We start from the raw sequence: 72089 nt of genomic DNA, 5'->3' as shown, positions 1-72089 counted from the left end.
ACTTGTGGATGCATTACTGGGAGGGCCAGGGCGAGTCCTGGCTGAGAGGAAGTCAGACCTGATCAGGGAGGTAAAAGCATGGATCAGATTCAAGTAATAGTGAAGAAAAGATGGAATGGGAAAGGAACAGCAAGCTGAAGGCCTTGGAGGGGCAAGACGAGAAGGCTGGACCTGAGGGTGGAGGCTTCCTAGAGCACCTTATTACACAGGGCTGCTGGGGGGCCTGAGGATGCCAGACAAGAGAGGACCTGGCTAGCTGGCAGAGGGATGATGCCACCTGTGTGTTTCATCTGAAGAGAGCTTATGACCTGGAGGCTGTGTGTGTCCTGAGGGTAGAGAGGAGGAAAGATGGAAGATGGGGGTCTAGAGGGTTAGAGTAGAAAAAGTGAGGATGTGAGATGCTGGAGGAAAAGTCTCCCGAAGTTCATTCTGACAGCCCTAGCCCTGCCCTCTGAACTCGTCTCCCTCCCCATTCCCTTCCCAATCTCCCTGGCACAGCCTTTTTTGGGACTACCAGCAACCTCTAAAGGGAAGGCCCCAACCCTTTCCTCAACTGGGGACCTTAGGGAGAGCTGGCAGGGCTGTGGGGCCCAGAGGGCTGGCTTCCTTCTTGTCAGAGGCAAAACAAAGGCACCTCCAGGGCTCAAGGAAAACTCAGTTTCTTTTCTGGCTGTGGCCAAGGGACACCTTTAATTGCAAAATTTAAGACCAGCCCTTGTTGGAAATTGCGACAAGGCCAGACCATATGGGAACGTTTCCCCATGGAAAGGAGCATCTGTTCTCTATAAGAAATGCAAATGACATGTAATTGCACCTTCAGAGGGCTCTGCTTTCTGTCCCCAGCACAGTGCCCACAGGCGGGGGAATCTGACCGTGGATTAAAGTCCTCAGCCCTCCACCCACAAGACAGAGAATCCACACTGAATCCACACTGCACGATTCTCAGACTGAGGGGCCCAGAGCAGCCAGCGCCCTCTGCTGACATTTTCAGCTTTGTACTCAGGGTCCAGAAGAGGTTGATCCAGGCACAGACCACATTCCTATTCTGTTCCAGGCTTTGTGCAGTGTGGTTGTTTCCTTTAATGTGGGAGAAAACCCCAATGAGATGTCTTGCTTTGCGGACAAGGTAACCAGGGCTCAGAGGATTTATGTAGTTGGTCTGACATGTCATCTGGCACAGGGTGGGACTGAATTTCCAGCCAGGACCGACCGCTGGAAAAGCCCCTCACGTGTCTTCTAACATTTACTGAGTGCCTAGGTCATTTCTTTAGCAAATGTTCTTTTATTCTGTCTCCTGTCTGCTGTCTGCAAACGCCTGTACTCTCTGTCTCTCTGTCTCTCTTTGTCCCTCCTCTCTCCGGGAATGGCTGAATAAGGGTCTTCATAAGAAAGGATCATTTCTTCAAAATTAATGCCGCCTTTGCTTAAAATGTGTTAGAAATGTGTTACAGCAAAAAACACTTACAATAGCACTGGTAAAATGAAAATGTACATTAAAAAAATTAGGCTGGGCGTGGTGGCTCATGCCTGTAATCCCAGCACTTTGGGAGGCGGGAGGATTACGTGAGCTCAGGATTTTGACACCAGCCTGGGTAACATAGTGAAACTGTGTCTCTGCAAAAAACACAGAAATTAGCCGGTGTGTTGTCCCAGCTGCTTGGGCGGCTTAGGTGGGAGGATTTCCGGAGCCTGGGAGATCAAGGCTGCAGTGAGGTGAGGTTTCATTACTGCACTACAGCCTGGGTGACAGAGAGAGACCCTGTCTCAAAAAAAACCCAAACAAACAAACAAACAAACAAAACAATCACCAAGCCATTTAGAGGAACCAGTCATTCTCTGCAGGAAGTAAAGGAACTAAAGGAACTAAGAGTTACCTCATCACCACTGCCACCACCGTCACCACCATCATCATCAGAATGGTGGTGATGCGGTGAGGTTTCATGGCACTGCTCTTCACGGCTTGTGAGGAGCTCTGTGGAGCAGCTAAGCCAGGTGAGAACACAAGTCATGGGCCCTGGTGTCAGCCCTTGTGGGAAGTGGCTTCCTTCTCTGTGATCTCCTTTCTATCTGTGAAATGGGGATCACAGTTCCTACATTATGGGTTTGTTCTGAGAGTTCACGTGCTAATGTTTTTAGAAGAGTGCCTGGCTTGTAATAAGTGTTTAATACACACTAGCTGTTATTACTTTTCAAGATCTTGCAGGAGACTCTGTGTGGTGATTTGAGAACTTCCTGGAGTCCTGGGGTGAGACGTGGTGACTGCTCTGGCTTCTTCCAGCACAGATACCAGGGTTTTTACCTTTTGTACACATCAGGAGGCTTTAAGACATTTGAAAAACTGCCTTAGATTATAGGGGTCATTTAATCTCCTTGAGCTCCATGAGGGCAGGGAATGTCACTTACAGCATCCTTAGTGTGCAAAGAGTTCCTGGCATAGAATAGATGCTTGATAAATCCACATCAGATTGAATGGTGCCTCCTTTTTCTTTTCTTTTCTTTTTTCTTTTTTTGATTTCCAGGGATATGATCTTGGTTCGCTGCAACCTCCACCTCCCGTGTTCAAGTGATTCTCCTGCCTCAGCCTCCTGAGTAGCTGGGATTACAGGCATGCACTACCATATCAGGCTAATTTTTATATTTTTAGTACAGACAGGGTTTTGCCATGTTGGCCAGGCTGGTCTCGAACTCCTGACCTCAAGTGATCCACCTGCCTCGGCTTCCCAAAGTACTGGGATTATAGGCATAAGCCACCACACCTGGCATCCTTTTTCTTTTCTATAAAATGTAAAAAGAATGCCTATGAGTAACCTTTTTAAGGGAGATGTTCTTCCAGGAAAGTGCCTTGTTCACACACTCTGGGCCACGTCCAGGGGCTCTGGAGGTGGTCTGACTCCTCCACTATTTAGTGCCAACTTCAGGGCACACTGCCTGACCGAGGCGGAGGAGAATAAGCCCCGGCTGTGTCTATGAAGCTAGAGGGAGTGGGAGACAGAACAGGAAGGTGAAGGAGGAGGGTGGCCAGCATCCTCATGGGGTGAGGGCAGGTGGGTGGAGAGGCTGGGAGAGCTGGTGTCTACCAGAGCCTGCCACATGGCACCTGGGCCTGGTGCTCAGGGAGAAGTCCTCTGGCACCTCTGTGGGTGGTTGGGGGCTTGCTAATGTCCAAGATGGGCTTTGGCATAGCTGCTGTAAGCCTGTGGGCATTCTCCTCCCAGTTAGAAAGGAGAGGGGCTGCTCCTGTCTGCTCATGCCAGGGGAAGCTGTTGGTTAGCTGCAAAATGCGAACATGCTCAAGACCGGCCTCTGCAGCGGCTGTGCTCCCACTTCCCCAGCTCTGACCCACTTGCCATATGTTCTGGGAGGAAAAATCATATCACTGAGGTTATTGTCCAGTGAACTGGTGACCCTGCTCTGGAGTCTTGCTGGAGCTGAAAGACTTTGTTTTTCAAATATCATTTCCCGGAGAAAGGTTATGGGGGAGGTGGGGCTTGTGGCAGGGTGGAGGGTTTTGTTGGATAAGTAGACCTCTCTCCTTGTTTGTCCTGAGCAAGAAAGAGTATTTCTGTCTTAGAGATGAGACCAGACATCTGAGGCTCAGAGAATGACTTCTCCAAGGCCACAGAGCTAGGAATTTGGACTGAGTCTGTCTGGGATATTTTTTCTTTTCTTTTCTTTCTTTCTTTTTTGTTTTTGCGATGGAATCTCTCTGTGTTGCCCAGGCTGGAGTGCAGTGGCGTGATCTCGGCTTACTGCAGACTCCACCTGCGGGGCTCAAATGATTCTCATGCCTCAGCTTCCTGAGTAGCTGGGACTACAGGCGTGCGCCACCATGCCCAGCTATTTTTTTTTTTGTATTTTACTAGAGACGGGGTTTCACCATGTTGCCAGGGTGGTCTTGAACTCCTAAGCTCAAGAGATTCGTCCGCCTTGGCTTCCCAAAGTGCTGGGATTACAGGCATGAGCCACTGCGCCCGGCCAGGATATTTTTTCTGAACACAACATTGCTCTGCAAACTGTCAACTCTGCACATCTGTATCCTGTTTCTCAGGCCCTACCTTCATGGATGAAAACCTCCCAGAGAGGGAGTGCGGAACAGCCCACCCCCTACAGCACTCAGGGTTACTCTGTAGATGCCTTGAGCAGCCTCATCACGTGAGTTCTCAGCCCCAAACTTCCCCAGCCCCTGGATCTCGTCTCTCCATCTGTCAGTGATTGCAAAATGAGGTCACATTTACCCTTGTGCCTAAATTGCAGATTCTGAGCCACTCATCCCCCGAGACACAAGAACGTTAGCCTTCAAGGGTCTTCACTCATTCATGAGAGATCTCAGAGGGAGCCTCAGACATAACCCCTCTGTCCGTTGCAACCCCAGACAATGTCCACCCCTTTTTCCTTTCTGGTTCTCGTTTCCACCTGTGCACTAGTCATGGTTTTCTTGTCATTATCACCACAAAAGGGGCTACCTAAAGAATGATGTGCTGCCAACATCTGGGCTAATGCAGCTTGTCCAGTGTTCGAAGGCCCTCACTCACTGGCAGAATCTCCAAAAGACTCTCATAAAGGCAGCTCAGACTTCCACCTCGAAGGTCTTAGAACTTGTCCAGGCCAGGTGTGGTGGCTCATGCCTGTAATCCCAGCATTTTGGGAGGCCGAGGCAGGCAGATCACCTAAGGTCAGGGGTTGGAGACCAGCCTGGTCAACATGGTGAAACCCCGTCTCTTCTAAAAGTACAAAAATTAGCCAGGCGTGGTGGCGCATGCCTGTAATCTCAGCTACTCGGGAGGCTGAGGCAGGAGAATCGCTTGAACTGGGAGGCGGAGGTTGCAGTGCGCCAAGATCATGTCATTGCATTCCAGCCTGGATGACAGAGCCAGACTCTGTCTCAAAAAAAAAAAAAAAAAAAAAAAAAAAAAAAAAAAAAAAATCATGCATCACTAATACATGCAAATCTGTTTAGTCATATAGTTTATACAGCTAGGACTGGATTTATATAGGATGTACATTAAAACCATGCACTAAATAGAAATTACAAGGATACTTTTTCATAAATTATAAACATTTATGTATTATGCTCATTAAAGCCATATATAAAAAGAGAAATGTAAAATGAAGACATAAAAATAACTATAAAAATAAGTTTAAGAAATAACTATATTGGACCAGGCACAGTGGCTCATGTCTGTAATCCCAGCACTTTGGAAGGCCAAGGTGGGCAGATCACTAGGTCAGGAGTTCGAGACCAGCCTGGCCAATACGGTGACACCCCGTCTCTACTAAAATTACAAAAATTAGCTGGGCATGGTGGTGCACACCTGTAGTTCCCAGCTACTTGGGAGGCTGGGACAGAAGAATCACTTGAACCTGGGAGGCAGAGGTTGCAGTCAGCTGAGATCGTGCCACTGCACTCCAGCCTGGGAGGCAGAGCAAGACTCCATCTCAAAAAAAAAACAAAACAAAAAAACAACAAAAAAGAAATAACTATATTGGCTGGGTATGGTGGCTCATGCCTGTAATCCCAGCACTTTGGGAGGCCTACGCGGGCAGATTACCTGAGGTCAGTTGTTCGAGACCAGCCTGGCTAATACGGTGAAACCCTGTTTCTACTAAAAAATTAAAAAAAAATTAGCCCAGCGTGGTGGCACGTGCCTGTAATCCCAGCCACTCAGGAGGTTGAGGCAGGAGAATCGCTTAAACCCAGGAGGCGGAGGTTGCAGTGAGCCGAGATCACACCATTGCACTCCAGCTTGGGCAACAAGACAGAAACTGTCTCAAGAAAAAAAGATATAACTATAAGAAATAAGTTCTTGGCTGGGTGCAGTGGCTGCACCTGTACTTGGCTGGGCCTGTAATCCTAGCACTTTAGGAGGCCAAGGCAGGTGGATTACAAGGGAAGGAGTTCGGGACCAGTGTGGCCAGTATGGTGAAATCCCGTCTGTTCTGGAAATACAAAAATTAGCTGGGTGTGACGGCAGGCACCTGTAGTCCCAGCTACTTGGGAGGTTGAGGCAGGAGAACTGCTTGAATCCAGGAGGTGGAGGTTGCAGTGAGCCGAGATGGCGCCTCCAACCTGGGCGACAGAATGAGGCTCTGTCTCAAAAAAAAAAAAAAAAAAAAAAAAAAAAAAAAAAAAAAGAAAAAAAAGAAATAAGTCCTTATCTTTTCTTCCTCCACTCCAGTGAATTTTCTCCCCTCCTCACCCCCAGGGTACCTGCATCTCATTTTATTTATTTTTTATTATTACTATCATTTTCGAGACAGAGTCTCACTCTGTTGCCCAGGCTGGAGTGCAGAGTGATCTCGGCTCACTGCAACCTCCACTTCCGAGTTCAAGCGAATCTCCTGCCTCTGCCTCCACAGTAGCTGGGATTACAGGCATGTGCCACCACACTCAGCTAAATTTTTTTTTGTGTTTTTAGTAGAGACGGGGTTTCACCATGTTGGCCAGGCTGGCCTTGAACTCCTTACCTCAGGTGTTCTGCCCACCTTGGCCTCCCAAAGTGCTAGGATTCCAGGCATGAGCCACCGCGTCTGGCCTGTATCTCATTTTAGAAACCGGACTCTTCTGTCAACATCTGCATACTTGCCAGCTGCCTATTTTACACATGCAGTTTCACTTAAGCTTCACTGCCACCCTGGGTGTTTCTACCTTTGCTTTCCATATTAGATCAGAAAACAGACTGAGCCAGGCTACATGACTCATTCAGGACACACAGCGAGGAAGTTAGGAGCTTGATGTTGACTCCTGTATTCGTTTGCTCAGGCTGCCAACACAGACTGTAGGCTTCAATAATGGAAGCTTATTTTCTCACAGTTCTGGAGGCTGGAATTCCAAGATCAAGGTGTTGGCATGTCTGGTTTCTTCTGGGGACTCTCTCCTTGGCTTGCAGATGGCTGCCTACTCATGGGGTCCTCACACAGTCTTTTCTCTGTGCAGACACATCCCTGGTGTGTCTTCCTTTTCTTAGGAATAGCAGTTCTGTTGGATTAGCGCAGTGCTCTGTGACCTCATTCGAACTTATTACCTCCTTAAACACCCTAACTCCAAGTACAGTCACGTTCAGAGACACTGGGGGATAGGGCTCCAACGTATACATTTTGGGAGGAATTCGACTCATAAGGGCTCCCAGGCCTATGTTCTCTAATCACTGGGCTGCTCTACTTGACTGGCCTGCATGTGTGACCTGAGGGCACCCACCACAAAGGTAAGTGCCCTTGTGGCCTTCCAGGGGACAGCCCCAGCAGAATCTTCACATTCCTGTAAGATCCCTTTATCCCCTGCTTCCAGGATGCTGGTCCACCCATCCTTCTGCCTGGAATATCCTCTTCTCTCCTCTCATCTGCTCCCTTGCCACCTTTCCCACCTCCCCACTGGTCTAAGTCCTCTCTGTCCTCTCTATTCTTTCAGCAGACTCCAATGTCATCTCCTCCATGAAGCCCTGGCTGCTACTCACAGAGAAGCAGGCTGAGTCCTGCACCAGGGTGCCTGACTGGGGAGGAGAGTGGCATAAAAGCATTTGCTCTTTGTTTGCAGGCCCCATGGGCCCAGGAGGCTGGATCTGTTCAGGTAAGCTCCTTCTAATTTGCACCAACACTCATAAGGGGTAGGATGACCCTGCAGCATTGCTAGAAGTTATTTTTCTCCTTTGTTCATTTCCATAAAATTTTATAGTACCTCTCATATACCATTCTGTGTTATTGGTATTTTTGTATGTGAATTGTCTTCTTATCTAGAAGGTGAGTTCTGAGAGTGCAGGGATCCTATCTTCATTCATTCATTCATTCTTTCTTTCCTGCACTCACTCCATAAAGACCCTTCAGACTCCATTGTGTTCGTTCAATTAAAGCTTGCTGAAAGAATACCTGAGTGAAACGCCCCCTGCGCAGGTTGCCCGTGCTCATCCTGTATCTTCCCCACTCAATCGTCCCTGCTCTTTCATCCAGTTTCCAGAATCAGACCCCCCACACACTGGCTTTTAGAGCTAGGGTCAGGTGTGGGTGGCCAAGCAGCATCTGATATGAGCAAAGGTGGCCCTGCTCTTCTCTGACCTCTTTACAGGCCCCAAGTGCATTCTTTGCCAAAGCCACCCCCAACCCCATTCTCTGCGAGCGTTCCCTCCCCAGCTGCACACTGCCCTCCCAACTCCTAGGATAGTTCACGAGGCCCTGGTAGTGCAGATGGAGCACAGCGGGCAAGGCTGGGCAGTTTCTGTCCTCAGAGGGAGCAGGAGGCGTCCCTTAAAGGAGGCAGGCAGAGAGGTGGGCCCTTGTCGTGGGGCAGGATCCTAGCAGGGAGCAGATACACCTCAGCTTCTACTGGGGAGTTGCCAGGAAACAACTGTCAGTCTGCACACTCCCAGTTGGCAGCTTCTGGAACACAGAGTAGAGAAGCCTGAAAAAACTGAACAAGGAGAGCAATTGATTTCGTTCACGTTATCGCAATAGGAAGAATGCCCCAGACTTGAAGATTAGAGTAATGGAAGGCAGGTTTTTTTTTCAAGCAAACTTTTCATTGAATGTTAACAATGTTTCACATGCATATGACCACTACCACAATGAAAATACAGAACATTTCTGTTGCTCCCCAGAGTTCTCTTGTGCCCCATTCCATTTGACACCCCAGCCAATGGCCCAAGGTAAGCATTCATCTTCTTCTGTCATGATTATTTTTTTCTACCGTTTTATATAAATCGAATTATAGGGTTTATATGTACTCTTGATATCTGGCTTTTTTTTTTTGGAGACAAAGTCTTGCTGTGTCTCCCGGGTTGGAGTGCAGTGGCATGATCTCGGCTCACTGCAAACTCCGCCTCCCAGTTCAAGCGATTCTCCTGCCTCAGCCTCCTGAGTAGCTGGGATTATAGGTGCCCGCCATGATGCCCAGCTAATTTTTGTATTATTAGTAGAGACGGGGTTTCACCATGTTGGCCAGGCTGGTCTCAAACTCCTGACCTCAGGTGATCCACCCACCTTGGTCTCCCAAAGTCCTGAAATTATAGGCATGAGCCACCGCACCCAACATGATTATGGTTTTAAAATACAGAGTGACTTATGATTTATGCCGATTCTCTGGTGGCTGGGGAACCAAATAGTCTCAGAAAATACTTGGGTCAGTGGGAGCACTGGGATGACTGGAGCTGAGGAAGGGTTTGAGGTGTGAAACATCATTTATGGGAGGCTGTTGTTATGGGACTAGTCTCCTGCACTAGGCCCCAGCAGGCCAGACACCAGAATGGAGTCAGTTGTGCTAAGTGCCGTGTCATCAAACTGAACTTTGAAATGGGCCAATTTCCCATAAAACATTCCATTTCATCTGCATCAACCCGAGTAATAAGGAAGTCCCCTCTGCTTTAACCCTATATGGAAAGTAACTTTGACATGATCAATCCGTGTTTTGTTCTGTTTCTGCTTTCTGCAGCCCTTCTCTGTCTGCAAAGCCAACCTCCTCTGCTCAGCTCACTTTAAGGATGAGGTGTTGCTCACTCCTAGGATTGCAAATAAAAGCCAGTTAGATCTTTAAGTTTGTGCTTCTGTCTTTTGATAAAGGTTCACAACTTCTCCAGCCCTCCACGAAGAAGCTGGAGGGAGTAGGGTGCACAGGCTCTTTGAAGATGCTGAGTGAGATCCCAGGGCACCCACAGGAGCAGCCACCTCAGCCCAGGGACACAGGTACTCTGAGCCCCTTTGCTCATGGGGGAAAGGGCGGTGGAGGCATGCTATCCCGCCCTCCGCCCCATCCCCAAAAAGTTGCTTTGTCTTCAGAGGAGGACCAGGAGTCCTGATTGGGCAGCCTCTGCCAGGAATGAAATGCATGTCCTTCGCACTTCCACTCCCGTTCTATTTTCAGGCTGATTTATAACTAAAATGTGAAATAAGTCATAGGAAAGCATTTAGCATTGTCTGACACTTCCTCAGTACACTCAGTCTCCTCTCTCCTCCATCAGAATCTCTGCCCTGCCAGGCAGCAGGCGCTGACTTCACGCTGTCCGGTTCGAAGAGCTTTTTTCCCCAGATACTTGCAGCAGCAGCTGGCCTGGGACCCGCCCCCGGGCAAAGTCCGCTCCGGAGCCTGTCACTCCTGGGCGCGGGCCACCCAGCCCCTGGCGCCCTGGCGCTCAGCGCTCCGTGGGCGCGCCCTCTGGCGGCAAGAGCCCTGAACATTCTCAAGCGGCGAAGGCTGGGGCGTGTTATTCTGGGCACCCATCGACCGAATCGCTGGGCAGGGCTGCAAGGTGACTTGCTAACGCAATCAGACCAGAAAGGAGCGCGCGTCTAACTGGGGAGAGAGGGGAGAAGCATGTTCACATTTTGTAAAATGCAAGTGGCACCTCTCCCCATTTTCCTCAAAAATTTATTCTGAAAAACTTTAAAGTACTTAAAAGTTCAAAGGCTTTTACTGTGCACACACATTTATCAGCTAGATTCCGTTATTCATATTTTACTGTATTGGTTTCATTGCATATCTGTCCATCTGTTCATCCTTCTTTCCATCCTTCAAACTTCCTTATTTTTTCTTTTTCTTGTTCTCTTTCTAATTTTTTTTTTTTTTTTTTTTTTTTTTTTTTTTTTTTTTTTTGGTGACAGAGTCTCGCTCTGTCGCCTAGGCTGGAGTGCAGTGGCGCAATCTCCGCTCACTGTAAGCTCCGTCTCCAGGGTTCATGCCATTCTCCTGCCTCAGCTTCCCGAGTAGCTGGGACTGCAGGCGCCCACCACCATGCCCGGCTAATTTTTTGTATTTTAGTAGAGACAGGGTTTCACCATGTTAGCCAGGATGGGCTTGATCTCCCGACCTCATGATCCACCCACCTCGGCCTCCCAGAGTGCTGGGATTACGGGCGTGAGCCACCGTGCCCGGCCTCTGTTCAATTTTTAATAGACACGAGGTGTTGCTATATTGACCAGGCTGGTCTCGAACTGGCTTCAAGCGATCCTTCTGCCTCTGGCCTCCCACAGTGCTGGGATTACAGATGTGAACCACTGTGCCTGGCCCTGTCTTATTTTTAGGCTGCATTTCAAAGTAAATTGCAGACATTAGAACACTTCCCGCTAAATATCAGCCTTTAACTTTTAAAGAAATGGAAGAGATCGCTAAAATTTATTTTGTTATAGAATTCTTTTTTCATATTGTGTTCTTAAAATCATTTGAAGCAGGTTTTTTTGCTTTTTCTTTTATTAAAAAAATTTTGTTTTTGAGAGGGACTCTTGCTCTGTCACCCCGGGCTGGAGTGCAGTGGTGGAATCTCAGCTCACTGCAACCTCTGCCTCCCGGGTTCAAGCTATTCTCCTGCCTCCGCCTCCCTTGTAGCTGGGACCACAGGTGCGAACTACCACGCCCGGCTAATTTTTATAATAATTTTTTTATTTTTAGTAAAGATGGGGTTTCACTACGTTGGCCAGGCTGGTCTCAAACTCGTGGCCTCAAGTAATTCACCCACCTTGGCCTCCAAAGTGCCGGGATTACAGGCGTGAGCTACCACGCCCAGCAGCTTTGTCCATTTTCTTTTCTTTCTTTCTTTTTCTTCTTCTTCTTCTTTTTTTTTTTTTTGAGACAGGGTCTCACTCTGTCGCCCAGGCTGGAGTGCAGTGGCACAATCTCAGCTCATTGCAACCCCCACTTCTCAGGTTCAAGCTATTCTCCTACCTCAGCCTCCCAAGTAGTTGGGATTACAGATATGTGCCACCTCGCCAGGCTAATTTTTGTATTTTTAGTAGAGACGGGGTTTCACCATGTTGGCCAGGCTGGTCTTGAACTCCCAGCCTAAAGTAATCTACTCACCTAGGCCTCCCAAAGTGGCCTTACACACACAACTGCGGGATTACAGTTGTGAGCCACTGCACTCAGCCTGCTTTGTCCATTTTCTAATGGAGGTATTTGTGTTTTTATTATTGAGTTGTTTCAGTGTGGGTATTAGTAAGGAGATATGGGGTTGGCTGAATTAGTTCACCATCTGAGCTGTCTGGAGATAGATGGATCAGAGAGCACTGTCTCTCCTCTTAAAAAATCAAAATTTTAAGGTATTATACAATCTCAGGTAGGTCAAAATTCAAGTAAGCCAATTTGGAGTAGGATGCTCCAAGGCTCACTAGCCCTGTGGAGAAAGGCTCTCTGGCTGTGTAGTCTTGAATAATACTTAACTTTTCTGAGTCTCAGTTTTTGGTCCATTTTATAGGCGCATGTGCTCTTTCTGTGAGTCTAAGATGGTAAGGGCAGCAGCTCGCCCTTGCTGAGCACCTTCCCTGTGCCAGGGGCTGGAGCAGGTGCTGCACCGGGGAGGCATGCTATCCCGCCCCCCTCCCTCAGAATCAACAGGAGCCATTGCTCTTCTTTTTCACATCTGGAGGCTCAGCTCCAGCTCTCAGGGACCGCAGGCTCAAGTCTCATGAAGGAAATTCACACTTGCATCATGAGAATAACCAAAACAACTTCAGATTCATGATGGATGAAGGGCAGGACGACACATCCAGCTCTGACTTGGTCATCAGATGCAACAGAGAGACTTTAGGATGTTTCTGCAGCATCTGCTGTGACAGCAAACCTGGGAGGCAGAGTTTCCTGCTCCAGAATTTTCTCTCTGAGGGATGGCATGGAGGCAAAGATGGCAGCTTTTGGAGAAGGCACCGGCTCACTAACAAGATGGCGGTTCTTGGGGAAGACACTGGCTCACAAGATGGTGGCTCTTGGGGAAGACACTGGCTCGCTTACAAGATGGCAGCTCTTGGGGAAGGCACTGGCTCACTTACAAGATGGCGGATCTTGAGGAAGACACTGGCTCACTTCTGCATCTAGCTTCTTGGAAGGAAGGGGCAGAAGAGGAGGTCTAGTGGATGTGCACAGAGTGTGAACATAGAGTGACCCTATGCACTAGCAAACACGACTCAGCCAGTGGCCTGGAACGGAATGGGACTCAGTAAGGTCACTGTTTCCACTCTTAAGTGAGGAGTGCATAGGGAAATGTACAGGTGTTTTCTCTGCTCCCTACAGACTGTTTCTACTGTTTCTTGTCAATCCAGCCTGGGTTTAACTCAGCAGTTAGTTCATTCATCTATTCGTCCATTCTCAAACATTTATGGAGCATTTCCTTTGTGCCAGTGTTGTTTCAGCCACTGGGGGTTCAAACCCTAGGTCAGTCCCAATATCCTCACCATCAAGGAACAGAGAAGACATCACAAGGGAGGGAAAATTTTTTACTTATACCCTCTTACGGTGTTGTGGCTGGACCTGAGGATTAAAGTGACATAAGACAGACTTACAGGAGAAAAGCAAACAAATTTACTTCATATAAATTTCATGTGACATGGGAGCCCTCATGAGGAAATGAATACCCAAATAATTGACAAAACCTAAATGCTCTTATATTAAGTTGAACAAAGGCAGGCAATTGTGGAAAAGTAACTAAAGTATGTGAAGGGGCTGACTGGGCGTGGGGCTCACCTGTAATCCCAGCACTTTGGGAGGCTGAGGCCAGCAGATCACTTGAAGACAGGAGTTCAAGACCAGCCTGGCCAACATGGTGAAACTCCGTCTCTACTATAAATACCAAAAATTAGTTGGGCATAGTGACGGGCTCCTGTAATCCCAGCTACTCAGTAGGCTGAGGCAGGAGAATTGCTTGAACCCGGGAGGTAGAGGTATTGCTTGAACCCAGAGAGAGACTCCAACTCAAAAAAAAAAAAAAAAAAAAAAGAAGAAGAAGTATGTGAGGAGGCTCAAGAAAGATAAAAATGTTAACAAGACTTACTTTTATATGATTATCTTGGTCTCAACTTCCCATCTTTGATAATAAGAACAAACGTTCCTTCTGGCACAGGGAGGACCTCTTCAGTAAGGAGGTGTTATCTCCTTCTTTCAGGAAGAAAAGGGGAGGGTCAGAATGCCCTTCTTGATTTTTTTTTTTTTTTTTTGAGACAGAGTCTTGCTCTGTCACCCAGGTTGGAGTGCAGTGGCCAGACCTCGGCTCACTGCAAGCTCTGCCTCCCGGGTTCACACCATTCTCCTGCCTCAGCCTCCCAAGTAGCTGGGACTACGGGCACCCGCCACCTCGCCCGGCTAGTGTTTTGTATTTTGTAGTAGAGACGGGGTTTCACCGTGTTAGCCAGGATGGTCTTGATCTCCTGACCTCGTGATCTGCCTGTCTTGGCCTCCCAAAGTGCTGGGATTACAGGCTTGAGCCTCCATGCCCGGCCATTGCATATATTTTTTAAAGTGCCTATAGCTCAAAATAATCCTTATGCCAGAGGAGCATATGTTGAGGTGGCATATTCTGCCGGCCTTCAACGTGCAAGCAGATATTTGTATATTTGAGTACTCTGTGAAGCTGGATTTTAAAAGCTGTCCCAGTATCTTCAATATCTGGCCAGATATTAAAAGTCACTATGAGATGGGCTCTTTTGTTTTCTGAAGAGCCACTTGTGTAGCTCCTATCAATATGCAAGGGGAGGAATGGTAGATAATCCTGTCCTCGGAGCAGAGGCCAACAGGATGCTTTATCTGGCTCGCCAAGGCTGCTTCTCCTCTCCAAGTGTAAGAGGATGTGGCTGCAGGAGATGGCAGGAGTTGGAGAATGCATCGACTTGCATTAGAAGTCTAGAGGCCTTGTGGAAGGAAAAGGACTGATATTCCAACCCCTGTCTGGAATTAAAAGATCAGGAAGCCTATAGGAGTATAGAACAAGTGGTCCTCAGCAAGGCCCTATGAGAGGAAAGGACGCCAAGGGCCTTGGAGTGCAAACTCACTGTGAGGGAAGGTGAGACGGTGACCCTTGGATTTGTGAGAAGACGTGGAGCTGGCCCTGAATGTGGCTGTGGTTGTGGATCCAGGCATGTCCTGTGCTTTAGGCAGTTTGTGCCTATAAACTAGGAAGAATAACTTGAAGTTCCAGTGTAGAACACTACTCTTGATTGTACAGATCTGGGCCAGCAAGGGTCTTAGCTGGAAGGAGGCAAGGGGCTATGGTGGGACAGTGTTCAGAGTGATGGTACAGAAGCTACTATGTGAATCGGCCAGTTGAACTTATCCGTTTGCGTCTCTTCTCTTCCTTTCCTCTCTTTTTCTTTTTCCTTCTTCTACTTTCCTCTCTCTGCATCTGGTATTGGAAGGTAGAATTTGATCCCTTTGGACTCAGTAAACCCTTAAGGTTTTGCACAATTTAAGCAGGAAATAGGGAAGGAGGTGGGCAAGACTCAAGATGATCTGTTGGACTTCCTGCTAATATAATTAGGTGGATTCTCAAGCAGTTCATTAACGAAATGCAAAAGAAATAGAATTCTTGTTCTCATCTTGTATGAATAGATCTTGTTGGAAAACCAGGTCAGCATCTGATCAGGCATCTAGATGCAATCACCAACTTATAAGAAATACAGGGGACAAAGGAAAGTTTGAATGACATCATAGGGATACAATCAGCAAAATCCAGATTGTGGCAAAATCTATATGAGAAATGATCTGATTTCTTCATCAAATAAACTGTTAAAAAAGGAGAGGGGACCAAAGAAGTGAACAGTCTCTAGAATGAAAACTGTAAAACACTGATGGAAGAAATTGCAGCGAACGCACAAAAAATGGAAAGATATTATATGTTCGTGAATTGGAAGGGTTAATATTGTTATAATGTTCCTACTATGTAAAGCAATCTACAGATTCAATGTAATCCCTGTCAAAATATCAATGACATTCTTAAAAGAAATAGAAAAACACATCCTAAAATTCATACGAACCACAAAAGGGCCTGAATAGCCAAAGCAATTCTGAGCTAAAAGAACAAAGCCGGGCCAGGCGCGGTGGCTAACACCTGTGATCCCAGCACTTTGGGAGACCAAGGCAGGTGGATCATTTGATACCAGGAGACCAGCCTGGCCAACATGGAGAAACCCCATCTCTACTAAAATACAAAAATTACCGGGAGTGGTGGTGTACGCCTGGGGTACGAGCTACTCTGGAGGCTGAGGCAGGAGAATCACTTGAACCAAGGAGGCAGAGGTTGTAGTGAACCAAGATCACGCCACTGCACTCCAGCCTGGGTGACAGAGCCAGACTCTGTCTCAACAACAACAACAAAAAAGAACAAAGCTAGATTTCAAAGTACATTACGAATGTGTAGTAACAGATGTAAAACATGCAGTAAAACAGCATGACACTGGCCTAAAAATAGAGAAAGTAAAGAATCCAGAAATAAATCCTGAAGCCAACTCATTTTCGACAAAGGTGCTAAGAACACCCATTGGGGAAAGGACAATCTGTTCAATAAATGGTGCTGGGAAAACTGGGCATCTGTATGCAGAATACTGGAACTAGATCCCGATCTCTCACTATCTACAAAAATCAAATCAGAGTGGATTAAAGACTTAAATGTAAGACCTGAAACTATGAAACTATTAGGCAAAAACATTGGGGAAATGCTCCAGGACATTGGTCTGGATAAAGATTTCTTGAGTCAGACCTCACAAACACAGGAAACCAAAGCAAAAATGGACAAATGGGATCACATCAAACATAAAAGCTTCTGCACAGCAAAGGAAACAATCAGCAAAGCGAAGAGACAACCTACAAAATGGGAGAATATATTTGCAAATTGTTCATCTGACAACGAATTAATAATCAGAATATAAGGAACTCAAATGACTCATATATTATTTTGTATATTATTTATATATTAATTCCTTAGTACAATTTCTCAAATCAGTGGCGTTTATAGTGTATGTAGATGTATCATAATGACAATAGGGGTAGAAAGGACTAGGTGAGGTTAATGAAATGACAATGTCGCAAATTTCTCACATTTTATGTGAGACCACTAAAATTGTACATTGGTGTGACTCAAAAGCCAATAGAGGAGTTAAAATAGAATACTAAAAAAGTTTGATTAACCCAAAGGACAGTAGAAAAGCAGGAACAGAGGATCAAAAAAGATACAGGACAAATAGAAAACAAATAATAAAATGATAGACCAACATATCAACATTTGTATTAAATGTAAAAGGACAAAACATACCAATTAAAAGACAGAGATTATCAGACTGAATAAAACAGCAATTCCCATCCTTACACTCTATAAAAGTGTGCCTGTAAGGACACACTTTTAATATAAAGACACAGACAGTTTAAAAGTAAAAGAATGGAAAGTACATGCCATGAAAATAGTAAGTATAAGAAAGCTGGTGTGGTTATAACAGTATTAGACAAAATAGACTTCAAGGCAAGGAGTATTATGAGATACAACACAGATTATTTTATAATAATAAAAGAACCAAATCAGTAGGAACATACATCCCTTCTATATGTATATGTGACAGAACTTCCAAATGTATGAAACACAAACTGAGAAAATTAAAGGGACAACTAGGCAAGTCAAAGATCCTAGTTGAATGTTTTTAACATCCCTTTTTCAGTAATTAATAGAACAACTAGACAAAGGTATCAGTAATAATACAGAATATGTAAATACTATTAATTGCCTGGACCTAATTGCCATTTATAGGAGATTACACCTAAGAACAGAATACACATTCTTTTCAAATGCACCTGGAATATTTACCAAGTTAGACTATATGCTGGGTGATAAAATAAGTCTTAATAAAATTCAAAAGATGAGGGAAAAAAAAAAAAAAGCTCAGCAGTGCAGGCTGCTGGGCTGATATTTAAACAGCTCCCTGGGTCATGATCCCAGAGCTACTGTGGGAGAGCTCTATGACTGGAAATGGACATTTACAAGTCAGCAGATGATTCCGGCAGCATTTTGCATAGGAGATGAATGGACATCTGGATTCACAGAAGCTAGATTTGAAATAAATCCTCTGTGTCGTCCAGCCTGTCTGTTTCAGTCCCTGAGAATATTTCTGGTCACCTATTTATCACTGATTTGAGAACAAAAGGGGATTAAACTGGCCTGACCCTTGAATTTTCAGCTCCAGACTTTCTGGTTCTTTAGCACCTGGGAAGAATATTAACTACTCATAATAGAATGAATCACGTTGAGATACAATATTAAATAATACCTTTTATTAAAGGAGCACACTGGGTTGTAAAATGTGACACTGAGTATTTCTCTACAAGCAGACTTGAAATCTTGGGACTCTTTCTAAACATGTAAAGCCTGTGATGGGTGCTCCAGATGATAACTAGTTCTATTTCTCCTAGAGTAGTACCTTGCCAACCCAATCCTAACCCATTTTTCTTATTTTTCTGTGCTTTAATATTATTCCCATAATGTGATCATATTATCATCAGAGTAACTATGAATAATGCTTTGGCTATTTTAATAATGAAGCTTCTCAATATGATTGATGCTGTGGAAACTGACCATTAAGGTTACTGGAAATGCATAGAAACAGCTCCTTAGACTAACTGTAAAGAGGAATTTTATTCCAACACGTGAGCATCACATTCTGTCTTTCTGCCCCAAGTCTCTCTTTCTCCATCTAATCTACTTCCACCTGCATTGGATATAGACTCCTCAGTTATTGTGATAATGTGGGAAAGTGTTAGCATGGGAAAGTGAAAGTTCAAAGATAATCTCCTACCTGGGATCAGGCTGTCTAGTACATGAAGAGTTTAAAAAGGTGGGAAACAAAAGGGGAGTCTGGATGTCTAATAATTTTTTTTTTTTTGTGAAAAGCTTTGAAATTTTCCCATGGTGAGTGCAGGATAACCTCAGAATGTCAGCTCAGCTGTTCAGTCCTGGACCTCTTCTCTTAAAGATGCATTACCTGTAAAGTGACCCCATGGATGCCTTGTGTTTGATTCTTTATCATCCCAGGGCACTGGTATCTGAGGGGTACCTGTCCTTTCCATACCCTGTCTAAGTCTTACTCACAGTCATTTGCAATAGCTATCATACATATCATATCACCAGATCTAGGAAGGTTTCCACATAGGAACGCCATTTATATTGTGGTGGCTAATGTATTATAAGGGCTATCTTAATTATTCATTTTTTCGCTCAGACACTTTAGTATTGCATAGACCCTACCATTATTGCCATATTAACACAGGTCTTCAATAATAGGTCCCTGTTGTTAGGCTCAGGGCCAGGCATTTTACTCAGGTTGATGAGGTGGCATTATTCTTATTTTACACACGAGCAAACAGAGATCCAGTGAATTTAAGTGATTTGCCAAAATGCACATAGTAAATTACCAGGTGATCCAGACCCCTGGCTCTTTCTACCACACCATGCTGCCTCAGCGTGGTAAAATGGGGGTTTGTAAGTTTGTTGATTACACAAGTCAGTTGATTTGACCTTTCATTAATTATGAGTCATTAACTCCCATCTGGCAATTCAAGCCACAAAATGTTCCAAGATAGGAGGGGAATTTGTAGTGTCTTTCATTTCTGGCATTTGTACATTCGATCATTGTTGATGTGCTCAGTTTCATTAATCCCTTTGTTACAAATACAGTACACCTTACTCAGCCCATGAACTCCTGCCACCTTGGATAACTCTTTTGATTCACTGGGCCCACTAGGATGTTCCAGAATGACACCCCTTATCCCAGGATCCTTAATTTAATCACATCTACAAATATCTTTTGCCATATAAGATAACACATGCACAGGTTTGGGATGTTAGGCTGTGGTTATGTTTTTGAGGGTCATTATCCTGCCTACCAAAACTATCCTGCCATCGTGGCCAAACCAGAACTTTATTTTTCATCCTCTCTGCTTAACACAAGGCTGAGCATGAAGTAGGTTCTTTTTCTTTTTCTTTTTTTTTCTTTTTTTTTGAGACAGAGTCTCACTCTGTCACTCAGGCTGGAGTGCAGTGGTGCAATCTCAGTTCACTATAACCTCTCTGCCTCCTGGGTTCCAGCGATTCTCCTGCCGCAGCCTCCCGAGCAGGTGGGATTTCGAGCACATGCCACCACGTTTGGCTAATTTTTGTATTTTTAGTAGAGACGGGGTTTCACCATGTTGGACAGGCTGGTCTCTGACTTTAGGTGATCCACCCGCTTTGGCCTCCCAAAGTGCTGGAATTACAGGCTTGAGCCACTGCGCCCGGCCAAAGTAGGTTCTCAGGAGGGCTTGCTGAACTGAAGGGAATTCCCAGAGCTTGAACATCCTTCTCAGAAGCTTTGCTATTAGCACCAGGTGGCGATCCTTGGTGCTCACCGTAGGTCACAGCCGAGCCCCTCTGGCAGACTCTGTAGTGGAGTGGAGTGGATGCCTCCAAGGAGTCCTTCCCCTGTTGGGGTGGTGGTGAGGACAGTGTTGCAGACCGACTGACCTCCTCCATACTTTCTGTTTCTTTTCCAAGGCTAATCACTTCCATTAAAATCCACCACGTGCTTTCAGTGTATCAGATATATATTTGGTTTTAAGCGGTGCATGTCTTCAAAAATGGAGAGGAGACACATGCTGAACAACTCTGAACCAGTAATACGGATTTACATTCACACGGTGTGCAGGAAATAGAGTTGTAGGGAATTCAGGCTGATGTAGTGTCGCCCTAGAGAATAGACACATTCCAGAAATATTCCCTCTCCGCTAGCCTCCTCCCGGCTCTCTGAATTGCCTTAGCATCTATTCACAACACAGAGGGTGGCGTGGCCGGCTGATTTCCCCAAGGGCTGGGTGGGCAAGAGCAGGTGTTGGCCTGCCCCCGGACAGAGGGTGGAGCCCTCCTGGGCCCCTCCTTTTCCCCCTCCCTGTCCCTGAACCAGTGTCCCGGGGAGGCCCATCCCTTTGTCTAGGCCTTTCTGGGTCTTATATTCTGGATTTCTGGGGACAAGGTCTCACTCCGTCACCCAGGCTGCAGTGCGGCAGCGCAATCTCAGCTCACTGCATCTTCTGCCTCTCAGGTTCAAGCTATTCTCCTGCCTCAGCCTCCGGAGTAGCTGGGGTTACAGGCACCGGCCACGACGCCTGTAAGTTCCAGGTAACTTGTATTTTTAGTAGAGATGGGGTTTCTCCATGTTGGCCAGGCTGGTCTTGAACTCCTGACCTCAAGTGATCTGCATTACAGGCATGAGCCGCAGCTCCCTGCCCAGCCCAACCTTCCTTGATAAGGGCTGACGAAATGCTGAAATGGAAGCTACATTTAGTAATTTGGGGGTGATTGATTAATATTCATGAAAATGTTTGCACACAATGCCAAATTAATGTTTTTAAAAAGAGACTTAGGTACGAAGTAAATATTTTGACAGAGACGTGAAAATAACTATGAAGGCCACTCCATCTGCTCCTTGTTTATTGCCTGAATATTTACATCACTGCATTGGAAACTCCACTGATTCAAGAATTAACGTACAGAAAAAGATTCTGTCTCCTTGTTCTGTGAGTTGGGGGTAAGGAGATAAAACACAAGTGAGTGCACACAACCCCTAGAGATTTTCCCCCTTCCTTTTCTCCCCCAGGACTAACATCACCCCCATTCCCCCAAGATAAGAAACTATAAGAACGTGTTGCTGTTGTTACTGTCAGGTGCTGATGTGGTTATGGTTGTATGGGGAAGGGAATGGCTGCTATTGAGAATCCTCGAGTAGGGATTAATATAGAGTAGGAAAGACACAACAGAGGGAAGATCCTGTTTGTACTGAAGGAATTCTATTTTTATTTATTTATATTTTCTCATTTAGCTTTTTTATTCTGCATTTATTTATTTATTTGAGATGGAGTCTCACACTGTTGCCTGGGCTGGAGTGCAGTGGCATGATCTTGGCTCACTGCAACCTCTGTCTCCTGGGTTCAAGCGATTCTTCTGCCTCAGCCTCCCGAGTAGCTGGGATTACAGGTGCCCACCACCATGCCCGGCTAATTTTTTGTATTTTTAGTAGAGATGGGGTTTCACTATGTTGGCCAGGCTGGTCTCGGACTCCTGACCTTGTGATTCACCTGCCTCAGCCTCCCAAAGTGATGGGATTACAGGCATGAGCCACCGTGCCCAGTCATATTCTGCATTTATTTATTTATTTATTTATTTATTTATTTATTTATTTATACTTTTATTTTAAGTTCAGAGGTACAAGTGCAGGTTTGTTACATAGGTAAACTTATGTCATGGGGGTTTGTTGTACAGATTATTTCAGCACCCAGATATTAAACCTAGTACCCATTAGTTATTTTTCTTGATCCTCTCCCTCTTCCGACCCTCCACGCTCTAAAAGGCCCCAGTGTGTGTTGTTCCCCTCTATGTGTCCTTGTGTTCTCTTCATTTAACTCCCATTTATAAGTGAGAACATGCAGTGTTTGGTTTTCTGTTCCTGCGTTAGTTTACTAAGGATAATGGCCTCCAGCTCCATCCATGTCCTTGCAAAGGACATGATCTTGTTCTTTTTTTATGGCTACATTGTATTCCATGGTGTATATGTACCACATTTTGTTTATTTTTATAATAGAATGATTTATATTATTTTGGGTATATACCCAGTAATGGGATTGCTGGGTCCAATGGTATTTCTGTCTTTAGGCCTTTGAGGAATCGTCACCCTGTCTTCCACAATGGCTGAACAAATCTACACTCCCACCAACAATGCATAAGCGTTCCTTTTTCTCCACAATCTCACCAGCACTTGTTATTTTTTGACTTTTTAATAATTGCCATTCTGACTGGTGTGAGATGGTATCTCATTGTGGTTTTGATTTGCATTTCTTTAATGATCAGTGATGTTGAGCTTTTTTTCATATGATTATTGGCCACAATGTATATCTTCTTTTGAAAAGTGCCTGTTCATGTCCTTTGCCCGCCCACTTTTTCATAGGGTTGTTTTTTCTTATAAATTTAAGTTCCTTATAGATGCTGGATATTAGATCTTTGTCAGATGCATAGTTTGCAAAAATTTTCTCCCACTCTGCAGGTTGTCTTTTTATTCTGTTGATAGTTTCTTTTGCTGTGCAGAAGCTATTTAGTTTAATTTTTTTTTTTTTTTTTTTTGAGATGGAGTCTCGTTCTGTCACCCAGGCTGGAGTGTAGTGGCGTGATCTCGGCTCACTGCAACCTCTGCCTCCTGCATTCAAGCAATTCTCGTGCCTCAGCCTCCTGAGTAGCTAGGATCACAGGCGGACACCACCATGCCTAGCTAATTTTTGTATTTTTTTGTAGAGACAGGGTTTCACCATGTTGGTCAGGCTGGTCTTGAACTCCTTACCTCAAGTGATCCGCCCACCTCAGCCTCCCAAAGTTCTTTAGTTTAATTTGATCCCATCTGTCAATGTTTGCTTTTGTTGCCATTGCTTTTGGTGTCCTTGTCATGAAATCTTTGCTAGGGCCTATGTCCTGAATGGTGTTGCCTAGGTTGTCTTCCAGGGCTTTCATAGTATTGGGTTTTACATTTAAGTCTTTAATCCTGAGTTAATTTTTGTATATATGGTGTAAGGAAGGGATGCCATTTTAATCTTCTGCATATAGCTAGCCAGTTATCCCAGCACCATTTTTTGAATAGGGAATCCTTTCTCCACTGCTTGTTTTTGTCATGTTTGTTGAATATTAGATAGTTGTAGGTGTACAGTTTTATTTCTGGGTTCTCTATTCTGTTTCACTGGTCTATGTGTTATGTGTCTGTTTTTGTACCTGTACCGAAGGAATTTTAGATCTGTAGTGCTCTGAAAGAAAACCCACAGGACTTTTTTGGAATGTCAGTGCAATACACATATGAGAGGGTGGGTAGTCAGAGAAGGCTTCCTGCAACAGGGTGGTTTTGAGGCCAACTTGGGAATGTCGACAAGAGTGAAGAGTCTGGCTTAATATTTCCAAGCACACTGAATTAGGGGAGGCTCCCCCCACCCTCATACTCTTCTGGTTCTTACCTGGTTCTTGTGCTTGGTCTCTCCACCGGCTCTCACTGTCAGATCTCAGCTCAAGCACGACCTCCTCTCTGAAGCCTCCTGATGTCTTTGGGCCAACTGACAGGTCCCCTCTCTGCATCGTATATACAGATCTACAAACACGTATCTGTAATTCTGAACTCCAAAACATTGTGAAAACTGAAAGCTTTTTCTTTTTGGTGCTAAAACTCATTTGGTGGCAAATCCTGCCTGAGACAGCACAAGGCTGTTGCCTGTCTTTATTTCACTTTACTGCTGGTACATATTGCTGCAGAAATGTGGATGCGATTGATTATGGGTGACATCCTAGATAGTTCCTAAAATCTGACAAATTCAGAATCCCCAAACTCATCTGGCCTAAGCGTTTTGATGAAGGGCTTGTGGGCCTGTGTCTCTGTTGTAACAATTCCTGGGAGGATTTCTGTATTTGGTTGACTAGTTTGTCTCCCAAGGAGTCTTTGACTGTAGGACAAGGAGTTTGCATTTTCATTTTTATGTACCACAAGCCCCAGGTAGGTCATGCCCCTAAGTGTGATAAATCTTGGTTGACAGATTGTAATTGGAGATATTCACCAAGGGTCTCCCTCTTTCACTGGCACCACCTGGCAGTCATTGTTCAGGAAGGTTGGCAGGGCAGAGCAGCAGGGGGTGGCTTTGGCCTGCAGACACCCCAGGGCTCGAACAGTTGGACCTAGCAGTGCTCTTCCCCGGGGTCATGGCTTAAAATGAGCAGGGAGGGGGACTTGTTGGTGGATGGGAGTGTGGATTGATAAGCACTCTGAGGATAAGATGCTCCTGACCTACTCTGCCCAGACTCAACACCCCATATGTCCTCTGGAACTTGGATAAAGTGAGGGTGGGAGACCCTGCATTTATTTATATTAGCTTCTGCTACCCAATGCAATAGGTAAACTCCTCATAGAAAATAAAGAAAATCTGGCGGGGTGAGGTAGCTCACACCTGTAATCCCAGCAATTTGGAAGGCTGAGGTGAGTCGATCACCTGAGGTCAGGAGTTCGAGACCAGCCTGGCCAACATAGGGTAATCCCATCTCTACTAAAAATACAAAAATTAGTTGGGCATGGTGGTGGGCACCTGTAATCCCAGCTACTTGGGAGGTTGAGGCAGGAGAATCATTTGAACCTAGGAGGCGGAGGTTGCAGTGAGCCAAGACCCTTCCATTGCACTCCAGACTGGGTAACAAGAGCAATACTCCATCTCAGAAAAAAAAAAAAAAAAAAAAAAGAAAATGAAAATTGACTTGTTTCACATTCAAATGTGTGAGCTAGAAGTCACACAAGGTCAGAAAAATGAATAAAATGATCAAGGAGGACTTCGTTTATTTTTAATCCTCAGGCATCTTACTCTCCTATTGATCAGGTGTTGGTTTGTCTTTGTTGTTACATGTGACAATCAAGGGACCCAGCCATTCCTGCGTTTTTTAGAAGTAAGCATGAGGTGGCCGGGCGCGCTGGCTCACGCCTGTAATCCCAGCACTTTGGGAGGCCGAGGCGGGCGGATCACGAGGTCAGGAGACCATCCTGGCTAACGCGGTGAAACCCTGTCTGTATTAAAAATACAAAAAATTAGCCGGGCGTGGTGGCGGGCGCTTGTAGTCCCAGCTTCTCGGGAGGCTGAGGCAGGAGAATGGCGTGAACCTGGAAGGCGGAGCTTGCAGTGAGCTGAGATCGCGTCACGGCACTCCAGCCTGGGCGACAGAGTGAGACTCCGCGCCTCCCCCCACCCCACAAAAAGAAATAAGCGTGAGGTAGTGAAGCCAAGCGTCCCAAAAGTGAGAGGGACTGCCAGTGCTCGAAGTGATCTATTTTTGAGGGTGGGAAGGAACCAGCCTGGAGGAAGTTGCTTGAAGTAGATTCTGGTGGGCAGATCCCTAGGACATTGAAAGAGAGCACCAGATAGCTACCAAAAACAAAACAAAAAAGCAAAACAAACAAAAAACCTAACCATTCCCTCCCATCCGAAGTCTTGGGATTTGGAGGATGCAGGATAATCAATGTCCCACTAGGTGGCACTGATGATCCACATTTGGGGTACCCGGAGTCTGTCTCTATGGCAACAAGTTTACAAATTTATAGGGAGAATTGACTTTGTCCTCTGGGGTGTGTGTGTCTGTGTGTATGAAGGAGTTTTTGAGTGTTCAGAAAAGTCTGCTCTGTGCAGAAGGGACCACTGATATGCAACTGTCAGATAGAAAATCAAGGAAATATTATCATAGTGAGCACGGCAATAAGGAACGAGAGAGGAGAAATCACTCCTCCCAATGCAGTAACAAACTACCTTGCCGCTTGGACTCTAATGTTCTCTAATGCATGCGGTTAGGAAGCAGGGCTCCGAGGCATGCTGGGATCCTGGGGCTGGGCTGCAGGCTGGATTTGCTTTTGTGCAGGACATTACTGCAGGAGCTCAGCCTGCAGGGAGCTGGGGTTGCTTGAACTATGGATGTTTTAGGGATGCGATGATGGAAAATATTACAAATGCCCAGATATCTAGTTCTTTTTTTGAGACGGAGTTTCACTCTTTTTGCCCAAGCTGGAGTGCAATGCCGCGATCTCGGCTTACCTCAACCTCCGCCTCCCGAGTTCAAGCGATTCTCCTGCCTTAGCTGGGATTACAGGCATGCACCACCACTCCTGGCTAATTTTTTGTATTTAGTAGAGACGGGGTTTCACCATGTTGGTCAGGCTGGTCTCAGACTCCTGACCTCAGGTGATCCACCCACCTTGGCCTCCTAAAGTGCTAGGATTATAGGCATGAGCCACTGCACCTGGCCCCAGACATCTAGTTCTGCATGCTACTATATGTCTAGACAGTTACGGTCCATCTCTCTTGGGTGTGGGTTTCCTATGCTGTCTGTACAAAATGTGTTTTTCGGCCGCAGCCTCCCAAGTAGCTGGGATTACAGGTGCCTGCCACCATGCCTGGCTAATTTTTGTATTTTTAGTAGAGATGGGGTTTCACCATATTGGCCAGACTGGTCTCGAACTCCTGACCTCAGGTAATCTGCCCGCCTTGGCCTCTCAAAGTGCTGGGATTACAGGCATGAGCCATCGCACCTGGCCAAGATTTTATTTTATTTATTTAATTTTGAGATGGAGTTTTGCTCTTGTCACCCAGGCTGGAGTGCGATGGCATGATCTTGGTTCACTGCAACCTCCGCCTCTCGGGTTCAAGCAACTCTCCTGCCTTAGCCTCCCCAGTAGCTAGGACTACAGGCGTGCACCACCATGCCCAGCCAATTTTTGCATTTTTAGTAGAGATGGGGTTTCACCATGTTGGCCAAGCTGGTCTCGAACTCCTGACTTCAGGTGATCCACCTGCCTCAGCCTCCCAAAGTGCTGGGATTACAGATGTGAGGCACTGCACCCGGCCAATTTTATTATTTTAAAATGATGAGATAATTGAAAATAAAAACATTTCTCCAGAAACAAGATTATTGAAATATAAAATTTTCCCCAAAATTGTTGAAACTTGGCATCTCTAAAAATATATACAATGTTTGATATGGTTTAGATCTGTGTCCCTGCTCAAATCTCATGTCAGATAGTAATCCCCAATGTTGGAGGTGGGGCCTGGTGGGAGGTGATTGGATCATGGGGCAGATTTCTCATGAATGGTTTAGCACCATCCTTTTGATGCCGTTTTCGTGATAGTGAGTGAATTCTCACCAGATCTGGTCATTTAAAAGTGTGTAGCACCTCCCTCTTTCCTCTCTTGCTTCTGCTCCTACCATGTGAGGCAGCTCGCGCTCTCTCCTCCTTTGCCTTCTGCCATGATTGAAAGTTTTCTGAGGCTTCCCCGGAAGCAGAAGCTGTATGCTTCCTGTACAGCGTGCAGAACTGTGAGACAATTAAACCTCTTTTCTTTATAAATTACCCAGTCTCAGGTATTTCTTTATACCACTGTGAGAACGGACTAACACGATGTTGATGATGTAATTTTTTTTTTTTTTTTCAAATTCCTGATTCTGTAAAATTAAGAAAAATATAAACAAATAATTGTTTGGAAAATTGCATGAGTCTGTCCTGGATTTTGCCTTTTTTCTACCCTTATACCTTACATTTCTTTCAGTTAGAAAGTTGGGAACCAAGAAAGACACCATCAACCCCACATATAAGTGGCTATAAAAGAAGTCATGAATGGCAGATGGACATGGGCACTTGTAATAACACATGATGTAAAAAATTCAAATTATGTTACTGCAGAACATTTCACACATCAGTGAACAAATGAAACATTAACAAGTAGACATTTGACTCTTCCTTCCACACCCCTAGAAAGTTTGCATATTCTAATTGACCCCAAAACTTAAAAAAAAATTAACATATTCTCATTAGGAAAGTGAGAGATCACTTTATATTTATTTGGTTGTCAGGGAAGGCTTCTCCCCTTCCTTGTTCTAAGCTAAGAATTTAACTATTTCTATGGCCACTTAACTTCTGACACAGCAGAGGCCACATATAGAAATAAGTGTAGAAGTCTGGGCGTGGTGGCTCACACCTGTAATCCCAGCACTTTGGGAGGCTGAGTCGGGTGGATCACCTGAGGTCAGGAGTTTGAGACCAGCTTGGCCTACATGGTGAAAGCCCATCTCTACTAAAAATGCAAAAATTGGCCAGGCGTGGCAGTGGGCACCTGTAATCCCAGCTCCTTGGGAGGCTGAGGCAGGAGAATCGCTTGAAACCAGGAAGTGGAGGTTGCGAAGAGCCGATATTGCACCACTGCACTCCAGCTTGGGTTACAAAAGTGAAACTCCATCTCAAAAAAAAAAAAAAAAAAAAAAAAAAAAGGGAATAAGTGTAGAGACAGGGCAGAGGGTTGGGAGCTGTTTTGCACTGGGACTTCCCTATACATCTTAGGTCTGCAATTTTTAGGATGCCCTGAATTGATCTGCATGAAGGTAATTTGACTCTAGATTACTACACACTCAAACTTCAGGCATATTTAAGCCATATATATTTTTTCTCATTAGAATTCTGATAGTTAGAATTTATTTTCCCCATTGAGATTCACTCCTGAATGTTAGTTCTGACAGTTCCCACTTTAACCTGGGAAGAACTAGAGCCACTGCTTGGCTTCGTCACTAATTAAATTAGTGATCCTGAATATGTCAATCGGCCTGATTTGATCATTCCACAATCTATACATATTTCAAAACATCACACTGTACTCCATACAGATATGTTATTATTTGTCAATTAAGTGAAAATGAAGAAAATAAACTAGTGGCCATGGGAAACAGTATTTCTTTCTTCTTTTTTTTTTTAGACAGTCTCCCTCTGTCACCCAGGCTGGAGTGCTGTGGCATGATCTTGGCTCACTGCAACCTCTGCCTCCTGGGTTCAAGTGATTCTCATGTCTCAGCCTCCTGAGTAGCTGGGGTTACAGGTGTGCACCACCACACTCAGCTAATTTTTTGTATTTTTACTACAGTCGGGGTTTCTCCATGTTGGCCAAGCTGGTCTCAAACTCCTGATCTCTAGTGATTCACCTGCCTGGGCCTCCCGAAGTGAGACACCACACCCAGCCCAGGGAATCAGTATCCCTCCCCTCCCCTCCCTCCCCTCCCCTCCCCTCCCTCCCCTCCCCTCCCCTCCCTCCCCTCCCCTCCAAGGAACCAGTATCCCCTCCCCTCCCCTCCCCTCCCCTCCAGGGAAGCAGTATCCCCTCCCCTCCCCTCCCTTCCCCTCCCCTCCCCTCTCCTCTTCCTTATTTTCTTTTCTAAAATGCTGGGATTACAGGCGTGACCCACCGGGCCTAGTCGGGAACCAGTATTTCTGATGATCATTTTTTCTCATTTGAAAGACTGAAGTTAGTAACAGTAGCCCTTTCGCTTCAGGAGAGTGAGTTGATACATTTGTCCTCTGTCTGCTGAACTGGTGGGTCCCACCCTGGGCTGCTGTCCTGCTTCCCTTCCTGCAGACTGCTCACAGCAGGTGGAGAAAGAGCTTACATTTCTTACCGACAGCTCTTACTCAGGGAGCTCGCAGCAGTGGGGCGTGTATGCGTGCACACGTCCCTCGTGGCCAAGTCCTTTCCTCCGAACCCAGCAGAAGATCTGAACAGGTCTGAACCCCCAGGTCTCACCTCAAGGTGAGACAGGCTCGTGTCTTTTTCCACAGAGCCTTCGGACTCTGAGCACATCACGGTCCTGGGGTTTAAGCCTCCAATATTCAGTGACATTCTCAGCTGACCTCTAGGGGGCAGCATCGCCCAGCCCAACTCCTGCGGCCTCCTCCGGTGTGGCCCAAACCCTTAGTGCCATTCTGCAGGGCATGGTGAGCCTTCAACAAATTGCAGCTCCCACAATGGCTATGATTCCTAACTAGTTTCCTTCTTTGCCCTCTGTTGCAGCCACATGTCAGAAACGCCGGTCGACATCTGAGCCAAGGGATTTTTTTGCCTTATAGAACTTCTTAGCACTTAACATCTGAAAATCTTGCTTGACATTTGGCTTATCCTGACTTTCATTGCAGTTTTTGCTCTTACTATAGTTAATGTCTATATTTAGTTTTAAGTTCCTGGAGAGAAGGAATGTGTTTTTATTTTTTATTTTTCTTTGACTCATGATCATCTCTGCTAGCTACCTCTGCACCCCCAAACAGCAGTTAACTTAGAATTAGATACAGAACAGGGTCTCAGTGAGTGTTGGTGGATGATAGTGTGATGGGTGCAGGGGGTAGGTATGTAGAAACCGTAGGTGAGACTCAGAGCCACTCTGTGCCTAGGAATTTCAGGGTATAGCCATATACCGTCCCTAAACCCACAGCAGGACTATATTCCCAAAAGCCCTGTTGTTCTGATCCACTCCCCAACCCGATTCCTCATCTTGCTGTTTCCTTATCAAATGGAGACAGTACTAACATTAATATTTACCTCATTGCCCACAACATTTGAAAAGTATATGCTTTCCTATAACCTCCTTAGGGGCTGACGGATGAAAAGAATAGTCAAACACAGCAGCTAGGAATTTAAGGCCCAAGAGAGATCCGATGTCTTTTTCTAAAGCCTTTTGCCTCAGGGATGACCAGGTTGATGGGGCTCACTGGCTATGAACACAGTGTGGCTCTAGGAGAAGCCTGCTGGGACCTTCTGTGCATCACTAATGGTGCCAGTCGCCCTAAGGGACCTGTGGGGCAGTGGCTGATGAGGACAGGAGTGAGGATGCTGGGGGCAGCACATTGCCCTTCCACCTCTGGACTTTTGATCATGGTTCTTTGGCCTTACATTTGTGCAGCCACTTGTGATTTTCAAACATTGTCAGGTCTCTGTTTGTATTAGGTGTTACAGGGCCTGTTGTGGCAGCCAGTACATCTGATACAGGGATTTTCCTAGAGTCACAGAGCTTACTAATGGAGGAATCAGTACTAGATTGAGTCTCTGGACATCTTCTTCTGTGCCATTTCTTTAAATTTTTTTTTTTTTTTTTTTTTGAGACAGGATCCCACTCTGTGGCCCAGGCTGAAGTGCAGTGGTATAATCACGGCTCACTGTAGCCTCAAACTCTTGGGTATAAGCGATCCTCCTGTCTCAGCCTGCTGAGTAGCTGGGAATACAGGCACTTGCCACCACATCCAGCTAATTTTTTGAAAACTTTTTTTTCCTTTCTTTTGTAGAGACGAGGTCTTGCTATGTTTCCCAGGCTGATCTTGAACTCCTGGCCTCAAGTAATCCTCCTGCCTTGGCCTCCCAAAGTGCTGGGATTACAGGCGTGAGCCACCGTGCCCATACGCTGTTTCTTGTAAGTTTCACTGCCTACTCAGAAACGTCGCCTCTCTGCAGGGCAGGAGGCAGAGTGAGTGGGGTGCTTTGGGAATGCTGTCAGTGCCTTGCCTTTTTCCTGCATTCCTGTCACTCACAGGAGTGGCTGGTCACGTCATCATTTCATGGCTTCTGAGTTGGATTAAATTACTCAATGTGTAGCCCCTGGACAGCAACTGTGGCATCACCTGGAGTGTTAAGAGATGTAGAGTCACAGTCCCACCCCAGGTCTGCATCAGGCTCCATGGCTCTTGCATTCACAGTGTTAGATCTTTTTTTTTTTTCCATTAAATCTTTACTGCTGCCATATAAGGTACATTTTCAATTTGTTTTTTATAATGTTTGTAGAGGGGAGGGATAGCATTAGGAGATATACCTAATGTAAATGACGAGTTAATGGGTGCAGCACACCAACATGGCACATGTATACGGTGTTAGATCTTTTCAGGGTATTGTCATTCCGTCATAAGACCTGTGTGGTCAGAGCTGCCCCTGTTGAGTGAACCGTCATCAAGTTGTGCATGTTGGGGGGCTGAGTGGCTCTTGCTTCCCAGTATTGGACGATATATTCAGAGACTCCAGGTGGACAGCCCCATGCGCTAAGTTCAGGGGTCAGATTGGCTGCCTGATGACTCTCACAAGGGCCTGTTTAAGACTCATGGGGCAGACTTCAGGCCAGGTGGGCTGTGAAACCCCATGGAGCCCACAGCCCTGAGGGCCCTGTGTCTACGGCCTCTACCTCATTGACAGGCCACCTTCAATCTTTTGTTCTCCTGCTGACCCTGTGTTCTAGGTGGACAATTTTTGCACAGTGCTGGACCATGCCAGACACTGCTGAAAGTCTAAGCATTTTCCCCAATATGAACAAAAAGAAGCTCACTTTATTAACAACATAAATCTAAGAGCAGTTTCATCTTCAAACTTAACTCCCAACCACCAAAGCCCTGGCTCTTTATAAAATGTTCTTGAGACGTGCCAGGAGATCCTCCACCATTGGGAGGACATCCTCCTGTGAGCATGTGAAGCCCACGAGTGGAAGGCATCATCTTAGCAGAAGTGGTGTCAGCTTGAACCTAGCCAATTCAGCTGAAAGCAACACCCATACCAAAGGATGGCAAGTGAAAGATTTGTTCAAGGCCGGGCACGGTGGCTCACGCCTGTAATCCCAGCACTTTGGGACGCTGAGGCAGGGGGATCACCTGAGGTCAAGAGTTCAAGACCAGCCTGGCCAACATGGTGAAACCCTGTTTCTGCTAAAAATACAAAAATTAGCCAGGCATGGTGGTGGGGGCCTGTAATCCCAGTTACTCAGGAGGCTGAGGCAGGAGAATGGCTTGAACCAGGGAGGTGGAGGTTGCAGTGAGCTGAGATTGTGCCACTGCACTCCAGCCTGGGCGACAGAGCAAGACTCCATCTCAAAATAAATAAATAAATAAATAAATAAATAAATAAATAAATAAAAAAGAAAAGAAAAAAGATAGTTCATTCACCCAACTTATTCAAGACTGTTATGCTGGGCAAGGACAGGAGGAGGCTGGGGTTCAAAATCCTCTTTGGAAGCACAAGAGTTGAGCTTGACCACAAGCAGCAGGCTTCTCTCTATGTTGGCCACCCCCTGACTGTGGCTCAGCTAAGTGAAATGCGTTCTCACCCCAGTCTGGACAATCAGGAGAACTTTGGAAATACTGATGCTCAGCCCCCACACTGATTTCATATGCCTGGGTTGAGCCCAGGTGAAGCTGAGATGCACCCCCAGCGGGGAAGCCTTATGGTAGGTCACTGGCTGATGAGTGAAATTGAGTAGCCATCCTTGAAAAATATGCTGAGTTCTGGGCCTCGTCAGAGAAGATTCTGATTGAGTAGATTAGGGGTCAGGCCAGGGACCTGAATTTTAAAAACCCGTCTCAGGTGTGTCTGACAATCGTTCTGGGCTGGGAACTGCTGGTCTAGAGGATGTTTGCACTATTGAGTGAATGTTCACATTTTCCAAAGTGTATGTTTAATATTAAACCAGTGGTTTTCATTCTGGCTGCATATTATGATCACCGGGGGAGCTTTAATAAAAAATACTGTTACCTGGGTCCCACCGCAGTCCAATTAAATCAGAGTCTTGGAGGCGGGGGTGCTCCAGCACAAATATTTTTAAAAGCTCCCCAGTTGAATCTAATGTGCAATTAGGGTTGAGAACCTTTATATTAAACCTTGAAAGAACAAACAGAATTTACGCCTGAACTACATTTGGAGTTTGCTTTTGATTATGGTCCGCTTTTAGTTTTTTCATAGACCTAATTTGTTATTAAGAATGTAAATTATTCATTATGGCCTGATTGGTGTAAATCATATCGGATTTGTGACTTCCTTTGATCTGAATGCTAGACTTCCATAAATAACAGTTGAAGACAGCTCTAGACTTTTGTCTCTGACTTTTTGATAGCTGTATCAATCTGTTGGCTCACTGGGCTCCTGAAAGAACCAAACCTTCAGGTCTCTTTCCCATGTGCTGCCATTGACGTGGCTTCCTGTGTCAGGAATTTTTGCTAGTGATCCTTTTGCTTACTGTGGTCAGGAATGGAATGGACCTAGGTCCTGGAGAGGTGACGGGGTGACCCTTTAGGGTAGGTGAATAACAAAAGGGCGCCCCTTCCCTTGGGCTAAGCAGCACATGCTTTGCTGTCAGAGAACGGCTGGATTTCAGACCTGCTCACTCTGCCCACCACGCACTGCTGCATTGGGCGTGAATAGCACAACCCCACGTGGCAGGAGTGAGGAGGGAGCCCCACTTGAACCACGTGGGACAGGGATGGTGGAGAGTGGCTTGCCAAAGGGAGATTGAGGTGCTATTCCCAGATATGGCAAAATGGATATCGTGTAGGCCAAACCAGCCCTGTCCTTAGACTTGGGCAAGACAGGCTCCTTCTCAGGTGCTTCTTCAGGGTATTGTCATTCCATCATAAGACCTGTGTCCAGTGTCTTACCCCGTCATAAGACCTGTGTCTTCACATGCACACGTGTGTTTACTGCAGCACGATTTACAATAGCAAGGACTTGGAACCAACCCAAATGCCCATCAATGATAGACTGGATAAAGAAAATGTGGCACATATACATTTTGGAATACTATGCAGCCATAAAGAAGGATGAGTTCATGTCCTTTACAGGGAAATGGATGAAGCTGGAAGCCATCATTCTCAGCAAACTAAAACAGGAACAGAAAACCAAACACTGCATGTGCTCACTCGTAAGTGGGAGTTGACCAATGAGAACACATGGACATAGGGAGGGGAGCACTACACACCAGTGCCTGTCAGGGAGCGGGGAGTAAGGGGAGGGAGAGTATTAGGACAAATACCTAATGCATGTGGGGCTTAAAACCTAGATGATGGATTGATAGGTACAGCAAACCACCATGGCACAGGTATCCCTATGTAACAAACCCGCACATTCTGCACATGTATCCCAGAACTTAAAGTAAAATTAAAAAAAAAAAAAAGGCCTGTCTTCTTCAGTCAAACGTCTCTGCACAGGGTGGGGCCAAGCAACTGTGCCCATACAAGCCTGAGCCGCACCACTCTGTGCCTGAAATCCCAGCCTAAGCCCACGTGGGTCTTTTCCCTGCACTGCTGTGAGAACTTTGCTTTATCTCATGTCTAAGATAAACACCCAGGATATGTCTTGTAGAGATATACTCAGTCTCAGAAATGCTTGTGCCTACTCAAAGGGGATGTGTTGGAAGGAGCCCTGGGAGGTATCTGATTGGCTGTTGATTACCTACCCCGTGCTTACCATATATTTATGCCATTTTAGTCCTTAAAACAATGGTTCTCAAAGCATGGTAACCAGACCTGCAGCATCAGCGCTACCTGGGAACTTATTAGAAATGCAGAGGTGGGAGGATCACTTGGGGTCAGGAGTTCAAGACCAGCCTGGCCAACATGGCAAAACCCCATCTCTACTAAAAATACAAAAATTAGCTGGGCATGGTGGCACGTGCCTGTAGTCCCAGCTACTCAGGAGGCTGAGGCAGGAGAATCACTTGAACCCAGAAGGCAGAGGTTGCAGTGAGCCGAGATTGCACCATTGCACTCCAACCTGGGCAACACAGCCAGACTCTTTCTCAAAAAAAAAAAAAAAAAAAAAAAAAAGAAAGAAAGAAAGAAAAAGAAATGCAGTTGCTTGGGACCACCTGGGACCTGATGAATCAGAGACTCTGGGGGAGGGATGGGGGTAGAAATCTATGTTTTAACCCTTTAGATTATTCTGGGACTTGTTCAAGTTTGAAAACTGCTGCCTTAAAACATTCTCAGTCCTTAACATAATCCCCTGTGTGTTATCCCCACCATTCTGATAACAATCCCCAGGAGATGTCTAAGCTGCCCCAAGCAGAAAGTGGCACCTCCGTGTGAAATGCAAACCCAGGTCCACCTAGCCTCAAAGTCCTCAGAGCTTTTTTCCACGTCCACCCTGCCTGCAAAGAAAATCTAGAAGCTAGTTTTGTTTCTGGCTCCTCCTCCCACTCTCCTTCTTTTAAGGTAGTCCAGTACCTTCTCTTTCTCATTGTCTCCGATTGTGACTCTCCCACACCTGCTTTCAAAGCTTTGTCTGTGAACTAATTAGAGGTTTGAAAAGCTGGTATCAGAAGTGCCCAGTATCATTTTTATGAGCCTTCATGAATAAGAAAACAATGGCAACAAGTCAACATTGCGTGCAAATGGCAGTAAAATCCGACTCAATGGCTCCCTAGCCTTGATTTTGCAGAGTGAAATCGATGCAAGTTTTGTTAGGCCCGCTGATTTTAAAGGAGGAGGATCCTGTGCATCCAGAGAACCCACTGAAGGATATAGGCTGCATCATCACTCACTCTGGAAGGAAGTTAACGAAAGTACTTACACCTTTTCCTCCCCAGGCTGTGGAGGGGAGCTCTTTAGCCTGCAGTGACCTGGAATATCTGCTTCCAACCTTGCAGAAATGCTGAGATCCACAAGATGGCAGCAGCCGCTCAAGCTTCGCACAGGGTCCCTGCTACTTTTGTAATTCCCAAATTAAAAACCAAACCAAACGAAACATATAGCTGCAATCTGGAAGACGCCAGATTCATTCATTCTAGGCCTGCCCCCTTTACATACAGAACTGTTCAGAACAGAATCAGTGTGAGCAAACTGCTTATAAAGGTTTTAGAGAAAAGGAATCTCAATTGTTGACTCACTTGATTAATTTATTTACTTATTTTTCCATCCTCCCAACTTTTCACTCTGAAAAGTCTCAAACCCGTAGAAAAGCCGGAAGATGAACACCTTCTTGGTCTTCACTGGGATTTATCAAATTATCACATTTAGCCACATTTATTTCATCTTTCTCTCTCTTTTTCTGGATGAAAGCTTTGAAATTTGCAGACACCCTGATACTTTACCTCTCAAGAATTTAACATGTCTCCTAAGAATAAAGATGTTTCTTTATGTAACCACAACATCATCATATCCAAGAAGTTTAACATTGGTGCATTACTTAATTTATAATCATATTTAAATTGCCCCAATGGTCCCAGCAATGTTCTTTACAATAATTTTATTTCTTTTCTTTCTTTTTTTTTTTTTTTTGAGATGGAGTCTCACCCTGTCGCCCAGGCTGGAGTGCAGTGGTGTGATCGCAGCTCACTGCAGCCTCCACCTGCCAAGTAGCAGGGATTTCAGGTGCATGCAACCACGACTGGCTAATTTTTTTGTATTTTTAGTAGAGACGGGGTTTCACCATGTCGGCTAGGCTGGCCTCGGACTCCTGACCTCCAATGATCCACCTGCCTCAGCCTCCCAAAGTGCTGGAATTACAGGTGTGAGCCACATCGCCCGGCCTACAGTAATTTTCAATCCCCTGCTACAGAGTCCATTTGAGAATCACGCCCTTATGTAGTTGTCATGTCACCTTTTTTGTAGAGCTCTCCTCCTCCTCTGTTGATCTTTCGGGACATTGACATTTCTCAAAAGTCTGGTTCATGTGTTTTGTAGAATGCCCGGCACTCTGGATTTGTCTTACTGTTTCTGGATTATTAATCCAGGTTAAGTATCTTGGCAAGAATTCTACCTGGGCAATCTGCCATCCTTGTTGCATCACTTCAGGGGGCACATGATGTCATGTGGTCCCATTACTGACGATGCTGAATTTGAACACCTAGCTAAGGTATCAGACCTCGGGCAGAGAACTCATTCTTGTCCTGCACCTGCAGCAATCCTGAATGGCCACCCCAGCTCCGCTCTTGACTTGCTGGTCTGTACTTTCCCTGCAGCAGCCAGAGAGATGCTCTGAAAGTGTCAGTCGGATGAGGCCATGCCTTGGCTCAAAACCTTCCTGTGGCTTCCCACCGTTCCCAGAATAGCTTCCAAACTCCTCGCCATGCCTTCACAGCCCTGCATGGTCTGGCTGCTGTCTACCTTCTTTTTCAACATTAAAATTAAAAAAAAATTTAAAATAAAAAAATTTAAATTGGCATAATAATTGTACATATTTATGAGGTTCATAATGAAGCTGCAATACACATAATGTATAATGATCAGGGTAATTAGCACACTCATCATCTCAAATATTTATCACTTCTTTGTGTTGGGAACATAGAACATCCTCCTTCTCGTTATCTGAAACTATTAATATCTAATATCTTATTGTTAACTGTGGTCATCCCACAGTGCTATAGAACACTGCAACTTTTTCTTCTTATCTAGGTGTGATTTTGTATCCTGTAACAAATCGCTCCCTATTCCTCCTTGCCCGCTATACTTCCCAGCCTTTAGTATCTTCTGTTTCACTTTTTACTTCTATGAGAGCAACTGTTTCTAGCTTCCATATGAATGAGAACATGTGGTGTTTAACTTCCTGTTCCTGGCTTATTTTATTTAACATAATGTCCTCCAGTTCCATCCATGTTGCTGTGAAAACAGGATTTCATTCTTTTTTATGGCTGGATAGTATTCCATTGTGCATATACACTACATTTTCTTCATTCATCTTTGTTGGACACCTAGATTGGTTTCATATCCAGGCTATAGTGAATAGTGCTGCAATAAACGTGGGAGTGCAAAAGTCTCTTCAATGTACTGATTTCCTTTCCTTTGGATAACTGCCTGGTAGTGGAATTGCGGAACTTACAGTAGTTCTATTTGTAGTTTCTTGAGAAGCCTCCACACTTTTTCCATAGTGGCTGTACTAATTTACGATCCCATTAATAGTGGATGAGCTCCCTTTTCTCCATATCTTCACCCGCATTCGTTATTTTTTGTCCTTCTGATGATAGCCACTTTACACTCTAACTAGGCGAGATGATACCTCATTGTGGTTTTGATTTGCATTTCCCTGATGATTAGTGATATTGAACATTTTTTCATATATTTGTTGGCCATTTGTATTTCTTCTTTTGAGAAACATCCGTTCAGATTACTTGCTTCTCCTCCATGTCATTCTCTCACCCCACTTTTTTTGTTTTTGTTTTTTTGTTTGAGACAGTCTCTCATTGTCACCCAGGCTGGAGTGCAGCAGCATGATCAAAGAGCACTACAGCCTGGACCTCCCAGGCTCAGGTGATCCTCCCGCCTCATGCCCTCCTGTCCCCACAACCCTGGTAGCTGACCACACCCAGTTAATTTTTGTATTTTTGGTAGAGATAGGGTTTTGCCATGTTGCCCAGGCTGGTCTCAAACTCCTGGGCTCATGTGATCCTCTGGCCTCGGCCTCCTGAACTGCTAGAGTTACTGGCATGAGTCATGATGCCAGGCCTTTTTGCCCATTTTTTAATTGGATTTTTTTTTTCACTGTTGAGATATATTCTGGATATATTCTGAGATATATTCTGGATATATATTCCTCATATATTCTGGATATTAATCCCCTGTCAAATGAATAGTTTGCAAATATTTTCTCCAATTCCTTAGGTTGTCTTCTCACTCTGTTGATCATTTCCTTTGATGTGCAGAAGATTTTTAGGTTTGATGTAATCTCATTTGTTTATTTTTGTTTTTGTTGCCTGTGCTTTTGAGGTCTTCTTCATAAAATCTTTTCCCAGATCAATGTCCTGAAGCATTTCTCCTATGTTTTCTTCTGGTAGTTTTACAGCTTGGGGTCTTACATTTAGGTCTTTGATTCATCTTCAGTTGATTTTTGTATATGGTGAGAGATAGGGGTCTAGTTTCATTCTTCTGCATATGGATATCCAGTTTTCCCAGCACCATTTATTGAAGAGACTGTCCTTTCCCCAGTGAGTATTCTTGATTCCTTTGTCAAAAATCAGTTGACTGTAGACACCTGGATTAATTTCTGGGTTCTCTATTTTGTTGTTCTATTTGTGTGTCTGTTTTTATGCCAGTACCATGCTGTTTTGGTTAATAAAGCTTTGTAGTGTTTTTTTTTTGTTTGTTTTTTGTTTTTGTTTTCTGTTTTTTTGCAGAATCTCCCTCTGTTGCCCAGGCTGGAGTACAGTGGTGTGATCTCAGCTCACTGCAACCTCTGCCTCCCGGGTTCTAAGTGATTCTCCTGCCTCAGCCTCTGGAGTAGCTGGACTTACAGGTGTGCGCTACCATGCCTGGCTAATTTTCTATTTTTAGTAGAGATGGGGTTTCACCATGTTGGCCAGGCTGGTCTCAAACTCCTAGTCAGTGGTCAACCCATCTTGGCCTCCCAAAGTGTTGGGATTACAGGTGTGAGCCACTACGCCCAGCCTCTTTGTAGTATATTTTGAAGCCTGGTTGTGTGATACCTCCAGCTTTGTTCTTTTTGCTCAGGATTGCTTCGGCTATTAAGGATCTTTAATGATTCCATGCAAATGTTAAGATTTTTTTTCTATTTCTGTGATGAATGCCACTGGTATTTTGATAGAGATTGCACTTAATCTGTAGGTTACTTGGGTAGTACCTGCCTACCTTCTGATCTTGTTTAGCTGTTCTCCCTCCTGCTCACCGTGTTTACCTACCTGGCCATCTTTCGGTGTTTTTGGAGACATCAAACTGCACTTTCCATTCTCTCCACCCTTAATGTTCTGGCACAGTGCCTCCCTCTTATTACCCAGGTTTCAGTTAAGATGTTAGTTTCATCTCTAGCTTATTTTTCTATGAAGCACTGATCATCAACTGAAATTAAGTACTTATTTATTCCTTTACTTTCTGGTAAGTAAGAAATGACTTTCCCCATCCTACAGGTTCCCAAGATCCACGAAGGCCAACACCTGGGTTTTTTGTTTACCACTGCATCATCACCCCTAATAAAGCCCGGCACACAGTAGGTGCTCAGTAAAAGTTTGTGAATGAATGAATGAATGAATGAAATCAGCTCAATAGGGTATTGGGGCTTTTGTTTGTTTTTCTTTGAGACAGAGTCTGACTTTGTCATCTAGGCTGTAGTGCAGTGGCACAATCTTAGCTCACTGCAACCTCCGCCTCCCAGGTTCAAGTGATTCTTCTACCTCAGTCTCTTGAGTAGTGGGGATTACAGGCGCCCACAACCACGTCCGGCTAATTTTTGTATTTTTAGTAAAAACAGGGTTTCACCGTGTTGATCAGGCTGGTCTTGAACTCTTGACCTCAGATTATCCTCCTGCCTCGGCCTCCCAAAGTGGTGGGATTACAGGCGTGAGCCATTGAGCCAGGCCTTGACTCCAATATTATCTGAGACCAAGTTCTACTCTTCGTGGGCAGATGACCCTAGACAAACTTCTTATTGCTTTGTGCCTCATTTGCTCCATCTTTAAAATGGAACTAATCCATTTCTGTCATATAATTGGCAAGAGGAGTGATGTGATGGTGAATGTGACCAAGCTCAGTGAACCATACAACACATTCTCCAAATATAAGGGGTTATTCTCATTCAGGGGCAGTTTTCCTGAAACAAAGAAATCCCAGTTTGTCTGAGTCTTCAGAACTTTCTTTCTGCAGCTACCTGAGTAAGAAAAACTAGTATTTTAGTCCAGAGTGCTTCCCTGGAAGCCTTGCTGTTTAGAGCTGAAGGGTCATTAAAAGACCAGATGGCAGAAAAACCTTTTAGATTACTGTTTCCAGAAGCTCTGTGGTTTAGTTGAAAGCCCCAGTGCTCTGGCAGTGCCCCGCAGAAACAAAGATCAATAATGCCCTTTGCAATCAATGCTTTTGGTGCTCTTCACATCTGCAGCCTGCGCCTGCCCTGGCACAGCTGCCCACCTGCAGCTTTGGAGATGAGGAGTAGACCCAAGGGTTGGACATATCACACATCACCATGACAACCATAGCATGTGCATGTGTGTGTGTGTGTGTGTGCGCGCGCGCGTACATGTTCCCATGCTATCCACCAGCTGCGGGATGAGGGGTGCCAGGAGCCCATGGAAGGAGGCCAAAGGGCACAGCGGGAGGCTGGGGGTGGGTGTGAGAGAGCTTGGGTGGGGAACCAAGTGACAACTTTGCCTTCCTTTTATTTTTTTGTGTTTTGATTGAGATATGATTCATATGTCATAAAATGTAGCCTTTTAAGATGTACAATTCCATGGTTTCTAGTATTGAAAGGTTGTGCAACTATCACTAATTCTAGAACATTTTTGGCACTCCAAATACCCTTTAGCAGTCACTCCTATTCCCACTCACCTCTCCATGGATTTACCAGTTTTGGGCATTTCTTGTAGGTGGAATCATATACTGTTGTCCTTTTATGACTGACTTCTTTCCCTTAGCGTACTGTTTTTGAGCTTCATCCATGTTGTAGATGCATCAGTACTTCAGTCATCAGTACTTTTCAAGGCTGAATAATATTCCATTATATGGCTACACAACATTTTGTTTACCCATTTATCCATTGGTGGATGCTTGGGTTGTTTTCACTCTTTGGCTACCGTGCACTACACCGCTATGTTCATTTGTGTACAAGTTTTTGAGTGAACATAGGCTTTCTTTTCTCTGGGGTAATTGCTGAGTTCTTTCTCTTTCATTTCTTTTTTCCTTTTTCTTTTTTTTTGAGATGGAGTCTCACTCTGTTGCCCAGGCTGGAGTGCAGTGGCACTATCTCGGCTCGCTGCAACCTCTGCCTCCCAGGTTCAAGTGATTCTTCTGCCTCAGCCTCCTGAGTAGCTGGGATTACAGGCACATGCCACAACGGCTGGCTAATTTTTGCAATTTTAGTAGTAATGGGGTTTTGCCGTGTTGGCTAGGCTGGTCTCGAACTCCTGACCCCAGGTGATTTGCCTGCCTGGGCAAATTGGCCTCCCAAAGTGCTGTGATTATAGGCGTGAGCCACCGTGCCCGGCTTCTTTCCCTTTTATTGCTGGCATTCCACAGCATTGTCATGTTGAAGCCAGGTGTGGAAAAGGCTTACGGCATGAGGGAAGCCCTTGGACCCTCTGAGCTCTGAGAGTCCCGCTTTGATGACTAGTGAGTGGTGAACACAGAGGCAACCTGGAGAGCCAGCACACAACCCCCTTCCTGTTTGCCTGAGGTGCACAGCCGGCTAGCTGTGTTTCCCTGTCTCCCCTGTAGTTAGCTTCAGCCCTGTGACTGTTTCAGCCAATGCAGTATGGGAGGCAGTGATGAAAAACCATTTCCAGGCCTGGCCCTACAGCCCCTGCACAGCTCTCTCCCCACCCTCTCCTCCTGTGTCTGCTGAATGAACACAGAGGATCCAGAGGGGACTTCTGCACTAAGGGGTGCCACACTGATCCATGGAAGGCATCCACATCCTTGGTGCAGGGCCTCTCTGCCAGTTCACATTAATTTGTGACGTGAACAAGAAATAAACCTTTATTATCTCAGGCCACTGATATTTTGGGGTCATTCTTACCCCAGTTAGCCTGTCCTGACTAGAACAGTTTCTTCAGGTAAGGAACAACCAGCCAGTCTCTAGAACTGTCTGCAGAGCTTCTGGCCCTGCCTCCAGCTTCCTCCCACCTTGCCCTTGGCTCCCTCCACAGTGGGGTTTTCTGCAAGGCCTCCTCTGGATTTGATGTCTTCTGCTAAGGTGATCCATTGTCCTGGAATGCCTGGAATGGAGGGGTTTCTTGAGAGTTCGATTTTCGGTTTGAAAACTGAGACCTTCCCAGGCAAACTGGGATTGTTGGTCACTTCCTGACATTCTCACCTCGTCTCTGATCTGGGACTTAGGCTGGACTCCACTGTCTTTGGCCCAGCAGGGAAGAATGCCATGTCTGTTGTGGTTAAAGTTTGGGAGCATCAAGGCATATGTATGAGGTATTTGCCATCTGTGGGTCAGATTTTAGGATCCTGCCTGTACTCTCCCAGGGCTGGAATGAGCTGTTCTCAGGCTGTGCTGGGAACAGACGCATGGGGTAGGTAGGGTCATCACGTCTTCAGCCAGGGCTGCCATGAAGGCAGTACTGATACACGGTGACCCATTGGATGTGCCATATGAGGTTTATTCTAATGAGGGAGGAGACCTACGAATGCTTAAAAATGAATCAGGAAATGTAAGACAGGTAATATAAGACTGGTCAGCCCGCCAAGCTAGAGGGATAGAGTATGCGAGAAGGCAGAAATGAATGGAGGACTGGAAACAGTCCTGGAAAGGGAATGATTCCATATCTATGCCTGCAAACATATCCCTTCTGCCTGGGCACTCCTGTGTGCTGCTGGTATACCTTGTGGGCCTGGGTCTAGGCTCTCATCCATCCTGTTTATGCATCTGGTGACTTTTGGTTTGTTCCTGGTGTAACCTCTGGGTTCCAGTGTCTGAAGTCTTCCAATAACCTCTCCCTTCAGAGGGCCCAGGGAGGACCCCAGGCTTGCTCCTTGAGTGGGTAGGACTCATACTCGTCATCCCAAGGCTAGAGCTCAATGCAAACACACCAAGGTGGCAGGTGTGATCTTTGGATGCATGCTGTGTAATGGTGCATCCCTAGCCTTGGCTTCCCTCCTAAACCCAGGCCCCCTCCTCATCAGTGCCCACCACTGGTCATGGGAAGGAGAGCAGAAAGTGAGGTGGACCAGCACCATCCATCACCACCATCAGAAAACAATCGTAAGCTCTTTTGTTCACACGCCAATAGTACTGTTTTTGCTGGTTTGGCTCTGTTGTAAGCCAGCAATGAGAGAATTAAAGGACTCATTAAGGTCCTCCAATGAGGTAGACAAGTGCTCTCAGTGGTCATTACCCATTAAAAGTGAATAAGACTATCAATTGAGTCAGGTATTAGGCTTGAGTTCCTTTCTCTAAGTGCAAAAGGGTGTTTTCTGGATCATGAAAACTAAATGCCCATTTCTCTTCAATCAAGTTAACACAAGGGACCTGGGGGGAGAGTCTTACTGTTGTCGTGATGGAGGATTTGCTGAATTATCGCAGCTGAGTCTTTCCAAGTTTGTTTTCATCATAGCCGCTGGAGGAGCCATTGCAGCTGTGGACACAATACAGTCAGGGGCTCTGTTGAGAGGCATATTCCCTTCTTGGTGGTGTAGGTTGGCCGGGCAAGAGAACAGGCCTGGGTGAGTGGGTCTGGTGTGGAGGAGCCACAGAATCCCTGGTTATTACCATGTATGTGCCAGGAACCAGGCTGAGCATTTCCCATGCCTTATTTCATTTTCATTCTCCTGGCAGCCCGGGGGGCATTTTTACAAAGGAAGAAACAGATACTTAGAAACTTATCCTCCCTACAAATACAGCCACCCTGGTCTGCCTCCCAGTTGTGGGGTGCTGGGGAGGATCTGGAAGGGATACTTTCTAGAAGCTGTCCAACGGGAAAGTACAAAGCTGGGCTTGCTTTGGAAAGGAGGAAGAGATGAAAGGAACAGCCCAGCGAGTGGGGCCAGCTGTGCCTGGGCAGAGGCACAGGTGTTGTGGCTCTGGCCCTGAGCATTCATTGTGTGGGAGCCCTAGCCAATGACAAAGTAGAGGCAGCAGCCCTTCAATGGAGGGGACTGGAATGGGCAAGGCAGGGTGTCAGAGCACCAGCTAAGATGGTTCAGAGCTGGGCTTCCTTCGCAGTGGGGAATGGGAATGCTAACATGGAAACTGAGACAGAAGCTTGCTTGAATAGACTTGTCAACGGGGCAGGGCTTATTAAACCTGAGACTCATGGCTCCATGAGAGAACAGGGCTCAACCTGGGCTCCCCAGACACTGGGTCTATAATTGTATGATTTATTGCAGACAACCTCTCATTATCCCCTGTGTCCTGATAAGGCAAGGCAGGGGCTGAGTGACTGAAGACAGAGTTGGGTTTTTTCCCAGTGTGTTGAGAGCCAGAATTATTGAACTTTGGTGAGCTCTGCAGGACCTGCCTCAGATCTGCCATAAGGATGCTTTCCCTCAGTCTTCTATATGGAGCTCATGGTCAGATTTTTGAATTTGGATGCATAAAAATGATTGGAGACTGAGCTGGCTCTGACATGTATTAGCTGTGTGACCTTGGGTAAGTCTTTTTTTTCATCTTAAAAATAATCTGGCCGGGTGCAGTGACTCACACCTGTAACCCCAGCACTTTGGGAGGCGGAGGCCGGAGGATCACTTGAGGTCAGGAGTTTAAGACTAGCCTGGCCAACATGGTGAAGCCCTGTCTCTACTAAAAATACAAAAATTAGCTGGGTGTGGTGGCTAATCCCAGCTGTAAATCCAGCGACCCAGGAGGCTGAGGCAGGAGAATCACTTGAACCCGGTGAGTAGAAGTTGCATTGAGCCGAGATAGTGACATTGCACTCCAGCTGGACGACAAGAGCAAAACTCCATCTCAAAAAAAAAAAAAAAAAAAAAAAAAAATTCCACAAGGCTTATTGATTTAGGCTGATTCTAAAATGTATATTGAAAAGGAAAGAAAATGGAATAGGGCAAACAATTTTGAAATAACACAAAAAAAACTTGCAAGATTCCTACTACCTGATTTTGAGACTTACTATAAAGCTAAAGTAATCGAGACAGCATGGTATTGGAAAAATGATAGACACATAGATCAATGGAATAGAATAGAATCCAGAAATAGACCCACACATATATGGTCAGTCAGTTTCGACAGAGGTGTCATGGCAGTTCAATGGAGAAAGTATCGTCTTTTCAATGTTGCTGGAACAGTTGGATATCCATAGGCAAAAAATAAACCTTGAACCATACCTTGCCCCTTATACAATAATTAACTCAAAATGAATCACCAACATGAATGTAAAACCTCAAACTAGAAAACTTCTAGAAGAAAACATAGGAGAAAATCTTTGTGACCTTGGGTTAGGCAAAGCTTTCTTAAATAGGAAACAGAAAGCAGGAACCATAAAACAAGAAAAAAGGATAAATTGAACTTCATCCAAATTAAAATCTTATGCTCTTCCAAAGACAGTGTTAAGGAAAGCAAAAGACAAGACAGTCTGAGAGAATACATTTGCAAACTTGTACCTCAGAGAGGACTAGTATCCAGATATTAACTGTGTGAGTGAAGAACTAGAATAAAGAACTCTTACAACTCAATACTAAGAAAGCAAATAATCTAGTTTTAAAAACTGGGCAAAAGACGTGAGCAGACAATAAAAAATACGGATAGAAAATAAACACTTGAATAGATGTTCAGCATCAGTGGTTATTAGGGAAACACAAATTAAAATCACAAAGCCACAACCAGATACCACTCCACTCCTGTTGGAATGGCTAACCGTCTCTCTTCCCCAGTCTGACATGTTCGTCGATGCCACGAAAGTGGAGTTCTCATACACTGCTGCTGGGAATGCAAAGTGGCACAATCACTTTGGGAAATAGTTCGGCAGTTTCTTGTGAAGTTAAGCACACCTACTTTACAACCCAGCAATCCTACTCTTTGGTGTTTACCCAAGACCAAGGAAAATATACAGTCCTGCAAAAGCCTGTATGCAAATGTTGATAGTGGCTTTATTCATAATCACCCCAAACTGGAAACAACCCAAATGTCTGTCTCCTGGTGAGTGGATAAAAAAAATGGTGGCGAATTTATACACTGAAATTCTGCTAATCCATAGAAAGGAAGAAACTGCTGATCTACACAACAGCATGGGTGAGTCTCAAGTGCACGATGCTAAGTGAAAGAAGCCGTGTTCAAAAGGCTACATACTGTGGGATTCCATTCATGTGGAATTCTAGAAAATGCAACTTTGTAGGGATGGAAAACAGATCGGTGGTTGCAGGGGGCTGTGTGTGCAGGGAGTACATTGCCTACCAAGGGACATGAGGGATCTTTTTGGGGTTATGAAATGTTCTGAATCTTGATCAGAGAGGTAGGTACATGATTATGTGCATTTGCCAAAATTCCTAGACCTACACATGGAAGTTGCAGTTTTCGTAGGTCAAAAACAGTCCAAGAGCTCAATTTCATGTGGTCTAATCTATATATACCACACGAAGGTGATATAAGTGGCAAGGCTTAAGTGCACGAAAGTAGGTAGAAGGGCTTTGTAGTCTATAGCATGAGAAGGATGACATGCTGATGGAGCCATTCAGCTGGTGGGAATTCTCTATTCATCACAGTGGCAGATTTCCCTGAACAGAGCCTGCTTATGCAAAAGCATCTTCCAGGACTCTCTCCTAAACTGCGTCCCTCTCCTGGAGGTGACCAGCCAGCCTCACTGGAGTTGAGGCATGAGTGTATTCCATACAACACCATTCCCTCTGGATTCAAGTTTCACATCTCAATGCCCTTTTGTCTGCCTGCCATCTCAGCTGCCAGTGGCATCCCATAGACGTTTCCTTTGAGCTGACAAGTAAAACGCCAATAATTCTGTGTCAGGCTGAAGCTACTCTTACAGCAAACCATTGAATGGTCATTTCAAAGGGGACAAAGAATAGAAGCTATCCTTAAAGCTCCCCTGACAGGAGAGATTTCAGAACACGGAGGGGTATTATTGGACTGTACCATGACTGGATGAACATTCAATGACAGGCATTACATGGCCAATGATAAAATCCCTAATGTCTCCGTGCTTTACCTCCTAGTGGATTTGATTCTTCCCTTGCAGACAAAGTCCCCATCAAGAACTCTTTCCTTTCATGAGGGTAGGCGGCTGCAGAGAGTACACTTTTGTCTTCAGAAAAATAGGTCCACTTTTGAACTATTTTTTTCAACATTGATAAAAAAAAAAGTTGTTTTATCTCCCTTGAAGGGCGTCCTGCTTCGAGCTCAAGTTAGCTAGATTTGCCACACTCTCCGACTCCACCCAACTAGGCTGGTTCTTGAAGAATTTCTAACAGAAACTTCATATAAGGCAAAGAACAGACATGGCCAGAAAAGTTCTGCCCATCTTTAAGGCATCTTTCTTTATAGACTCATGAAAGTGTCCGAAGGATGTGGTCTCAGGAAGTAGAAAAGAGACCCCTATTTTGATAAAATAACTATTTTATCGTAATTTAGGGAAAGTTGAGAAAGAGACTCCACAGGACACCCTGTTGCTTTTGCTTTCCGTAGATTCCACTAATTTTCTGTGAGGGCCCTAGGACTTGAACAGATATCTTATAGTTCTTATTTCACCAGCCTGAAAGTTTCGTAAGATTGTGAGGTTTATTTATCTTGATATTCCCAGCATGTAGCATAGTGCTTGGAGTATAGTAGGACAGAAAAGGAAATTTCTGTTTATTGAGCATCTACTATATTCTTGGCCCTGAGGGAGATGCTTTATCTGCACATGCTTGTGTGTCTACAGATGTAAGGGTGTTGGTGGTCTATTGCAAGAATAATGCTGTATAACAAGTCATCTCAAAATTCAGTTGATTAAAAAAGCCTTAATCATTTATCATCGTTTACATTGTCTGGGGATTGGTTGATCTAAGCTGAGCTGGGCTGGGTTTTCTTGGGTGATTCTTCTCATTGAGGGTCTGTGAGTTAGCTAGGATAGCCCTGTTTCAGGCTGTAGTTGCTAGAGTGGCTCTGCTCCATGTATTTCTCATCCTCCCCCTGTGACCAGCGGTCTAGCCGAGGCATGCTCTTCTCTTGGCAGTGGCGAAGGAACAAGAGAACAAGTGGAAACACACAAGGTCTCTGGCCTGTGTTAGGAACTGGTACATTGTCACATTCACCTCATTCAATTGGTGAGAGCAAGTTACAAGGCCAAACCCAAAGTCAGAGGGCGGGGAAATATGTGGTTAGGTGTGGCTTCAAAGTCACATGGCAAGGCACGAGGGAGAAATGAAGATTAAAGCTAACAGTGCAGTCTAGAGCAATATATTTAATATTAACAACAACCCTTTATGCTAAAGATGATACTATTCCCCAAGAAAACTGTGGTCAAGGTAGGTGAGACCCAAGTTTCAAAGACTGTTTTTTTTCTAGCACACCACACTCTCCCTCTGAGGTATTTCCTGATGCTTAATAAGTATATGTTGTATACATGTTAGTGGGTAAAATCACAAGTCCTGGCAGGGTGCGGTGGCTCCTGCCTGTAATCCCAGCACTTTGGGAGGCCGAGGCAGGCAGATCACCTGAGGTCAGGAGTTTGAGACTAGCCTGGCCAACATGGTGAAACCCCATTTCTACCAAAAATACAAAAATTAGCCGGGTTTGGTGGCATGCACCTGTAATCCCAGCTGAGGCAGGAGAATTGCTTGAACTTGGGAGGCAGAGGTTGCAGTGAGCTGAGATCATACCACTGCACTCCAGCCTGGGTGACAGAGCAAGACTCTGTCTTAAAAAATAAATAAATAAATAAAAAATAAAAAAAAATCCAGTCAGGGATTTATTTTACCGAAGTAAATTTCAGTTTGTTTGAGATTTTCCTTGTGCAGTTAATCTGGTTCTGTCATTCCCACATCCTGGCATTGTTCAGAGTTTAACCAGTTGGGCTGGGTTAGATCCCTGGTCACGCCCTGCTCCCCTGCTCTGTCTGGGGCAATCAGACAAGAAGCCACACAGAATGGGGCCCCCAGGCAGGAAGGACACCTCCTCCACTCCTTTTGCCAAAATGACCCTCTGATTTTTAGAGCACACAGGTGTGGATGTGGATGGATTTCTTAATCAAAATTAATTATGCCATCATAAAGAAATGTGTCCTCTGGGTTAGCTGCCAAGTTCCCACATTATTTTGCAGACCTGGGATGGTCACATAAACGGTCAGACTTTGTGTCTGTCCACACCGATGGATGTAGGGGGTAGAGAGTTGGAAAAGCCCTAAAGGAGAAGGTAGGAAAGGCTCCTGGTGCCTTCGGGCTGTGGGCCCACTGAGGAGCTTATCAGAGTTTAAGATTTCCTAGAGACACAGAGCCAGCTGCTAGTGCAGTGTCAGTGATCCAGAAAGTGACATTCTCTCCTCTGAGGACCTCCACGGGGCACTCTGTGGGAGTCTGTGTATTGCTAGATGCAGGCATTGTGTTTTCCTAAGAGCACAGTTGTTCCTCTGCCTACATGGGGTCACCAGAAGGCTCCTCTCAGCGTGGGGACTCACAGAAAAGTGAATGGAGGCAGTTCACATCTCAGTATAGACTGGTGGGATAGGAGCGTTTGGAAGTTGAGGGGTGGAGGAACCTTTTAGGGAGTCCTATTTGTCTGGGGACTTCCAGCCTATGCCACTAGAGCCATTGCCAAAATGTGAATAGTCGCCTCTGACATCCTGACTGGATCTCAGGCAAATCGCTGTCCCACCCCACCTTCTGTCCCTCTCTGCGTTCCTGTGAACTGAGTTCCCTGCAGCATTTCCGAGGCTGCCACGTGGCTGCCATCTTTCTCATGGGGGATCGTGGTGGTCACATCATTGGTGTGAGTAAAATGCCTGTTTTGGGGCAAGGGATGAAATGTGGTTTTATTTTTTAAATTTTTTTAATTTTTTATTTTTTTTGGTCTGATGGGTAAGACTTTTTTTTTTTTATTATTATTATACTTTAAGTTCTAGGGTACATGTGCATAGCGTGCAGGTTTGTTACATATGTATACTTGTGCCATGTTGGTGTGCTGCACCCATCAACTCGTCAGCACCCATCAATTCGTCATTTACATCAGGTATAACTCCCAATGCAATCCCTCCCCACTCCCACCTCCCCATGATAGGCCCCTGTGTGTGATGTTCCCCTTCCCGAGTCCAATCTACTCATCTGACAAAGGGCTAATATCCAGAACCTACAAAGAACTCAAACAAATTTACAAGAAAAAAACAAACAACCCCATCAAAAAGTGGGCAAAGGATATGAACAGACATTTCTCAAAAGAAGACATTCATACAGCCAACAGACACATGAAAAAATGCTCATCATCACTGGCCATCAGAGAAATGCAAATCAAAACCACAATGAGATACCATCTCACACCAGTTAAAATGGCGATCATTAAAAAGTCAGGAAACAACAGGTGCTGGAGAGGATGTGGAGAAATAGGAACACTTTTACACCGTTGGTGGGATTGTAAACTAGTTCAACTATTATAGAAAATAGTATGGCGATTCCTCAAAGATCTAGAACTAGATGTACCATATGACCCAGCCATCCCATTACTGGGTATATACCCAAAGGATTATAAATCATGCTGCTATAAAGACACATGCACATCTATGTTTATTGCGGCACTATTCACAATAGCAAAGACTTGGAATCAACCCAAATGTCCATCAGTGACAGACTGGATTAAGAAAATGTGGCACATATACACCACGGAATACTATGCAGCCATAAAAAAGGATGAGTTTGTGTCCTTTGTAGGGACATGGATGCAGCTGGAAACCATCATTCTTAGCAAACTATCACAAGAACAGAAAACCAAGCACCGCATGTTCTCACTCATAGGTGGGAACTGAACAATGAAATGTGGTTTTAGAAAAATTTCTGAGCAATTTTGAAAATGTTGGAAGAATGGGGCTATTGAAATGCCAGCCATCATTATACACTTATTCCTCACTGCTTCTTGTAAGAATCCCACTGAGGCTGAGGATGAAATTGGTTTCTCAGTGATCTCTTTTCACCCTGGGTGATCCACGTAGGATTCTTCACAAGGACGCAAATCTTTGTCGGGGTTCATTGGTGAGGTTCTCCTGGGGGAGGACAAACATGGTTTTATTTCATTTCCAGTGTATTGCATTTTAGGAGCTGATCTATTGGAATAAGGGAAGGAAATGAGGAAGGAAGGAGGGAAGGAAGAAAGGAAACAGCATTTTTTTGAGTGCAGAACTGATATTTAACCCTTTCATGTTTATTGTCTCAGTTTTTGTTTATTCTTCCAGCACATCTTTGAGGTGGGTACCCTGATGCTTGTTTTACAGATGAGGGGACTGAGACTTACAGAGGTTACATAAATTCAGTAATTTACCAGTAATCTGGTAAATCACAAGAGGAGTGATTCAAATCCGAGTCTTTCTAAATCCAAGCCTGGCTAATGTTTACTCCTTCCTAGGGAGCACCTTTCCCCCTCACCAGCCTCCCCGGACCAGGCTTTTCTTCTTTCAGTCATTGAAACCACCCTGGCATAGCTGCTCCTCCTTCTGGACAAATGGTCATGACTTTTCCTCCATCCTATCTATGCTTTTCAATGTTCGACTCCCCACATTTCCCTTGGAGTTAGGTTTTGGTCGTTGAGTACAGGAAAAACCATTATTCTCTGCTGTAGGTGGCCAAGGGATTCTTTTAACTAGCTTTTTTCCAGCCCCCAAGATTGTTTTTTCTGCTGCTCCCAGCCTTTTATTAGCAAAATCAAAATGATACAGAATAGCTCATTGTAATGGGGCCACACACAGCAGTTTAACTAACAGAGCAGAACTCTGACCGTGGAGGGCTTCTCATCCGGGCAGCCTGGATCCCTAAAGCACAGGCCACAGGTATACGGATGCCCAAATTAAAGACCACACAAGTACACTCGGTAAATAAAATATTTACACTATGTTCAGGCAAAGAAGGGAATAGTGTGGAGTTTATTCTGGAAATAAAATCACAAAGCTCGTCATTCATCCAGCTCTTTTTCACAGGGGAATATAGCAAGAGAAAATGAGGTAATTTCACTGGAAAGCACACATTTAATTGCCTTTGCAAACTGACCTTCAACCTGGCTTACTTTTCTACATATTTCATGTCTGACATCTGCCCCTACCCGTTTTCTTATTCCAGCTTTTTCCGTAATAAGGGTGTCCAGAGGTTTAATTCCTGAGCCAACTCTTAGTGAGTGACAAGATGACTTCTAATATTTCTGACCTTTGTCCTTTTGGGTTACCTTTGTGTCTGGTACCTTGTGTTCTACTGTCTTTTGGGGACACCAAGTCTGCCTCCTCCTCCCTCCCTGCGGAGACATCAATGCTTGCCTTTGCCTCTGCATGGCCTTCTGTTTCTCCCCTCTTCCTTCCACTACTCCTTTCTTTGTTTTTGTTTTTTGAGACAGAGTCTCACTCTGTCGCCCAGGCTGGAGTGCATTGGCACAATCTCTGCTCACTGTAACCTCCACCTCCTGGGTTCAAGCAATTTTCCCACCTCAGCCTCCTGAGTAGCTGGGACTACAGGTGCCTGTCACCATGCCTGGCTAATTTTTGTATTTTTAGTGGAGACAGGGATTCACCATGTTGGCCAGGCTGGTCTTGAACTCCTGACCTCAGGCAATCTGACTGCTTCAGCCTCCCAAAGTGCTGGGATTATAGGTGTGAGCAACTGCACCTGGCCCACTACTTCTTTCTTATTTTAGTACAAGACCTGAGCTGGTGAAGGTTGGTGTTGTTTTATAAGCAACTGGGAGCATTCAAGGTTTGTGAGGATAGGGCTGACTCTATGAATGCGGAAAAGGAGGAGCTGGTGGTGATGAGGTGTGGTGGAGTTGAATTGGGGAAATCATATACAGCTATTGAAATACTTGAGGAAAAGAGAGTGAGTCTCGAGCTAGGGGACTGGTGTTGGGAATGGAAAGGAGGGGAGAGTTTCTGTGAGAGTTCCTTTCCTCTGGGATTCCCAGCCTTTATATTAAAAACATCTCCAGACTTTAGCTTTTGTATCAAGCTGCCAGCTGCCTTGGAAATGATCCAAAGATAAGAGACATGTAATTCCAGGCTGTGATGGGGGTTAATGGTTGGCCTTGTATAAAATAGAAGTCCCGGAAAGGAGGTTTGGTCTCAAACAAAGGGGAGAAAATAACTTGAGCTATTATAAAAGAAAACATTTCAGAGTTAGATTAAGAAAGTGGGATGAGGAGGGATAATGAAGACTCTGTAAAGGAGTGCCTGGGAAGGAGGGGGGGCTGTGTGCTTCAGCACAGGAAGAATAGATCCTTTGGATCTATTCCTTTATTTATATAGTTGATAGAGGGAATGCCTTTTAGGGAAGAAAATATTTAAGAAATAATCCTGCTTGGTATAGAAGGTAAGATGTTGAGAGCATAGTTTATAGAGAGTCAAGACACAAATTTCTTTGTATTATAAATAAATAGAAATTCGGTGATGTGGGGGTAAAGAAGAGAGGAGCAGAGAGAAGGTCAGAGGGAAATGTAGGGTAAATGCACCCAGTAGCAATCATTTAAGCATACCCTTAGAATGACCCTGCATGGCAGACACACCTGAATGTGTGTTCTGAGCTAGGGAATCTGGTAGTAGTCAACCCAGAGATTCATTCCTTATCCATGATGAACATCTGAGCCTACAGCTTACCCCATGGAACACGGGCTGTATAGGGAATTGAAGCCCTGAGTTCTGGGTTAACTGAAGGTTGTCAGGTGGAGGTCATTAGGCAGAGGGGGTTAAATTAAAATACTATATAAACTGCATGTTATTTGCAGGTGGCTGTGGTTATCATACCCAGCCCACCAGCACTGGACTGTAGATGAGGTGGATATCTTGTCCAGCCTCCTGCCACTGGACCATTTCTGTAGGTAAGGGGGTCAAACCCACAGCCACTGGACCCTCTTCTCTGTAGGTAAGCTCCCTAATAAAGCCCTATGTCTCATGTGCTTGCTCTGGGACTCTGCAGCCTCTTGAACCTGATGCCTTCCCTACTGAGGTTTGCAGGGGTTCAGCACATAGGGAGGGGAAGGTGTCAGAGCATCCTGGTAGGTTCTGGGGCTTTTAAGAGTGGAGATGCTGCTACTCAGCTTGAAATGATTTGTAGTTCTTTGATTGGAGCCCCTTTTCCCAATGGCTTCAGGAAAGTGTACTACCTTCAAAATCCTAGTGGGAGATGTTTCATAAAACAGTAACCACAGATGTGCTGGGTCCCATGTCCAGGTTGATGCCGTGGGGCAAGGGGACTCCCTGTGAGGATGGGTGAGGTTGTCTATATGCTGACTTGATTCAGCTGCAGGAACTTGAATCTGGAAGGCACCCAGAAATCATGGAAGGGAGGATCCTGGATTTCCACAGGTCAAGGAGTGAAGTTCTAGCTGGTGGTATCTGGTCCTTAAGTGTGGAGAGACCTCAACTGGTGGCTGGATTACAGATCTGGGCTGTTCTGTTTTCTTCTGGGGTTTGGCTTGATTGTATATGGTGTACCAATTTGGAACGGCCACTACTCAGCTCCAACCAGCTGAGCTCTGCAACTTGGGAATTCCTGGGCTGGCAAGGGAAGCCTGGATTCTGGGTCTGATGTCTGTGGGTAAGAGCGTCAGGAGGTTGGAGCAGCAGGAGACGCTGCTCGCTGGCGCCGGTGTTCTGGGTCTTCCTTCCAAGCTGCACTCAGGATTCCTTTCCTGAGATTCCTCTGAACAGCCTCTCTCCAAAATGCATAAGATGTTTCTGAAATCAGTGCTTCTCAAACTCTAATGTGTACCAGTATCACCTGGATGGCTCATTAGACCCACATACTGAGCCCCATCTCCAGAGGTCTGGAAGTGGCGTCTGACAATTTACATTTCTAACAAGTTCTCAGGTGATACTGATGCTGCTGGTCTGGAGACCACACTTTGAGAATCGCTGATCCTAGACCAGCATTTCTCACTTTAATGTGCACAGGAATTACTTGAGCTCTTATTAAAATGCAGGTTCTAATTCATTAGGTTTGGGGTGAGACCCGAGAATTGGCATTTTGACCAGTTCCCAGGTAAAGCTGATGTGTAAGGACCACCCTTTGAGAAGCACCGTCCCCAGTCATGCTGCCTTTAGCCTCTGACTGGCTGAAGGCTAAATGTTTCTACTCCCCTAAGAATAAATACTTTTGGCTGGACACGGTGGCTCACACCTGTTATCCCAGCAGTTTGGGAAGCCGAGGTGGGCAGACTGCTTGAGGTCAGGAGTTCAAGGCCAGCCTGGCCAACATGGTGAGACCTGTCTCTACTAAAAATGCAAAAAAGTTAGCTGGGCATGGTGGTGGGTGCCTGTAATCCCAGCTACTTGGGAGGCTAAGGCAGAAGAACTGCTTGAACTAGGGAGGTGAAAGTTGCAGTGAGCCGAGGTTGTGCCACTGCACTCCAGCCTGGGCAACAGGAAGACTCTGTCTCAAAAGAGGAAGAATAAGTACTCTCATCCCAGTTGCTATTCTCAACTGCTTTGCGAGGGCCTGGTTGTCTCTGTGTGTCTGCAATTCCCTGCTCAGTCTACCCCACACCACATCCCTGCTAGAAGCTGAGCTGCCCAATCAGCTGTGCGAGCACCTGTTCATCCCAACACAGTGCCATTGGGACAGTTAAGCCTCGCCAGACTCTGGCTCTTGCTGGCTGCTGGGCAGGCGTTCCTTCTTGCTCCCCAGGGCCCACTTTGCCCTCTTGATGCTGGCAGTAGCTGTCCCAAGTGCCAGCTGTTCTTTTGCCCTTGAAATCAGCCCTGTCCGGCTTCTGTCCTGACTTCCCTGATGTCCCTGGCCCTCCCCAAATGACTGTATCCTGCAAAAACAAGCCTGCTATAACCTGGGCTGGCAGTTGCTCTGGCAGAAGGGCAGGAAGAACTTGGAGACTGTTCAACATAAGGAGGAGTTGAAAATTAGGAGCCGTGGGGAGATTGGAAAGAGGAACATGAGTTAATTTAATGCCTCCTATGACAGCTATTATTTGCAGAATTCATATTAAAAAACCTAATATGCAGCACAAAGGCATTAGGGAAGGTTTACTTATAGGATGAGATAGTAGAAAGGGAAGTGGGTTGGGATTCAGGAGACCCGAGTTCTAGTCCATATTCTCACATTAGTCAAGAATCCACAGGCCTCAGTGTTTTTTTGCATAAGAAGGGTTGGATTAAACCAGGTACTGCATGTCCCAAAACCTCATTTATTATTGGAGGGATTATTGAGGAAGGCTGGGGAAATCTTTAAGCTTTGGAATTAAAAGACCTGAATTTAGGCTGGATATTGTGGCTTATGCCTGTAATCGCTGCACTTTGGGAGGCTGAGGCAGGAGGATCTCTTGAGCCCAGGAGTTTGAGACCAGCCTGGGTGACATAGCATGGCCCCATCTCTACAATAAGAAAATTAGTTGGGCACAGTGGCACATATCTGTAGTCCTGACTACTTGGGAGGCTGTGGTGGGAGGATTGCTTGAGCCCAGGAATTCGACGCTAGAGGGAGCTGTTATTGTACCACCACATTCTAGCCTGGGCAATAGAGTGGGACTCTGTCTCAAAAAAAAAAAAAAAAAAAAAAAAAATCCTGAAGTTAAATCCCTGCGTCCTCTGCTGTATAGCTGGGCAGTGTACTGGGCACATCACTTACATTCTGAGTTGCTTCCTTGCCAGGGAAGATTAAATGAAACCATGGAATACTAGGCAGTCATAAAAAAGGATGAGTTCATGTCCTTTGTAGAGACATGGATGAAGCTAGAAACCATCATTCTGAGCAAACTATCACAAGGACAGAAAACCAAACACCACATGTTCTCACTCATAGGTGAGAATTGAACAATGAGAACACTTGGACACAGGGCGGGGAACATCACACACTGGGGCCTGTCGGGAGAGGGGGGTGGGAGAGGGGGGAGGGATAGCATTAGGAGATATACCTAATGTAAATGACAAGGAGTTAACAGGTGCAGCACACCAACATGGCACATGTTGTTACACATGTAACCTGCATGTTGTGCACATGTACCCTAGAACTTAAAGTATAATAAAAGCTAACAAAACAACCTAAAATAGTTGCTGGTACCTAGTGGTACATAGCACTCAAGAAGCAGAAGCTAATATTATGACAATCATTAAAAATGTTAAAAACCAGGAGGCTGAGACAGGAGAAGGGCGTGAACCTGGGAGGCGGAGCTTGCAGTGAGCTGAGATCGTGCTGCTGCACTCCAGCCTGGGCAACAGAGTGAGACTCCATCTCAAAAAAAAAAAAAAAAAAAAAAAAAAAATTAAAAACTTGTTCTTTTTCACCAGGCTCCATTTAGTTGAGTGGGACACAAATGCTCAAAAGAGTGTTACACTTAAAAAAAACAAAAATAGTAGAAATCAATTCCATTCTGTGCTGCCTTCACCAGCCCCTCAGGTAAGTCTGAGTTTGCTCAGCTCAGCCTCTAGGAAAATGTGTTCCAAAATCCTGGAACAAGAGGGTAACAACAATCAAAGCAGGATGTTGCCACACTTGGCAAGTTTTAGGGAATTATTTAATGCTAAATCCAGAGAAAACAGACTGAAACATAACCAGGCCAATGGCTCCCATGGGCCCTGCAAATCAGAGGAAATGTTTGAGAACAGGGTAGATAGGACAGGACAAAATGCCTTTGCATTCTTTCTTGCTTTGAAAATTGTTGTCATGGGATGCGGAACATAGTGGGTGCTCATTAAATGGTCTCCGATTGAACAAAGCATGTTCTAGAAGCTTAATGATTCCACCCCCTGAAGACCATAGTACATCCTGGATGTGACTTGCACGTCTGTTTAAAGCCTGATGCTTTGTTCTCTTAGTTCTCATTCGTGGCCTCTAGGAAGCAGGGTGGTTGGTTGCATGCAACAGAAGTGGAGTCTAGCTAATTCACGCAGAGGAAGTGTTTAGTGGAAGGATGTCAGGAGCTTATAGGTGTAAATAGAAGGCTGAAGAGTCAGGGTTAGTAAGCAACAGGACTCCAGGACTCAGTTGACTGAGCATTCCTGCAGGGATGAATTGGTTCTGCTGCACCAAAAGATCTACACATTTCTTATCACTTAAGGAAACAGGCCTGGATGTCTGCTGCCACTCACTCAGGCCCAGCTGTCAAAGATGACCCATCCCTCAGTGGCCCTGATAATCAATAGCACACAAGAGGCATGGTGTCAGGTTGGAGGACCAGCCCATATATTATTTCCGTGCCTGGCTGTTACTTTATCCTGCTATTTTGCTTGGAAGGTGGAACAGTTATAAGGACACTCGTGATTTATGTGTTCAACATTCAGCCCAATGGATGACAATGCCTTCAATATTCATCTCTGGGTATTGGGTAGCTAATTTCCTATCATACCTGGGTGTTGTTCAGTCATTTTGTGCCCGATATGTTTAAGTTTTATAAATAAATGCTTAGCATGGTGTGCACCTATATTCTATAGAATAATCCCAGGAGGTTGCTTTGGCTAAAGAATTCCATCCACTCCAGAATTATTTCCGTGGTTTGCTACACACATTTCATAACACAACTAGGGAATTATGGCGCTGCTATCCCTGGTGCCTTATCTCCTCAGTTATATCCTGAAATGAGCATAACAGCACCTACACAGTGATATACACAGTATATAGTATACTATATACAAAGCACCTGATGTGTAGTAGAGAAACAATATAAAAGGCAAAGATTATAACTTTTATTTTACTTCTGTCTTTCCCCATCCCAATGTAATAATCAGAGACTAAGCCTTTTTTGGTTAATATCAAACATGTTAAGGCAGGGAGAAGGTGGGAGAAGGGAAAGTGGGGCCATATTTCCCAGCCCTTAGACCTCTCCGTGGTAAAGAATTTGGCTGTGATAGTCACTGGAGCGCCCCTACGTGGCCCCCACCACATGTTTTGGCGGTTCATCATACTCCTAACAATTCCAGTTCCAATTCAGCAATGACATGTAATTACTATTTTTAGTGATTAGGCATTATTTTGTGTGAAAATAATCAAGTAGTTTATTTTAAATCTCTAATAATGTATCTCCTTTCTTGTATCACTCTGCTCAAGACACAAAGTCCCAAAAGAAAGAGAGGGTGAGAGAGAGAGTTTAATTTGTCTGGCCTTGATGATGTGTTTAACCCGTCAGCTAGGGGAAGGTCTGTCACTCTGGTATACATTTCTACCAAGCAAATTAGGGCACGTGGATTTTCATAAAAAGAAATTGGGTCACAGTTGCTAGAGTACAAGGAGTGGATGCAGTGGGGATTCTGTAAACCCTCCAAAGCTTCACTACAGGGTTCTCTGCATATCTTCCTAGAAAAACTGTAAAGTCCAAGAAACAAACCACTCCAAAACAGCAGTTAAGATTAGACCAAAAGAGAGTAAGAAATAGCATGATTTAATCATTTTATCAAATCTCAAAAGTTCTTTTTTGTAACTCAATCCTTAATAGGGACTGTTTATTTATATGTGTGTGTGTGTATAATATGTAATTGTTTATGTGTATGTATATACACATATCACACATGAACACGTATAATTAGATTTACAATATAATTTACATAGACATGATTCGTTAAAGTTACCCATTACTAGTGGACATTAATCTGTTGGCATAGTTTAGTTGAGGCTTCCACCCTCCTGCCTCACTCCCTCTTGCTCACTGTCTGAATCAGCCAGTCCGTCTGTCTTCCAGTCTATGATATTCCCAGTGTTAGGTTCTGATGTCTTGACAGAGCCCAGGGATAAGTCTGGGTGGTCCTTTGTCCTCAGGGAGTACTAAATCCAGGGAAAGAGACCCACATGTGAGTAGCTAAATTCCATTTGGCGTGTGACTGTAAGGATGCCAGACTTTGGATTTGCGGGTGCGGCTGGTGTCGGAACACCACGGGCTGCTGGCTCCAGGGTTTGTCGCATTTGTGGCATTTGGATGGGTAGGAGTCCTGGGGATTTTCTTATTCCCTTGACTTCATTTTTTTTTCCTCTGTAACCTTCCACCTCACTTGCACAACAAACCCAGTGCCGACTGGCTGGGTCCATTTCAGTGTCACGAGGTTGCTGGGGACAGTGGAAGAAGGTCTGCTCAGCCACCTCAGGTACCTGATTGCTGGTCAGCTCCCTCCTGAGAGGGAGCCGGGTCTGCCAGGAGCAAGGCAACACAGCCCTCAGTCCTGCTGCCTCTCCCTCTCTCCCTGCCTCAAGCCCCCTGTGCAAGACCACTCCAGAAGGCTGACTTGTCACTCAGCTTCTCCGGAAAGCTCTCCGTTTCCTCTGGGGGTGGACATTTTCTGTGGTCATTAAGCACTCCTTAGTGTCCATCAGTTGATCTGAGACCCATCTTGGAAGCTCTGTGGGGCAGCTTGATGGCTGTGGAGTCTAAAAGGGCAAGCATTATCCATGCCCACCTCTTTCCATCTGCCTTCCTTGGAGAGAGGCCAACCAGAGGAATATGGAGGAGATTTAGTTCCATTCCATTTTTACTCATTTCCAGGTCTCCAAAGCAGTAGAATTAGGCTCAGGAAATGATATAAGTTTCACTAACTCTGAGAAAAATTGGGGAAGTGTCTTCTAAAGCTCTGCTTTGATCTTGTCACCCTTCTGCTCAAAAGCCCTTATTCTCTCCCTCTATCCTGGGTGGCAACCCACAGCCCTGCTCATGGCATTTGAGGCCCAGCATGGGAAGTGGGTCACCTCCACCATGCTCCCCAGTCCATTCCTTCCCAGGCCTCTGTTTTAGCCACATTGGGCAACTCTGCACCCTCTTCCCCTGACCTGCAATGAAATACTTCTCCTGCTTTGCTGGCATCAGCCCTTCACCCAGAATACCTTGCCCTCCCATTCCCACCCCTTCAAACCCTACTCAATTTTCAGGGCTTAGTTCAGACGTCACTTCTGTGAATGAGGCAATCCCTGTTTCTCCAGTGGGGGGAAAATATCTCTCCTTCTCCTCCCTCTTCTATTGCAGGATCTGGCCAGTAGCCCGCAATGCAACGGGGCTCTCTCTTTGTTCCCAGGCGGATTGGCGGATCGGCAGGTCGAGAAATAATAGGCACACACAAGATAGTGAAAGCTGGGTCCAGCGGGGGTCACCGCCTTCTGGTCCTGCAGTGTCAACAATGCACTAGATATGCCAGCGTTTATTATTATGTTTAGTGAGGACGGGGGTAGGTTAGTGAGGGATTTAGGGTCATTTGATTATGAGGTGAGATGGTCACATAAGGAGGAAGTAGTTCTTTAACATAACATCTGTATGCAGAAGTACAGTATACAGGGATGCGAATTTACAATATAGTGTGTACATCAGTAATTTCTAACAACCTTAAAACAAACACAGTCTTTCCTTAACCTATGATTGGCAAGATATTAATCAGCAGTAACAGTTGCAGCAAAATCTGGTTACAAACAATCCATAGAAACGGGACGTGAAGCTAGAAAACTGGTTAGACCAGAAATTCTCAGAAGGCAGTATGTCTTCACCCTAAAGAGGCCTAGAAGAGCCATGGCAAGATGAGGGAGTTTATAGCTCTATCTTATCCATATGGACAAGTGCCCCCCATACGTCCGTTTATAGGCTCTCCACGAGGGTTGCATTCCATTCCCAGAGCTATGAACATCTGCTTTTCTGGGATAGGAATCTTGGTGATGTGAAACCTCCCCGACTGCACGTCCATTCATAGGCTCTCTTCCAGGGGAAGCACATCACGTGCCATTGGCTCATTCTGGCAGCCCAACCTGGCATTGTCTTTCCACAATCCTGCATGCAACTTTGTATTTACAATAATCAGGAGCATTTCATCTTTTATTCTGTAGCAACAGTTTCAGAGGGTCTCCTTATACTCTTAGAGCATTTTTGTGTGACTGTCTCTTACTTTTCTCACTTGCATTTTGGAAAACTTGTGTATTTTCCTAATTGCATCCTATTTCTTATCTGGTTACTGGGAGGCATTCAGAACTTTCCTTTGCATCACCCCACACATCCAATCCGTGAGCAATTCTGCTGATTTTTACCTGCTAGATATTTCTGGCATCCATCTCTTGTCTCTTGTAAGTATCCACTCTGTGGTTGGGCCCTTGTCATTGCCGTCAGAGGTCTCTACAGCAGCTTCAGCTGAGTTCCTTGCTGCGTGTGGTCTGCTGGGTGCAAATCCATTGTCTTCACAGGGCAGGTGGTTTGTGTTTCTCCCCCTCCTTAGTTCAGGAACTTTCTCAGTAGCAACCACAATGTGGCTATCAGGGCCTAGTGCGTAATAAGTACTTAATAAATATTGAGCAAGTGATGGATGAGCAAGTTTTGTCTTTGGTGGCACCAAACAACTTGTTTGCCAGATGTTGCATAATCCTTAACTTGCAAATGTCCTGCTGCGAGTGACAGGCCCTCCCTCTCTGACCCTCTTTTTTTTTTTTTAATTTATTTATTATTATTATACTTTAAGTTGTAGGGTACATGTGCATAACGTGCAGGTTTGTTACATATGTATACTTGTGCCATGTTGGTTTGCTGCACCCATCAACTCGTCATTTACATCAGGTATAACTCCCAATGCAATCCCTCCCCCCTCCCCCCTCCCCATGATAGGCCCCGGTGTGTGATGTTCCCCTTCCCGAGTCCAAGTGATCTCATTGTTCAGTTCCCACCTATGAGTGAGAACATGCGGTGTTTGGTTTTCTGTTCTTGTGATAGTTTGCTAAGAATGATGGTTTCCAGCTGCATCCATGTCCCTACAAAGGACACAAATTCATCCTTTTTTATGGCTGCATAGTATTCCATGGTGTATATGTGCCACATTTTCTTAATCCAATCTGCTCTGACCCTCTTTATGTACTTGTGAAATGATGGGCATTATTATTATTTTTTGAGATGGACTCTTGCTCTGTCACCCATGTTGGAGTACAGTGGAATGGTCTTGGCTCACTGCAACCTCTGCCTCCCGGGTTCAGGTGATTCTCCTGCCTCAGCAGCCTGAATAGCTGGGATTACAGGCACCTGCCACCACACCGGGCTAATTTTTGTATTTTTAGTAGAGATGGAGTTTCACCACATTGGCCAGGCTGGTCTTGAACTCCTGACCTCAAGTGATCCTCCCACCTCAGTTTCCCAAATTGCTGGGATTACAGGTGTGAGCCACTGTGCCTGGCCGACAGGCATGATTTTATCTCTAAGGTCCAGTCATAAACCCATTTCCCTCTGAATTCATTTGCATTTGCTTCACAATTAGGCCAACACCTTCAGTTGTGGTGATTTGGGGGCTGCTTTGTCAGGGATAACCCTTTCCTCATTAAAACATGTTGTGATCTTTATATTAGCTTCTTAAGTGAGCTAAATGTTCATTTTCTCTTGAAGTGGACATGGACTATTGCTGATTCGGCAGAATACACCCACAAAGTTTTCTAATCTGGGGTGTGACCCTGACCTTTTTCATCACCCGATTGGGCCTGTCATCCACAGAAATCTCTCAGACTTCATGGGCCTGTTTTTCACCCACATCGTCAGACTTCATGGCTCTAGGCCCATGAATCAGATTCAAGTTAGAGTGTCTGGAAAATCTTCTTAGACACAGAAATCAATAAAAAAGAAGGCAAGACTGCTTTCAAGCTACAAATTATATAATTCTTGGGGCAAGTACACCTGCCTTCCTTCTTTAAAGGCTATGGAAGGTGGAAATCTGAAGTGTTAATTCAACAGTTGAGGGAAGTGAAAATAATGCATATGCCAGGAAATTTCTCCTTGTGCAGTGGTTGGGAAAATGTGCTCAAACAAGAGATGAAGGAGCCACACACTTCCCCCACAAGACCCTTCCTGAATTTAAATATTCTGTCCTCTTATTCCAAGAAGTGTATTCATGCTGGTCAGTTCAATTGGAAAATACGGTCATTGCATCGGAAGGTTTTGTAAGATTTTGATAAGTCTCTGCTAGGTTGATCTTGTCTACAAGAATAAATTCCTTCTGGTTGCGTATTTCCAGTTCTTTGTGGGATATCTATACTTGAAGGCCATCTAATTCTAAGCTTCAAAGTCACAATTTTTCTGGGAAACAATCTTACTTTTTTTTTTTTTTTTAAAACAGAGTTTTGATCTTATTGCCCAGGATGGAGTGCAGTGGTGCAATCTCAGCTCACTGCAACCTCTGCCCCAGGTTCAACTGATTCTCCTGCCTCAGGCTCCCAAGTAGCTGGGATTACAGGCACCCACCACTGCGCCTGACTAATTTTTTGTATTTTTAGCAGAGATGGGGTTTCATCATGTTGGCCAGGCTAGTTTTGAACCCCTGACCTCAGGAGATCTACCCGCCTCAGCTTCCCAAAGTGCAGGGATTACAGGCTTGAGCCACTGTGCTGGGCCAGAATCTTCTTACTTGGGATCCCAAGTCTCTGTGTTGCTTCTGAAAAAGTCTGGGGCTATTGGACAGGAGTAGCCCTAGGGGCCTGTCAGGCTGTTGGTTAGTGGAAAGCCTTGTGAAAGGGGGTAAGATGTGTTTGGACAAGAGGAATTGAGCTATGCATCATTCACATAGTCATTTTTTGTCCGAGAGGTAAAGTGGGAGCAGAACTGTTCGGAAGAGAGTGATATGGCAGACTGGGGTCCACATGAGACGTTGTAGTGGGCGGGATATCAGTGCAATGTGTGAGGATGACCCCTGAGAAGGTGGGAGGAGGGGAGAGCGGCAGTCTCTGTGTACATTTCTTCTGTAGGTTCTGGGGCTTGTCTTCTCTCCCCTTCACTCCCGATAGTCATTTTGTAGCTTTAGCTTCTTTGTCCCTGCGTCTTTCTTTCACCATTCGCTACTTCTCCTTGTCATTTTATTAATGATACTGAATAGTCAATGGCACATCATAAAAATTTTCCACTGCACAATTCCCGTCCAAGGTGGAATGTGTGGAGCAGTTGAGCATCAGGGAGGTCAAATGAGTGGACTGATTCAGTGATGCTGATCAGGAAGGAGGTCCATGTAACATCCAGCATGCCGGGGGTGGTGTTGGGAGGACAGCGTCAGGAATCTGTCTGTTAGCAGGTGAGAAGTCAGAAAATGACAGAGGTCAGGGTAGTGTACAGGGAGACTTCTGCACCCTCATGGTCAGGAGTTGAGAGCATGGCTCGGGAATTAAGGATCTCCAAGTGGACAGGTCTAGTTGACTTTCCCTGGGACATAGTGCCTTCCTCACTTTGGGAGGCAAAGCAGGTGGATCACTTGAGGTCAGGAGTCCGAGACCAGCCTGGCCAACATGGTGAAACCCTGTCTACTAAAAATACAAAGATCAGCCAGGTGTGGTGGCACACACCTGTCATCCCAGCTACTTGGGAAGCCAAGACAGGAGAATCACTTGAACCCCAGAGGCAGAGGTTTGACAGTGCTCACAATTCATTATAACAACAAGTAAAGAATCAGTGCTTGTGATTTTTTTGATACACTGGTAGATCAAGATGATTTCTCTAGGAAAACATATTCACTTGCTTTTTTTTTTTTTTTTTTGGACAGAGCCTTGCTCTGTTACCTAGGCTGGAGCGCAGTGGCGCAATCTCAGCTCCCTGCAACCTCTGCCTCCAGGGCTCAAGTGACCCTCCTGCCTCAACCTCCCAAATAGCTTGGACTACAGGTGCATGCCACCACGCCTGGCTAATGTGTGTGTTTTTAGTAGATTCTGGGTTTTTCCATGTTGGCCAGGTTGGTCTTGAACTCCTGGCCTCAAGTGATGCACCTGCTCAGTCTCTCCAAGTGCTGGGATTACAGGCGTGAACCACCATGCTTGGCCAATATTCACCTGCTTCTGATGTGCTTAACTAGGAGAAAGAGTCAGGGTTACAGATAGCTCTTGGGGAACAACAGGGATGATCTTACACATGCCATTTCCTACAGCAAAATACTTCCATCAATAGCTGCAACAATTAAACATTGTAAAGCACTTTAGTTTTCACCAAAAAATTTTGAGTCTCATCAAAATTTGAGGAGTGTGTGCTGCATACAAATAACAAACATCAGGGGTATTGCTGAAAAGAAAAAGGTTGAGAACTGCCAATTTAGTGTCCTGAACTGTGTTAATGGACTGATTCAGAGGCAGGGAAGGAGCAGGGGCTTCTGCTCCTGGTGGTCATATGTTGAACTTAGAGTTCAACGTCTGGGTCATAGACGCTGAGTCAGGAAGGTCAATAGCGCACCATTATGTGTCTCTTCCAGAACACAAATTTCCCTTTAATTCTTCTCTTGATTGATATGACTAGTCTTCAGGTCTTATCATGGTTCCCTCCTCTTTACTGCTGCTTTCTACTAAGCCTCCTGGTTGCAGCGAAGTCTGGAGCCTGCCCACACTTTCCTTGCAGGAGTCTATCCTCTGGCACCCTCTCTCAACTCCTTTTTGCCCTTTTCCCTGCCCCTCTACTAATCTTCTGAAACTGTCACTTGCATCCTGATACTTCCCTTGCTGGAAAACTTCAGCAGTGCACAGCATGGTGAAGACAGCACCCACCAGGCACAGATGTGATTTCTCTTCAACTTTTGCCTTAATCTCACAGTGCCCTTGAGCAAGTGGCTAGTTGGATACTTCAGCTTCTGTCTAGGTAATATGAAATCATGCAACTAACAGAACATTAAGAACTATAATTCTTCTGCTTAAATGCTCTCCAAATGTGCCCTACATATCATTTACATACATATTGATTGCTGCTTGTGATAGCATATGTTTATCAGAGAAATTTTGAACACCCACAAGTGAAACAAATGAAAGTCATTTTATTGAAGAAGACAGTGCTTGGGTTTTTTTAAATGGAGTCTGGCTCTGTTGCCTAGGCTGGAGTGCAGTGGTGTGATCTCTGCTCACTGCAACCTCTGCCTCTGGGGTTCAAGTGATTCTCCTGTCTTGGCCTCTCAAGTAGCTGGGATGACAGGTGTGTGCCACCACACCTGGCTGATCTTTGTATTTTTAGTAGACAGGATTTCATCATGTTGGCCAGGCTGGTCTTGGACTCCTGACCTCAGGTGATCCACCTGCTTTGCCTTCCAAAGTGTGGGATTACAGGTGTGAGCCACCACGCCCGGCCAGTGCTTGCTTTTTGATGACAATAGCACAACATCCCTGCATGTCTCTCCCTCTCTTCTACCTTTAACTCTTGCTCTAGTTCATCCTTTGTTCCCTCTGTCCTTCTCTTTGTGTCTCTTGCAGGATGGCTGATATTGGGGGAAGCTGAGTAATAATAAAACAGCAATTAGGAAAACAGACATTAGCAGCAAATAGGTCTGGGTGATGCATAGCTAACCCTTGATGACTGAACATTTTGAAGTATCTTTAACTCACTTGTAAAATGGACCTGATAATATTAGCTTACAGTCTGGCACATAGTAGTACCTAAATAGATGTTATCTCTGAATAATGTCTAGCTCAAATATTCCTTTCTTCAGTTTTTTCTTTCTTTTTAAAAAAATTTTTATTTTAGACGGGTCTCACTTTACCACCCAGGCTGGAGTGCAGTGGCGTGATCAGAGCTCACAGCAGCCTTGAACTCCTGCAGCTTTTTTGAATCTGGTACACACTGACCTCCTGATGACCTTATAGGACTGCATGGTTTGGAATTTGGTTGTTACCTAATTGTGGGTCTTTTTCCTTGGCCAGCTGAATGTAAACCCCTTCCACAGTGGTGGTTCCTGCTTCTCTGTCTACTTCATAGCACCCAGATAAAATGCTTGCACAATAATGTTTTTGGGGCAGTTAAATGTTAGCACTAATAAGTTGATAGCATAGCATTTCTCACAGAGATCACCCAAAGCTTGGTAAAATTGTCCTTCCCAGACCTCACCTCTGTGCCTGTGGCTACGCTGACGCTTCATCCTATCAGGCATTCTGACTCCCAAGGAGTCTTGAGCTTTGGGATTTGGCTGCCTGCGCTGTTTCTCTCCGCCTCTAGGCCAGGCGATACCTGCATCCCCCAACTCACGGTGAGTTTGGGAATGGCCAGTCAGAAGCTCAGGACTGCAGACGCTGCCCTCAGAGAAGCCTGAAGGGGAGTTGGCTCTACAGCGTGGTGTGCGTGTTTATGTGCCATCCGTGATTCACTGTGACCTGGTGAAGACTCAGCAACGGGCACGTTCACTCGCTGTCCTCTGCTGTCTGTGGCACACTATGGGGAAACCTTTTCCCAGGGGCTCTTTATCTTTCAAAAACACACGTAAAAGGGAAAAATTTTGTTTAGCATCTTGCCATGGTAAAAATGATAACTTATATAGAGAATATCTATTTTGGGACTGATGCGGGAAGAAATCATTTTCTAAGCCCCTCCCAACGTGTAAAAGGAAGGGAGAAAAGGCCACAGTGGGAGCAGCCTCCTGAGCCTCCTCTGTAATTAACTCTGCCAGCCACTGATCCTCATGTTAAAGTGAAGGGTGGATGCATGAGTGCTGGAGTGTGAGCCATGAGCCTGACGGGAGGCTCTGGACCTGCCTTCTGCAGCAGCCTCCTGTGCTCCACATTTACTTTGCATCAGATAAGTCTTTCATTGGCTATCTGCCTAAGGATCAAAACCTCACCGTGGGTCTCTGCCATGTGATATGCATTTGGGTGTCTGGACAGAAGTGGATGACAGCCTTGTCAATACAGAAAGTTGCCTCCAATTCATATCTGCCTGTTTGACTGCACAGTTTGGTCCGTTCTACCCAGGAGCCCGGTGTGTGCCATGCAAGTGGGCTGGGGAAGTGTCAGCTGCTGCTGGTGTTTCATTCCAGGTCATCAGATGGGTTCTATTTTCAGGGCCCATCTATCACCCCATCTTGCAGTGTGTAGGCTTGAGTTCTCCAAATCGCTCCGGATCGCAGCTGTCAATGAGGTATTTTCAATTCTGCTCAGTGTGTACCCCAAATCCAGGGAGAGAAGCTAAATGGAAACATTTGGAGTTACTAACAAATGGAATTAACAAATATTTGAGGTAGGGGCAGTGAGTTATTTGCCCAACATCTGAGCAAACCAGAACCAAGGGACACAATTGGACCATGTGGTTTCCTAGAGACTCCTCTAGCTTCGTGGTTATCTTTAAAAAATTATTTATTTATTGAGACAGGGTTTTACTCTGTCACTGAGGCTGCAGTACAGTGGCATAATCTTGGCTCACTGCAACCTCTGCCTCCTGGGTTCAAGCGATTCTTGTGTCTCAGCCTCCCGAGTAGCTGGGATTACAGCATGTACCATCATGCTCGGCCAATTTTTTTATTTTTAGTTGATACAGGGTTTTGCCATGTTGGCCAGGCTGGTCTTGAACTCCTGATCTCATGTGATCTAACCACCTTGGCCTCCCAAAATGCTGGGATTACAGGTGTGAACCACCACACCCAGCCGCTAGCTTTGTGATTTTCTAAGTCTAATTCAGAATGAGAATGGGAAGGGGCAGGCAGAGAGGGTAAAGATTTGCTTTTGTTTATTAGATAATAGAAAATCAGAGTCATGAAATATTCTCGGAGCAGTGGCCTCAGTCTGTGAGGATGCTGGGAAAGAAGGAATGAGGAAGCTGGAAGGCTGAGTGGGGGGAGAGGGAGGGGAATGGGTGGCCCTGTGGGTGGGCAAACTGGAGCTCAACTCAAGGCAGGGGTGATCAACAGATGCGAGCTCAAAGGTATTGCTTCTGACTCCAGACCCATCCACTGGGAAGACGGAGGCCACCTTCCTACCTATTGTCCTGTTAGGGCTTGAGTTTTCCAGGGAAAGTCATTACAGGTGGTTCCTGGCCACTGCACTCCTCAACGCTATTGGGGGGCCACCACTCACCTTTACCCTGAACAGCCTCCCAGTTCTCCTAGGTGCCACTTTCAAGGTTTTAATGATCCTGTTAGAGATGAAATTCATTTCCTTGTTTTCCTTTATCTGGATCACTGGGTCTATGTCTATGGAGAATTTGTCTATGGAGATTGGTCACAGGGTAACTGCTTGTGTCTGTTGCTTGAACACAAACACCACTCCCATATACTTAGGGTGAATCTGGTTCTGATATTTTACAGCAGTCATATCTGTTACACAGTAAAGGAGTCCGAGAGAAGCGCTGCCAAGGAGAACTCATAAAAAAGCCACTGCTGGAGACTCAGATGTGTCCTGCTGAGCGAGGCAGTCTCCCCCTACTTACCCTGCTGCAGTGAGCCACTGTCACCCGCGGGTAGTTGAAGAATATGGTTGAATACGGTGGCATGATACTGCTCAGCCACCTCTGGGGTTAACTAGGGATGAGGTCATTCCTGTATCACTCCTGGATCCTCTAGGGCATTCTGCCACTGTATCCACACTTCAGGGTACAAGGGTGAACGGACAGGTCTCCAGCTACCAAGTGAATGTGAAGGCGACTCGGCAAGGATTTCTGTTAGGACAATAGTTTTGCTTCATGAAGACTAGGAAGGCTTGAACTCAGGACATGGGTATCTTGAATTTACTCAGTTCCCATCTCTTAAGTTATTAAACGTTATTTCCTACCCATCTTGTGTATTTTTGCTTGATCCCTATAACATGGGGGCAGGTATAATTTATATAACCCCTATAAGATGTGTGCCAGGTACAACTAGCCCTATTTCCTATGTGGGGAAACTGAGACTCAGAGCAGAGAAGCGACTCTCCTAAGCCACACATTGCATTGCTGGCAGAATCTCGGGCGGGAGTCCTACCTCCTGATTTTCAGGTACATGCTGCTTTCGCTAGAACCAATCTATTAAAGAACCAAGATTCTTTATTTGGAATTAATGAGGGATTCCAAAAATAGTGTTAGCAGTGCTTAACAAATTTGAAAGAGCAAAGGAACT

Source organism: Chlorocebus sabaeus, chromosome 29 (assembly GCF_047675955.1).
Source record: "Chlorocebus sabaeus isolate Y175 chromosome 29, mChlSab1.0.hap1, whole genome shotgun sequence".
Taxonomy (NCBI): Eukaryota; Metazoa; Chordata; class Mammalia; order Primates; family Cercopithecidae; genus Chlorocebus; species Chlorocebus sabaeus.
The sequence above is the reverse complement of the archived record's forward strand: the minus strand, read 5'-3'. Positions refer to the sequence as shown.